The sequence below is a fragment of the Carcharhinus amblyrhynchos genome, chromosome 20 (assembly GCF_965287045.1).
Source record: "Carcharhinus amblyrhynchos chromosome 20, sCarAmb.v2.hapA, whole genome shotgun sequence".
Lineage (NCBI taxonomy): Eukaryota > Metazoa > Chordata > Chondrichthyes > Carcharhiniformes > Carcharhinidae > Carcharhinus > Carcharhinus amblyrhynchos.
This window is the reverse complement of record NC_137343.1, coordinates 1,309,058-1,370,005: the sequence shown is the minus strand read 5'-3', so window position 1 is coordinate 1,370,005 and position 60,948 is coordinate 1,309,058. Positions and strand designations below refer to the sequence as shown.

General features: G+C 44.1%; 2 protein-coding genes across 5 annotated transcripts; both read right to left on the bottom strand.

Moving 5' to 3' along the window:
• Positions 1-423: 423 nt before the first annotated feature.
• rilpl1 (Rab interacting lysosomal protein-like 1) lies at positions 424-38,767 on the bottom strand. 4 transcript variants are annotated; one of them, XM_080207931.1, is made up of 9 exons: positions 38,098-38,767; positions 24,976-25,126; positions 19,851-19,972; positions 17,505-17,726; positions 16,204-16,260; positions 11,749-11,918; positions 11,554-11,652; positions 4,933-5,020; positions 2,262-2,350 (listed from the first exon to the last, which is right to left on the bottom strand). In XM_080207931.1, exons 1-9 carry the CDS (start codon positions 38,383-38,385, stop codon positions 2,345-2,347), a joined length of 1,203 nt encoding a protein of 400 aa, XP_080064057.1. In that variant the 5' UTR covers positions 38,386-38,767; the 3' UTR covers positions 2,262-2,344. The 4 variants fall into 4 exon arrangements, with proteins under 4 accessions (XP_080064056.1, XP_080064058.1, XP_080064057.1 ...); XM_080207930.1 differs by lacking the exon at positions 4,933-5,020 and having other exon boundaries at positions 424-2,350; positions 38,098-38,764; XM_080207933.1 differs by lacking the exon at positions 16,204-16,260 and having other exon boundaries at positions 38,098-38,766.
• Positions 38,506-48,829, bottom strand: LOC145356169 (uncharacterized). Its single transcript, XM_080208779.1, has 11 exons — positions 48,808-48,829; positions 42,980-43,158; positions 42,838-42,882; positions 42,589-42,610; positions 42,318-42,358; positions 41,851-41,872; positions 41,381-41,403; positions 40,183-40,210; positions 39,799-40,149; positions 39,647-39,703; positions 38,506-38,588 (listed from the first exon to the last, which is right to left on the bottom strand). The coding sequence occupies exons 1-11, from the start codon at positions 48,827-48,829 to the stop codon at positions 38,506-38,508; spliced, it is 873 nt and encodes a 290-aa protein (XP_080064905.1).
• Between the last annotated feature and the right edge of the window lie 12,119 nt (positions 48,830-60,948).

The following is a 60,948-nucleotide window of genomic DNA, read 5'->3' as shown; positions in this document are numbered from 1 at the left end:
GTTTAGGGTCAGGTATTATTTGACAGAGAATAGTTGCAATTTAAATAAAACAACTTACTGCAGATGCTGGAATCTGAAACCAAAGAGAAAATGCTGGAAAATCTCAGCAGGGATCTAAGATTTTCCAGCATTTTCTCTCAGTTACAATTTAATCTCCATCTGAAAATTAATTATTGATATTCTTTATATTTCCACAATAAATTCCTGTGTCTACTTTTAGAATGGAAACTGCCTATGTGTCTGTGTCATGCTGTAATTACACCCTCCAGCCAGCAGTGTCACTGCAGACCCTCCATGGCCACCCTCCAGCCAGCAGTGTCACTAGAGTTCCTCTACAGCTAGGAGTGTCCAGTTACACTGAGACTAATTTTAATAAATTTCCATTCTAAATATGGACGCAAAAAATTACAATGGCAACCATAGTGAAAGGAAATGCCTGTAGATGTAATACTTTTATTATAGATAAATATACATTAGATGCCTGCCAGCTGTAAAGGTTATTTTGTACTTAATCAGTGGCCACTCCAGTTAATACTTCACAATTACTTTGGCAAAACGGAAGGTATTTGCAATTTGAGCTTCCATGATTATCTACATTATTCTAAGGAAATATTAAAGGCACAAAATTTAAAACCTACAGTTTACAAAAGTGAATCTACAGTCTATCCCATGGAAGTATACATTTCGCCCGAGCATGAATTTCATTTTCAATCTATTCTTTCAAAATATAGATGAACTCAGCAGAAACCTGTTGTGCCTCCAGATTAGGACACCGTGAAGTGATTGCACTGACCTAACTTCACCAATAGCCTGTTCTGCTCCAATTTGTGTTGTCCAGCCTGAATATCTCAGGAGTTGAGCAGGATCAAGTTGGTGGCTTCTTGTTGTCGCCACAGTAACTGTAAACAATGGCAGCTTCTGTAGGAATGGTGTCAGGATCTTGCTGAGAACCTGCTTCACTGCTCGAGATGACCTCCAAGATCGCAAGGAGCTTTTACTCGTGATGAATCATTTAGCTGTGAACCACTCAAAGAATTTGCATTGTCAGCTGTGAGCTTACAGTCCAGCGCAAATGTGACATTAAGTTAAACATCAATTAAACAAGCCCTCAACCTCTACTGATTAGACGCCTTCGGCACGCACACAGGTTACTTCATGTCATCATCCTTACTAATGGTAATTATAGGCTCAACATGCATTTTGAATGAAAATTATCCATGTAAACACGTCATGCTGTAATGACACTCACCCACCAGTGGTGCTATAGTGCCTATGTGGGCAGGAAGATGTAATTACAGCACAAAATACTGCATTGAGTTTATTCAATTGTGACTTCAGTGGAAAGAAATTTTAACTTATGATGTTTTAAATCATATGTAACATGTGGCATGGCCATGTTCAGTTTAGACTGTATCTGACAGTGATGGCCAAGGAAGTTTTCAACAACGTGTGTTGTTTTTTGCTGATGGAGGACATTTTGTTCGTTCTGTAAACACTCAAAGCATGAATCTATCGGAGCAGCTGGAACAAACTTTGGCATTTTCCATTTTGCTTTCCTCAGTCAAAAGATCTGTACAGTTTAGCAGGTGACCCACAAACTAATGATCGGTATACTGAAATGATCGGTCCTTTTTCAAAAAAAATTAAATACAATGTTAAATTATCTGTACACAGGTCACTGTACAGTGAGCAGGGTTCCTAGAAACCAAGAAAGCTTCAAATTAAAAACCTGTTCCTTTTGATCTGAAATTCAGAAACATGTTCCTCATTCTTCTTCTTCAGAGAGAAATGCTCGAATCGCCCGTTCAGTCTGAGACCATATATACCTGGGAAATAGACTGTATGATTCTTCAGTAAGTACGTGTTAGAATTGCCTTTTTTGAGACGGTTATTAGAGCACAGCAGCTGTATAATCCGCAGATAAATACCTTCAGGGTTTGGTGTATAACATTGCAGCTTCTGCATAAACAAGAAAAGCCAATACTATTACTATCCTGATACTGAGAGGTCATCACATTAATTTACCTTTTCAGGAATAAGGTTAGTGATTAGAATACAACAGTTCATCACTGCAGCCAAATCCAGTTCTAGCAGCCCTGCACTCAGACTCTCATTGTTAAATCTGAGAAAAGTCCACTTCCAATTATTCTCATTATTCAGTTGCAAAAAGCCAGCTTTTCTGTATTCCAAAACCACGGACTTGTCCAGGGGCTGCAATTATAGATGCTGCAGTGCTTCTTGGCCTTGTTCTGTGATGATCTCTTCCTGCTCTGAAATTCCCCAAACTCCACCAGATCCCGGCAATCGATGACGCATTTCTGCTCGTTTGTCCCGTGAAAATAAATTAAACCTGGGCAGGGCACAAAAATAAATGACTTTTATTATACAGCAAGGTGCATTTCAAAGTCTGCACCATTTATTATCTCATATTCCACTCAAGACAAAAATGAAGTTAAATGGAAATTGCCTGTAAAATTATTTGGTAGAAAGCAGTATGTTTGTCACCGTGGATTTATTTTTTAACAATTTACATATCCCAGAATTCTGATCAAATAAAGAAAGACTGGAAACCTCCTCAAATATCCTAAACCCCGTGAAAAAAAACCAGAGAACAGAAATACTGTTCTCCTGTATAGTGCAAGGGCTTAGATTATACAGCAGATGAGGCCAATCGGCCCACCATGGCTGTGCCAGTCCTTTGAAAGAGCTATCCAATTAGTTCCATTCCCCCCGCCCTGTAAAATCTTTTCCTTTTCAATTATAAATCCAATTCTGGAAGCAGATTCAATAAATCAATGGGAATTGGATAAATAAATGAAGAAGGAAACATTTCAGTGTTATGGGGAAAGAACATGTGGTTGAGGAAAGGTGGTGGTGGTGGTGGTGGGGGCGGTGGGGAGAGGAATGGGGAAAGAAAGAGATGTTGGACAAATTGGATAGCTGTCTTAAAAAGTCAGAACATGGGCTGAATGGGGTCCTGTGCTGTAAGATTACATTGTTCCAACCACTAGCAGATATCCCACAGAGTTGCTCAGATGTCAGTATAGTCGTGATCCTTTCTTCCTAACATGGCCTGGCCCTTTAAAGCCAAGCCTCAAGAAATCTGCATTAGAATCCAAAGAATTGCTGCCCTCTCATCACTGATCAGTAAGTTACTTGTAAATTTGAGGTCCAAGTCAACAATTTGAAGATAACAAACTGATCATCTGATGTTTTAGATGGACCAAGGATGCTAAATGTATTTGCCCAATGTGAAATTGAAACTCTGCCCCTTTGGAACCCAGAGGCCAACAGCTTTTGAGTAAACACTTGGTAATGTCAGAGTTTAATTGCTATTCAGAATACAAGTCCAAATTCTGAAGCTCATTCTATTTCTAAATAACATGGTGATTGATAAAGATCACACAGGAGGTAAGCAGGTTCTGCCTCTTGGATCAATAATATTGTTTCATTACATTTGTATATCCACAGAAATGTAAATATAATTAAAGTGTGATCATGGGCAAGAAGTGCACTGGACAGTTTCAGATCAGAAGCATCCAGGGTTTAAAAGTTCTTTTGCATCAGTTACAGACTGTGGTGAACAGAATGTGTGCAGATGAAGCATTTCGGTATTTTAAAGTCAGTATACCCTGGAATGAAATAACAGACAGAAGATGGCCATTCAGCCCATTGTGCCTGTGCCAAATCTTTAATAGAATTGTCCACTTAGCCCCGCTCTCTTCCTCTGCAATCATTCTTTGCATGTGATTGGTGGTTTGAACTGGAGTCACTCACACTAAGAAGTGACCTCCCCACTGACTGGAGAATTTAGAAAGCCTAGGTATGAGGTCAGCCATTTAGAACTGGGTCAGCCATGGAGAACTTTCTTCACTTAAAGAGTTGTGAAACTTTGAAATTCTCTACCCCAAAGGATTGTGGATGACCAGTTATTGAGTATATTGAAGACTCAGATGAATTGATTTTGTACACTTGAAGGAACTAAGGGATATGGACAAGAAAGCTGTCAACGCTGAAGATCAGCCGTGCTCTCACTGAAAGATGGAGCAGCTCAAGGTGCCAAACTGCTCAGTCCTGGTTCCTTTCTTTCCATAGAGGAAATGCAACCAAGATTCCTCAGATTGATTCCTGGGATGGCAGACTTTCAGGAGACTAAGCTGGTAGTCTCTGGACTTTAGAAAAATGTGAGATGAGCTGACTGAAGTTTACTAAATTCTTACAGGAGTTGAGAGGGTTGATGCTGCCGCTCTGGTAGCACTGAAAGTCAACACCATCTTAAACTTTGTGATTTCAAATAAACCTTTGGATTTTAACCTGGTGTTGTGAGACTTCTTACTGTGCCCACCCCAGTCCAAGGCTGGCATCTCCACATCATTAAACTGCTTTGCCAGTGCTTCCTTCCTCTGGGGACCTGTATCTCCCAGTCAGCAATACATGGGGGAGATGACAGCTGCCCTGTCCAGAAGAGCTCACCAACATGTCCAATTCTGCCTGCATCTCTAAAGCCTGGCTGCAAGAACAGTGCCTGTTGCAGCTTTCTCAATTGGCAAGTTGTCACAGAAACTACAAGCCTTAAAGCTCTGGCTTCACTTTGCACAATAATTTCATTCACATTCCAGGTTTGCTATTTCTGAATTCAAATTGATCAATTTCTTAAATCAGCTGCATTAAAAAGCAAGCAATAGAACACAGAGAAAGGCACAGGTCAAAGGTTAGCACACAGAAAGGTGCAGGTTAAAGGTCAGCACACAGAAAGCCAGGGGTCAGAGGTTAACACACTGAAGATAGTATGGTTGATTATACAAACAACGTGCATTCGGTGTTCTGATTGGCCGATTTAAAAACGCTTTGATCAGCCTATCAGAATATCAGTAGCGGTCAGTTTCATGCAGGAAGCGAAAAATGGGAAGATAATAAAATAAATGATCGTACAAGGGAAACAAGTCTTCTGATTGGCTGTAATGTGGGATCATCTGGAATCAATCCAGCTGCTACCATTGGCATTATGGCAGTAAAAATCCTGGGCAGAGAGTAACAGACACACAGAATAAACAGCAGGAAACAGGTCAAACAGATGCTCATTCCAGTACAGCACAGCAAGAGACTGTGACTCAACAATCACTCCTTTCAAAATTAGTTCCAGTACCAAGATAGAAAATCTCTCTGCACTTTCTGCGGTGGCCCCATCCCAGCTACCTACACAGCCTATATAGACTGATCACTGATCAAATCCCCAGGGAGAGCGAGGCACTGTACACAAATCCATACCATTTGGTGAAATTTTAGTAAAATGTTGTAAATTAATTTACGTAGGAGCATTAACATGATTAGATAAACATGAACATTTCAGTCGGTAGAAAAATAGAATAGGTACAACTCAAATTATCCAAACATTTTTGTACATTACATTAAAGGGAGAGAGAGAATTGTGTTGATATCCTTACACTGCAGTATTACCTGCTAATGCTGCAGGGTACCCAGTCCCACTGCAGCAAAGCTGCAACATTCAATCTCAGTCACTAAATGAGGGCGGGCTGCAAGGAATCACCTATTGTAAACAACCAGGCCAGCTGCAGTCACATCTTATCCTCAAGCACATAAACGTGGACAGAAAAGGTTTCTCTAATCTAGAAAAGGTAGCTTTCCTGAAAGTGCATTAAGACAGAAAATAGGAAGAGCAGGCCATTTGGCCCATCATGCTGCCCCACCAATCATTTTGGTCATGGCTGATCATCCAACTCAATATCCTGATCCTGCCTTCTCCCCATGTCCCTTGATCCCCAAGAGCTATATCTAATTCCTTCTTGAAAACATGCAATGTTTTGCCACAACTACTTTCTGTGGCAGTGAATTCCACAGGCTCACTGCTTTCTGCGTGAAGAAATTTCTCCTCAACTCAATCCTAAAATTTTTACCACATAGCCCTAGACTATGACACCTGGTTCTAGACACCCCTACCAAATTGAATATTCTTCCTACACATCCCCTGTCCAGTCCTTAACGTGAAGCCCACATTGAGTTCTTTGAAAATGTGACTGAACACATTGACGAAGGAAGAGCTGTGGACATGGTTTACATGGACTACAGCAAGGCGTTTGATAAGGTCCCCCATGCAAGACTTCTTGAGAAGGTGAGAGGGCTCGGGATCCAAGGGGCTTTGGCCTTGTGGATCCAGAACTGGCTTGCCTGCAGAAGGCAGAGAGTGGTTGTGGATGGGTCTTTTTCTGAATGGAGGTCAGTCACCAATGGAGTGCCCCAGGGGTCTGTTCTAGGACCCTTGCTGTTTGTCATTTTCATAAATGACCTGGATGAGGAAGTGGAGGGATGGGTCAGTAAGTTCGCCGATGACACGAAGGTCGGTGGTGTTGTGGATGGTCTGGAAGAATGTCAGAAGTTGCAGCAGGACATAAGTAGGATGCAAGACTGGGCGGAGAAGTGGCAGATAGACTTCAATGCGGATAAATGTGTAGTCGTCCATTTTGGCAGGACCAATGGGATGAACGAGTACACTATCAAGGGCAGGAGACTTAGCAGTGTTGAAGAGCAGAAGGATCTTGGGGTCTGAGTCCACAGGACTCTTAAATCAGCCTCGCAGGTGGAGGATGTGGTCAAGAAGGCGTATGGTGTACTGGCCTTCATTAATCGAGGGATTGAGTTTAGGAGTCGGGAGGTAATGCTGCAACTTTGTAAGTCCCTTGTCAGACCCCACTTGGAGTACTGTGCGCAGTTCTGGTCGCCTCACTATAGGAAGGACGTAGAAGCTATTGAAAGGGTACAGAGGAGATTTACAAGGATGTTGCCTGGATTGGGAGGCATGCCTTATGAAGATAGGTTGAGGGAGCTGGGACTCCTCTCCCTGGAGAGACGAAGGTTGAGAGGCGACCTGATAGAGGTTTATAAAATGTCGAGAGGAATAGATAGGGTGGATTCTCAGAGGCTATTTCCCCGGGTTGAAATGGTCGCTACGAGAGGACACAGATTTAAGGTGCAGGGAGGCAAGTACAGAAGTGATGTTAGGGGTAAGTTTTTCACTCAGAGGGTGGTGAGTGAATGGAATCGGCTGCCATCAGTGGTGGTGGAGGCGAACTCGCTGGGGTCTTTTAAAAGACTTCTGGATGAGTAAAGGGATTTAATGGGATTGGGGGTTATAGATAGGTCTATGGATTGGTAGGTATTGATGTGATCGGCGCAACTTGTGGGCCGAAGGGCCTGTTTGTGCTGTAGTGTTCTATGTTCTATACCATTTGCCTTTCTATTGCCTGTTGCACCTTCATGCTTACCTTCAGCAACTGGTGTAGAAGGACACCCAAGACACCACTGTAATAGGTAGGATCTTAAACAATGATGAGACGAAGTACAGGAAAGAGATAGAGTATCTGGTGAGCTGGTGCGACGACAATATGTCAACGGAACGAAGAAGATAGTCATTGACTTCTGGAAGCGTAACGAAGGACATGCCCTGTCTACATCAGTGGGGAGAGCTTCACGTTTTTAGGTGTCCAGATCACCAACACGTCCTGGTCTCTCCATGCCGACGATATAGTTAAGAAAGCCCATCAACGCTTCTATTTTCTCAGAAGACTAAGAAATTTGGCATGTCCACTACAACTCCCACCAACTTTTACAGATGCACCATAGAAAACATTCCTTCTGGTTGCATCACAGTTTGTTATGGCTCCTGCTCTGAAGACCGCAAGGAACAACATCTTCTTCCATCAGAAAAAAGATACAAAAGTCTGAGATCACATACCAACCAGCTCAAGAACAGCTTCTTCCCTGCTGCCATCAGACTTTTGAATGGACCTAAGTTATATTAAGTTGATCTTTCTCTGCACCCAAACTATGACTGTACTATATTCTGCACTCTCTCCTTTCCTTCTCTACATATCATAGAATCCCTACAGTGCAAAAAGAGGCCATTCAGCCCATCGAGTATGCACCGACAACAATCCCACCTAGGCCCTATCCCTGTGATTCCACATGTTTATCCCGCTAATCCCTTTAGCCTCCACTCCCTAGAACACTAAAGGGACAATTTAGCATGGCCAATCAACCTAACCTGCACATCTTTGGACAGTGGGAGGAAACCAGGGCACCCAGAGGAAACCCATGCTGACATGAGAAGAACATGCAAACTCCACAGTGACCCAAGGCTGGAATCAAATCCAATTCCATGGAGCTATGAAGCAGCAGTGTTATCCACTGTGCCACCGTTGTCTGTACAGCATGCAAGAAAACCATCATATACTAATACATGTGACAATAATAAATCAAATCTCACTGCATCTTCCCCTCTATTAACTTATATCCATTCAGATAATAATCTACCTTCTTGTTTTTGCTACTAAAATGGATAACCTCACATTTATCCACAATTTTTTCCATAACAACATCAGGCTGACTGGTCTATAATTCTGTTTCATCTCTTACTCTCTTTTTGAATAGCGGGCTCACATTAGCTACCTTGCAATCTGTAGGAACTGTTCCAGAGTCTATGGAATCTTGGAAGATGATCACCACTATTTCTAGGACCATTTCCTTATGTACTCTGGGATGTAGATTATCAGGCCCTGACGGTTTATCAGCCTTCAGTCCTATCAGTTTCCCCAACACCATTTCTTTACTAACATTGACCTCCTTCAGTTCTTTTCTCTCACTAAACCCAGTGTTCCCCAACATTTCTGTTTTTCTTGTAAACAGAAGAACAGAATCAGGTCAATGATTTATTTGTGAACATTACTAATAACTGAACATCACTGTACTTTAGGAAGGATGTTAGAGCAGCCGCAAAGGAAATTTACGAGAACAGTATTGGGTATGAGAGACCTCAGTTATGTACAGACTGGAGAAGCTGGGGTTATTCTGCTTAGAGAAGGTTAAGGAAGATGAAGGAATTATAAAGGAGTCTGACAGAGAGAATAATGAGAAACTGCTGCCATTGTTGTGAATGTTGGTAATCAGAGGACACAGGTTAAAAACAACTGGTAAAGGAACCAGAGAGGAAATGAGAAGTTGTTTAAAAAAACAAAGACAAGAGAGTTGTAATGATTTGGAGCCCATTGAAAGGATGGTGGAAGAAGACTCAGAAGAGAATTCGACATACACTTGAACAGTGAAATTTGCAAGGCTGTGGGAAAAAAAGAGTAAGTGGGATTAATTGGTAGCTCTTTCAAAGAGCCAGCAGGACAACAACAGTCTGAATAGTCTTTTTATTGTGCTGCAAAGTGCTAAGAAACAGATCTTGTTCCTGAGCAATGATTAAAATATCAGATGGTCAGTCGTTGCTGGATTGAGTGGGATCTGAGCTGTAGGATTGTCAGGCTGTGAAACATTGTGGGTGAAATTAGATCACTCATCCTGCATCAGCTGATGTGTCTTGCCTGGTCAGCACTAGAGAAGGTCGGTGAGATCACTCACATACAAGGTGTGCAAAGGCAGGGAAACTGAAGCACTGAGTAACACTAATTTTAACAATTATCTGGGCTAATGGTACATTAGGGATTCCTGCTTCAATCCTTGCCATGGGCAGAGTTAAAAGAATGAACTAACAAACTTGGATTTCCACAATGCATTTCACTTCCTCAGGACATCCTGAAGGACATTACAGCCAGTGCTGTAATGATATGTAGTTATCATTGTAATCTAGCGAAACCTAGCGGTGTGTGCGCACAGCAAGCTCAGAAAACAGCAATAGAAGAACCAGATTAGCTACTCTTTAGCAATGTTGATTAAGGAATAAATATTGGCCAGGGCACAGGGCAGAACCTCAGCCCGTCATTAAAACTTGATGGGCAGAGACAGCCTCAGTTTAAAGTCTGATTAAAAAGACAGCAACTGATAATGCAGGACTCTCTCAGCACTGCTTAAACCTTCTGAAAAAACACCTCCCAACCACAACAACGTGCTTTCTATGCTGATAGCGAGCACAAAGATGTGAAGATCCTTTGCTAACCAGTGAGTTAGTAAGCCACACAAAACTCAGACACCCTGCTCAGAAATGTAAAACCACAGGCATGAGATGTACAAGGTTTGTACTAATGATGTTAATCAAAGTGATTGGTCCGCTGGGTATGTGTGTGTGTGCAATCAGGAAGGAGTCACACTTTATCTTCACCTGCATTGTTACAAGGAGGAGAATTCAGAGCAGACCCAAGGTTAGCAAATTAGTATTGTTTAGTTGTTACTTATCACTGGACAGGATGAAGTACAAGCTGCTGACAGGACAGAACTCATTTGTTGATGGGACAGACCCTGTTGCTCATAAGGGACAAGAAATAAACTGCTCTCCTGCTGCTAAACACCAACCTGCAGGTTCTTAGTGGAAAATGATTCATACGTCAAAGAAAAAGAACACAGCATCACTGATGCACTCGAACGACAGGGTTCTGAGTGAACAATGAGACAAATTTTTATACTTTAAATACAAACCTGATTTTAAAAACTCAGCAATTAATAATAAAACTTATTTTCTTACTGAGTATTAAATGTAGATCAACAATTGGAGCAAGTTTTAAATGTCTCCGAGAAGAGATTATGAGAACAGTTTGTATAATTTTGGTTGTATCCCTTTGTAGTTAGCTATTGAACAGGAAGCTGATCGAGCTGTTTAAAATGGTAAAAGCAATTTGATTGGGTAGAAACAGGGAAACTACTTTCTCTGGCTGGAGAATGCAGAGCAAAAGGCACTAAATTTAGAGGCAGATGACTCAGAGTGAAATCAGGAAGCCTGTTTCCACACAAAGAACATTAGAAATGGGAGCAGAACCAGGGCCACTGTTCAAGTAGGAGAGACAATAGTGTAGTGGTGATGATGTCACTGAACCAGTAATCCAGAGGTTACTGAGTTCACAGCAGCTAATGGAGTTTAAATTCAATTAATAACATCTGGAATCGAAAACTAATCTCAGTCATGGCGGCCATCAGACTACTGACTGTCATACAAATGCACCTGGAAATCTTCCATTCTTATCTGGCCTAGTCTACACGTGACTTCAAACCAGACTGGCCCAGCTAGCCACTTGGTTCAAGGGCTGTTAGGGATGGGCAACAAATCACAGACCTTGCCAACAACACCCAGGCCACATCAGAGAGGAGGAAAAAAAACGCTCCAAAGGGTGAGGTTATTGAGGGATTAAGGTAGCTCGATGGGGTTGAAGTATTGATTACCCATGAACATACCAAATAGCAGAACAGGCTCCAAGGGCTGAATAGCTTCCTCCTGCTGCTATGTAAATTGTAAAATCATGCACTGCATTGTCAAACATTCCAGACATGAGGAGCTGTCCAACAGCACTCTCAGACTGATCAGCTAATGGGTATTTGTGATGATGCTGCTGTCCAGCTCTGTTTGAGTGAGGACCAATGAAGGGAAATGGAAACCAGTTAGAGTTATCCACAGGAGTTTACTATCACTGACAAAGTCGGTCCAGTGACCTGCGGGTCCCTGTGCTGCACAACTTCCGTTCAAGTTGGACACGTGCATCAAATGATTAACAGTCAGACAGTGAACATTTTTGGCACAATCACGAAAAGAGGCAAATTGACTTTACTTACAGTCGCCTGATGCCAGACTCTGGCTGTGTTGCTGTTTTTGGCTGCAGGTGTGGAGTAGGGGGAGGGTTTGAAGGCCCATTTTCTTCCTCTGATTCCTCGCTATGAAAACAAAGTGGACAATTAACATGAGCCACTCCTGATGGAAGTGAAGGGTGACAGTCTGAAAACATGGCCAGGGGAAACAAACCTCTCTACCTTTTGTAATAAGCCATCTCTTCCTGAAGGAGGAAAACCTTTGCTTTCAGTTCATTCCTCTCATGGAGGACATCCCTCAGCTCTTGTAATGTGAAGCGAGGCCTGTTGGGGTCATTTAAATCTGCAAGCGTCTTATCTGACTGAAGGTCTTCTTCACTCATGGGTTCTGTCTGTAAAAAAACAAAAAGAACTATTTGTCAATTGCTACCCAATGGTCAATGGTGAGAGAGAGTGTGTCACTCAGACACTTTGCCTTAACCAACATTTGGACACGAAACTCCACAACATAGGCAGTATTAGAGGCTAACATGACCCGATCATTCTGAGGTCAGGCAGTGTGGTTTTACAGCAATTTCCTCATTTTGCTCCCAGGGATCTCTGACACCAGCCTTCAGTCTCCTGGTTTGGTTTATGCACCCTCAGCTCAGCCTGCATCCTTCCTGGCAAGCTGGACAAATCCCAAACTCGCATTCCCCACATCCCATCAGTATTCCTAAGTTACCAACCCACTGGCAAAAACACACAAGGACAAGCCAGTTAAAATACTTTCGAAAGATGCTGGCCTTTGTGTCGAAGGTGGAGACAGTAAAAAACAGCATCTAATGTTGTCATAAGCAAGCATTGCTAGGAAGCCTGACAGCAAATGTCACTCGGAACTGTCACAACCCTCAGAGTAAAGGCTCTATCCTTTACAAAGGGAAAGGACCAGTTATCACAAGCAGATCAACACATCCAGAGTTATGCTACTTGTTATTTCTTCAACTACAAAAGACCATCACAAACTGAAATGAGGCACAGCAGGAGGAGAAACAAACAGCACAAAGTTAGTCACACATCAAACGCCCTGACCTTGCTCATCATAAAAACAGTGTCACCAATTTCCTCAGGAAAGGGAACCCGCCTTCCTTACCCAGTCTGGGCCTATTACCTGACTTCAGTTGCACACAATGTGAAAGATGGTTCATAGCATCTGAAATGGCAGAGTAAAGACTTCAGCTGCACAAGCACCAGATCCATGGTTAGACTGCCAATGTCTTGGGGAGACAGTCGGGTCACCTTGTCGATGTGGAAAAGGGGGAACAAAGTTGAGTCGTAATTTGCTCTGAGTTGCAGCATGTGGTCCCTCCTCCACCCAGGTGTCAGAATGCTTAAAGACAAAGATTTCATTCAGCAGTGCCACAAACACCAAAACACAAATTGCAATTGGCAGATGGGCAAGTTAGCCCAGGAGGCTGGGAGTTCAAAAGAAGATGAGGAATGGAGTTCAACACACACAAGTATTCAAGGAAGGACACAGGAGTAACACAGACAGAGAAGTGTATTAGGGTAAGAAAAAAGGATTGTTGTTAACAAAATAGTGAGATTACAAATTAGATCAACATTACGTACACGTGAATCAAGAGAGCAGCAAGTTTATTAAGTAAATGATAACGTGGGAATTATAAATAGGAGATAGTGTCCAACAGGAAATTCAGGAGAAACTTATTTACCCAGAGAATGGAGACAATGTGGAACTAGGAGGAAACTTTGAGCAGGTTGGGTCTATAGTCATTGGAATTTGGAAGAATGACGATTGATCTTATTAAAACATTTATGTTTTTGAGGGGGCTTGACAAGGTAGATGCTGAGAGGATGATTCCCCTCATGGGGGAATATAGAACTGGGGGGCGGGAGGGGACAGGGGATTTAAAAACAAGGGATCTCCTATTTAAGACAGAGATGAGCAGAAGGGTCATTAGTATTTGGAATTCTCTGCACTAGAAAGAGTGGAGGCTGGGTCACTGAATATATTCAAGGCGGAGTTAGACAGATTTTTTATTGATATGGGAGTCAAGAATTATGTGGGCAAGCAGAAAGATGGAGTTAAAGGTTACAGTCAGATCAACCACGGTTGCACTGAATGGTGAAGCAGCTCTAAAGGACCATTGATCTACTCTTACCCCTATTTCTTGTGATCTTATGAAAGGAGGGGCAGACTGATGGGTTGGGTTGAATGGCCTGTTTCTGTGCTGTACATTTTACATCAGGTTAAAACTTCCCAATTAAATGTTCATGTTACAGGTAATTTACAACTCCTGACACTGAAGTGATAATTACTAACTCTAGCTGCTTTTACTTCTATATATAATTATACTTTCCAAATTGTTGCATCAGAGCTATTGAAAGCAAGAGCAAATGCATTTTGTCTTATTTTTGGAAGTTCCTGATAGGAACTTCTGAAGGTTGAAGGCCTTGGGGAGAATTTAGACATGCAACCCCTCACATCAGGTGTAGGGTCGTATCAGCACTATCCAGCTTTGTGTCAGAATGCAAAGAAGGAAAAACACTGCAGATACTGACCAAAGGTAGCTGGAACGACAGGAATTAGTGCAGATCACTCAATCTGAGCACAGGATTAGAGCTGGCTGGGTGAATTCTGACTGCAGTGCTGCACAACACCTGCACATCAGAAAGTTTCAAACACAATCTTACTGGCCGTTCATACCACACTCCCGCTGCAATGAGTTGGAGAATTTAGCAACCAGCCAAATCTCCATCCACTGCAGTGGGATGGGAAAATTTCACTGGAGCAGACAGAGATAACATTCCAACCAATGTGACTATGCCCTCACTGTTTAAACAAAACCAATATTGATATAATGGTATTTTAAAAAGAATTTATTCTTGGATTGTGGGCATCACTGCCAAGATCTTTTAGAAGGTGGTGGTGAGCTGCCTTCTTCAACAATTACAATCCATGTGGTGTAGGTACATCTTTGTAGTTAGAAAGGCAGTTCTAGGACAATGAAGGAGTGGATTTTTGAGTCAAGGTGATGAGTGACTTGTAGGTGACAGTTTTCCCATGATGTTACTGTTTAGTGATGGAGATTGTAGGACGGGGAGATGCTGTCCAGCTTGGCTCACCAGTGCAACAGATGGAAACAGAGTGAGCTACAGAGAGGTAGGGTAAGAAGAGTGATTTATCCCCTATTCTGGAGTTTTGCAGCTCAACACCAGCATCTGAACTCCTGCATTAACTTTCATTTCTACACTCCAGCTGCAATGTGAACCTCATTGTTAAAATCTACCAATCAGGAAGCGGGCTTTCCTGCTAAGCTCAGGCAGTAAGAAGGGCTGAACGAACATCTAATGTTTTTAGACAGGGAGCTGAATACATGGAATTTTCAAAATCTTAATTTCACCCTAAAGAAACAGTTAAATACTAGGAACAGAAAAAAATACTCAACTGTTTACAATTTATATAAATGACTTGGATAAAAGGCTGGATGGGATGGTTGCCAAATCTGCTGATGACACAATGATGAATAGGAAGGTAAGCTGTGAAGAGGACATAAGGAGGCTCCAAAAAGATATAGATAGGTTAAGTGAGTAGGCAAAGATCTGCCAAACAGAGTATAATGTGGGAAATTGTCCATTATGGCAGAAAGAATAAAAGAGAAACATGTTATCTTAATGGTGAGAGATTGCAGTGCTCCGAAGTGCAGAGGCATGTGGGTGTCCTAGTGTATGAATCACAAAAGGCTAGTGTGCAGGTACAGAAAATAATTGGGAAAACTAACAGAATGTTATTGTTTATTGCAAATGGAATTTAATACAAAAGTAAGGAAGTTATACTTGAGTTGTACAGGGCATTGGTGAGACGACATCAGGAGTATTGTGTACAGTACTGGTCTCCTTATTTAAGGAAAGATATGAATGAGTTGGAAGCAGTTCAGCTAAGTTTTACCAGCACCAAAGCCTGAATTGGGTGGGCCTTTATCAGAAAAGATTGGAGAGTAGGCTTGGTATCCATTGAAGTTTAGAAGAGTGAAGGGTGACGATTGAAACACACAAGGTCCTGAGGGGTCTTTACAGGGTGGATGTGGACAGCATGCTTCCTCTTATCGGAGGATCTAGAACTAGGAGTCGCCCATTTGAGACAGAGTTGAGGAGAAATTATTTCTCAGAGGGTCACGTACCTTTGGAACTCTCCTCCTCAAAAGGCAGTGGCAGACAGAGTTAGATAGATTCCTGATAAACAAGGTGGGTGAAAGGTTATCAGGGACAGGCAGAAATGTGGGGTTGAAGTTACAATCAGATCAGCCATGATCTTATTGAATGGTAGAGCAGGCTCAAAGGGCCGAGTGGCCTCCTCCTGTTCCTTGTTTGTATGTTTCTAAATTTCCACAAGGGTTTTTTTGGTTTCACCTTGCCAAACTTTCCTCTTGCAAAAAAACAAGTTCCAAACTCCATGAATCAAATCAGACTCAGCTGATGTCAATAAAGCAACATAAAATTCTTTTACTTTCAGAGTTGCTTTCAAAAGTTTCAAACGATTAAAGTTCTAACCTTATTGGGAGTAAACATATCTCACATTCAACTGTTCAAGGTTTTTACACATTACAACCCAAAAGCATAAAGGCCACGCAGCTCAATCTTAGATGTGCACACACAGCAATACAACCACAGCATTACCATGAAATACTCCCTTTCATATTCCTCAAAGCTTGGGAAGAAGGCCAGCTGCTGTACCTGAAGGTAATGAACAGAGCGAGAACAGGTTACTCGATGAGTCAATAATCGCCAGCCAGTGAACCCCTTTCAGGGAAGAGACTAAAGCTGCGGTGGTGTGTCAGGAGATGTTGAAACATTTTGGAATCCTGAATCATGCTCAGACTCTGAAAATATACTTCTTACCATAGCCAGAGAAAGGAGCGCTATTTGTGTTTGTAATGTAATTATTTTTTCAAACTAATGCCAAGGGAACACGTTGAAGGGAAATGCCACAGGAAGAATGGAAAACAAAAGGAATCCTGCTTTCCCTTTTCTGAAATTAATCCAGAATGTAAACAGGGCAGTGCAGTCTATCTCGCACCAAGCTGATCTTTCTCTACACTCTAGCTAGGACTACAACACTACACTCTGCATTCTCTCCTTTCCTTCTCTATGAACAGTTTGCTTTGTCTGTATAGCACGCAAGAAACAATACTTTTCACTGTATAAGAACATGTGACAATAACAAATCAAAACAGACCTCAGCTTTGACTCTGAACCTGAAGCAGTATTACACCAAGTCTATATCAGAAATTGATGTAAAGAGCTATTCCCCTGTACTGTTACATGCTCTGCAAAACCATCCAGAAAAGAACAAACTTGCATTTTTATTTCAGGAGTTTCACAGCTGAAGTACTTTGACATGTAGTCACAACAGAATGATGTAATCGCAGTTTGTGGGATCTTACTGTGTGTCATTAACTGCTTCATCCTTGACATTCCAACAGTAACCACACAAGGAGCATTTCATTCACAGATTGTGAAAGGTGCTACTGCAATTTAATGCTCACAGCTGCAGACTGATCGAAAGGCTAATGTTCCAATGATAGCAGCGCATTAGGAATCTACCACTCAGAGTCAAACTTGTAAGGAGTGCATCATGGTCACCCGCAAGGGAAGGCTCTGTCTGGCATGAATGTTTTACATCTATTTAATATCTTCTCTCAATAACTCCATGTGAAAGGAGTTAATATTCCAATTCTTCCTATATGAATGCTGAGTTATTTAACTGTCGGAGCATCATATCTATCCTGACCGTGCCTTCACTTGGTAATCAGACAAATACATTTTCCAGCAGGAAGTACTTTTCTCTTTAGGATGCTGCATCCCATTTGACAGAGCAAAGATTAAAGTTCAGACCCGAATCCTTCTTGCTCATTGAATAAAACCAATGAATCATCGATAACCCAAGAGGTTCTCAGACAGACTGAAAAACAATATACCTTCAGCTGCTCATCTCCATTCTCGGTGGGTTGTCCCTGGAATTTCTCCCTCAGTTTCCCAATCTCCATCCTCATGTTTCCCATTTCTTGTTCCTTGGTCTGCAAAGTTGTTTCAAGCTCCACTTTCTGCTCAATCAGCCCTTTCCCCTGCGCGTCGATCACGGACACCTTGTGTCGCAGCTCATGGTTTATCTTCATCAGCCTGTTCTGCTGGAGCTGCAACTGGAACAAACAGAAGGACAACACTCAGTGAAAATGTCAGTGACACATTACAATCCCAACATAAAGGCACTAACATATTACGATACCACCCTAAAGACAGCTCATATATCATAATCCCATCATAAATACAGTGACATTGGGTGGCACAGAGGTCAGCACTGTTGCCTCACAGCATCAGGAACCTGGGTTTAACTCAGTGACTGTCTGTGTGGAGTTTGAACTTTTTCCCCGTGACTGCGTGGGTTTCCTCCAGGTGCTCCAATTTCCTCCAAAGATGCAAAGTTTAGATGGATTGGCCATGCTAGGTTATCCCTTACAGATAATAACTTTTTGAAGTGTAGTTGTTGTTATAATTCAGGAAAGTGATGCATCCAACCATGAACTGCAAACTCCCACAAACAGAAAAATGATAATGGCAAGAAAATTTGTTTGTGATGTTGGTTAAGGGATAAACATTGGCCCCAGGGTACCCTACATTTTTTTGAATAAGCAGTTGATTCACTTACATCCGCCTGAGAGAGTAGACAGGGTCCCAGTTTAAACCTCTTCCGAATGACACCATCTCTGACAGTGCAGCAGTCCTGTATTGCTGCTCTGGCTTTTCCAGCTTAAATTATGGACTCAAGCATCTGGACTGGGCCTTGAAACCATGACTTTGTGACCCAGAGAAAAGAGGCCTACCCACTGAGTCCAAGTTGAGAGTCACACTGGACAATGTCTTATCATCAGTGACAGGTGAGGAAGCTTCGTGCAGAATATGAAACAGTAAATGTCACCTATTTGATCAATGGGAAGCATCAAAGTTACAATGAGGTGGTTGTGATCAGGGAGGAGAGGGAACCCTGTGCAGCTTTTTCTTTGTTTTGAATGGAAACTGCAAATACTGTAAATGTTTCAGGTCGATGACCTTTTGTCACAATAAATGCGAGATCATCAACTAGGAATATTTTTCTCTCCACAGGTGCTGCCCCAGTTGCTGAGTACTTTCAGCATTTTATGATTTATTTCAGATTTCCGGCAGCCAATACACTTTGATTTTGTCTCTCCTTTTACCGAGCAAAACCTATATTCTCTGGAGTTCAGAAGGATAAGAGGCGATCTCATTGGAATGTATAAATTTCTTGGCATATTTACAGGTTAGACGCTGTTTTCCACTGGATGGAGAGTCTAAAAACAGGGTTATGAGAGGATGAGTGATTGGCCACTTAGGATTGAGATGCGAAGAATTTTCTTCTCCCAAAGGGAATGAATTTTTATAATTTTCTACCCTACAGGGTTGTAGACATTCAGTCATTGAGTATATTCAAATACTGTGAGTAGATTTTTGCTCACCAAGGGTTAAGAGATATGAGAACAATGTGGGAAAGTGGAGCTGATGTGGAAAGTCAGCCACGATCATACCGAATTGTGGAGCAGACTTGAGTGTAGCCAACTTGCGCTCTCGTTTCTGATATCCTTATGCAACCACTCTCTGTATCATGCACTATAACTGAACATGAGCAAACATGGGACTTGGTTATGGACCACTATCAGAACGCATGGAGTGTTCACATTTCAGGTCATGCAGTTACACGCCCTGAGAGGACAAACTGCCTGGGAATTTAAAATATAATCAAGCACTCCTCCCAATCACACTCCATCCAATGTTGGAAATTGTCACCACTGCTGCCTTATCACTGGGTAAAGTCCTAGAACGCAACATCTTCAGACTACTCAGATTTGAACTGCCACGGTGGGATTTGATGTTGCATTCTTTGGATTACTAATCCAGTGACATAGTCACTATCTTACTATATTCCATGAAATATGTTCTTGTATTGGACCTCACCAAAATATTCCACACCATAACAGTAATTACTTACCAAAGCCTATCACGTGAATGTTTTCAAGATATAATAATGGACTCTGTAAGTCCAAGTCTTTTTATGGCAATGGACTGTGAATTAAATAAGTAGAGCATAGCTACTTCTGGTCTTTTAATACACTTCTATCCAAAGTTTTTATCAACGTTAGTGAACTGTTGGAACAATATTCTCGGAAGCAGGAAAGAGTGGAAAGTCCAACAATACTTCAAGTCACTTGTCCTGCATCACTATTAATCACACTGAAAGGGTAAACACTCACTGCCTCAACATCCTCATTTTTCAGAGTTAACTCTCGGTCTTTAGCTCTGAGCTCGTCCCGCTGTTTATCAACCACCTCCTTTAACTTCTTCATCACTTGCCATTCTCTTTCTGACATCCCAGCTGAAAGACAAGAGAGATATTCATGAGTGACAGTAAGTGAGAGCCGGCATCAGGTTCCAGCTCTCCTGCAAAGAGTTTAAATCAATTTTCAGGGTGTGGGCATCAGGGGCATTTATTGCCCAGCCCACATTTGCAGGTTTCAAAGTTGTCTGACTGGCTAGCTGCTTTAAAGACCTTGTGACACGGGGGTGAGGAGTATTACCCATTGAGCCAAGTGGTCAGATTGAGTTATCAGATATTTCAATTAAAAAGTCTGTGTAAGAAGTAAATTGGTTGCAGAGTGCAGTGTTGTGTTTTAGGAGAATGGGAAATTGATACATAAAACATAATATACTCGAGCTAAAATGTATATGAGAGATCCTTTAAGACTACACAGGTTATCTCTATTAAACAATGACTGAGTTCACACTGTAATCATTTGTGAGGCTGCAGATATTCTTGCTCTGACCATTGAAAAACTTTTCTGAAAATATATTTTTGGATGGTTGATACAGAGGTTTGATTGTGAAATGTGAAGTATGAGACAGGAAATATATAGATGTTGTTCTAAATAATCAATTAACAGATAAGATTGCATCTAGTCATGTTACCAGCAAAGTTTTAAAACTCTGTATATTGCAGACAGATATGGTATTTTGGGGTGTACATTCCTCAACCAGCAAGGCAGCAGTTAAAACTGTGAGCTCTGACATTGTAAGCCAAAGCCCAATTTACATTGCCCAACGTTACCAGAGAGATTTCAATATCAACTCCATTCTGCAAAAAATCAGTCCGAATATTCAATACAATTCTAGGAGTAACCAGCTCGCGATTTAGGGTAAAATAAGTAAATATCTGGTAAGAACAGGGACCAGCAGAATCATTACTCTCCAGCGTCAAGATCTGGAAAGCTTTGAAATGTGCAGCTGAACCTACTCCTCAAGCACATTTCCTTTAGGACCCCTAGCGGAGGCAATTTTAACCTCCTCTGCTCTGTTAGGAAACTGATTGTAATGGTCATTTTATGCCCCTTTCGATTTTACTCTCTATTGAAGTCAGTATAATGATGAAGCAGGTGGTAAAATTAGTGTTCCTGTGGAATTCCACACACCAAACTTGGTTAAAATTTATTTCTTGGAATTAGGAAGGTGGCGATCATAAATGCCAGTCCGGGTTGGAATCCACATTAGATACCCGACACACTGCTCAAATTTATTTGCACCCCAATTATTATTACCAGACATTCTGCTACAGATCAAAATACATTTAATGTTGCTTTAAAACTGATTTGACCTTTGGTATTTTGATCTCTTTTACATATCAGAGGTCAAAAAAGGTCAAAGGTTAAATTAAATTAAATGGAATTTAATGTTGGCAAGTGTGAGGTGGTCCACTTTGGTAGGAAGAATGGTAGGAAGGACTATTACTTACGGGGCGAAAAACTGCAGCAGGCGACGGTGCAGAGGGACCTCGGGGTCCTTGTGCATGAGTCGCAAAAACCCAGCTTGCAGGTGGTCAGGAAGGCGAATGGGATGCTGGCCTTCATAGCGAAGGGGATTGAATATAAAAGTAGGGAGGTCTTGCTGCAGCTGTATAGGGCATTGGTGAGGCCGCAGCTGGAGTACTGTGTGCAGTTTTGGGTGCCGCACCTGCGCAAAGATATTTTGGCCTTGGAGGGAGTGCAGAGGAGGTTTACTAGGCTGATACCGGAGTTGAGGGGGTTGAGCTATGAGGAGAGGCTGAATAAACTGGGCTTGTACTCGTTAGAGTTTAGAAGAATGAGGGGAGATCTCATTGAGACGTATAAGATGATGAATGGGATGGATAGGATAGAGGTGGAAAGACTCTTCCCGCTCAAAAAAGACAGTAGGACTAGGGGGCACAGCCTCAAGATAAAAGGGGGGCGGTTTAGAATGGAGTTGAGGAGGAACTTCTTCACTCAAAGGGTGGTGAATCTCTGGAATTCTCTGCCCGTTGAAGTGGTGGAGGCTGCCTCGCTAAATATTTTTAAGACGCGGGTTGATGGGTTTTTGATAGGAGAGGGGATTAAGGGTTATGGGGAGAGGGCGGGAAAGTGGAACTGAGCAGCGACAGATCAGCCATGATCTTATTGAATGGCGGGGCAGGCTCGAAGGGCTGGATGGCCTACTCCTGCTCCTATTTCTTATGTTCTTATGTTCAGCATTAAGATGTATACTTCACACTTCAGGTATCATACTGTCAGATTTACATGACTTCTGGTGACCAAGGGCTGATCCACCCGTAGGTGTGCTTTTTATTAATTCATGGGATGTGGGCGTTGCTGGCTAGGCCAGCATTTATTGTCCTCGAGCAGATGGTGGAGAGCTGCCTCCTTGAACCGCTGCAGTTCAGGTACACTCACAGTGCTGTCAGGATCTAACTCCTGCTAATCTATTCAGGAAAGGGTGCCAAAGAAGGCCACAAGATTCAGTCTCAGCTTAAATCACCCAGGAAACAAAAATAACTTGATAATTTAATGTCAGAGGTCTTTCAGATATTTTGATGACAGCTTTGAATCCTGTTTCTATTTTAGTTTTCACATCACATCCCAGAATACTAAAAATACCGCCTGCAGCTGTAATACACTTCAAAATCCCACTCCTTGTTTAAGGAATTTTAGGATAAAGCACCTAATGTAAGTGGGGGCATTATTAGAAGACTCTAAACTTTATATTCATATTCCGCAGTCTCTGCCTCGTGTGCATTAGAAGGGTGTGAAAAGACACATCAAATCCACAATCCTACTGGAAACCACTTGACTTCGAAACCTTCACTGGACCTCAGGTTGCTGCAAAGTGCTTCACAGCCACTGGAGTTCCTCTGAAGCAGGGACATTATTACAATGTAGGGAACACGGCAGTACATTTTCACACATCAAGCTCCCACAAACAATAGAAAAACATAGGAAACAGCAGCCTGATGAAACCACCCAGCCCCTCCAGCCTGCTCTGCCATTCAAGAAGATTGTAGCCAATCTGTGACTTTAACTCCACTTTCCTGCCTGCCCCCCACCCGCCCGATAACTCCATTCTTTCACCAAGATCAAAAACCTGTCCTGAATATATTCAGTGAAGAATTTCTTCGAGGAAATTCCAAAGATTAATCACCCTAAGAAAGAAATTTCTCCTCATCTCTATCTGAAATGGGAGACTCCTATTTCTAGACCCTCCTATAAGGGGAAACATCCTATCAGCATCTACCAATTCAAACCCCCTCAGAATCTTATGTTTCAGTAAGATCACTCCATTCTTCTAAACTCCTATCAGTATAACTGCTCAACCTTTCCTCATAACCCCTTTGTTCCAGGGATTAACACAATGAACCTTCCCTGAACTGCTTTCAAAGTAAGTACATCCTTTCTTAAGAGACCGAAACTGCATGCAGCTTGCTAAATGCTGTCTCACTGATGCCTTGTACAATTGTGATAAGATTTCTTTACTTTACAGTCCATCCCCTTTGCAATACATAGTCCATTTGTCTGTTTAATTACTTTCAGTATCTGCATACCAACTTTTAGTGATTTGTGTATAAGGACACCCAGATGCCCCTTCAGCACAGCATTCTGCAGTCTCTCTTTATTTAAAGTGTGCAGTGAAATCTTTAATACGCGGCAGGGAATGGGTGGTGCAAGTTAATCAAAAATGTCAGTTAATGAGTGTACCATTCATCAATAGAATACAGTACAAAATTTGTAGAATGAACTAATATGCAAGTATTCAAGAATTTCTAATTTCCAACAGTATATTAAAATAAATTAAAATATCCGGATAACTTTGGTTGGTAAAGTGATAACTTGTATTTGGGGAACGTCAGAAATTCTAGTTATTAAATAATTCTGGTTGTTGAGTGCTGGATAATGTAAAGTTTACTGTACTGCTTTCCTAGATATGTGTGGGGACATTAATGTTTTCACTGTATGCTTTAAATGGAGAGAGACTGCAGAATGCTGTGCTGCAGGGGGATCTGGGTGTTCTTATTTCCAAAGATGTGCGGGCTAGGTTGCCTGACCATTCTAAATTGCCCCTTAGAGTCCTGGGATGCATAGGTTAGAGGGATTAGTGGGTAAATATGTAGGGATATGGAGATAGGGCCTGGGTGGGATTGTGGTTGCTGCAGACCCGATGGACCGAATGGTCTCTTTCTGCACTGTAGGATTCTATGACTTCTATGATATCTTTGTATTATCAGCAAATCTGGCTATAATACTCAGTCCTTTCATCAAGTCATTAAGATAAACTGTAAATAGTGGAGACCACAGCACTGATCCCTGTCACTCCACTCCAGTTTGCCAACCTGAAAACAATCCATTTATCCCACCACACTGTTTTCTGATAGTCAGCCAATCCCCAATCAATGCTAGTATGTTACCCCATTCCATGAGCTTTTGTCTTTGTAGAAAATTTTATGTAGCATCTTATCAAATGCTTTCTGGAATCCCAAATACACTACATCAACTAGTTTCCTTGTATCCACCCTGTGGTTACATCCTGCAAGCATGATTTCTCTTTCATAAAAAGATGTTAAGTCTGCTCGGTAACATCATGATATAGCTACTAATTCCTCAATAAAAAGAATTCCAACATTTTCCCCAATGACAGATGTTAAATTATGAAATTATGATGAGATAATGATCAGTTAATTGGTTTTTGTGCTTGTTGATTGAGGGGTAAGTACTGCCCAGCACACTGGGGCAAACTCTCCTACTAAACTGTGATTTATTATATCCACTTGGGAGGGCAGATAAGGGTCTCCGTCAGTACTACAAGGAGAGGGTCAGTCTGGACCCGGCTTGTCCAAGGCCCAGCCCAGGGGCTGCATGTGGCCTGTGAAGTATTTTAAATGGCTGCCTTGTCCTTCTAGTGAATGAAATGGTTCAACTTCAAAATTTCCTGGAAAGAACGTCAAAAAAATGCTGAGAGTCTGCTAGGTTAATCACAGGCTGATTTCTCCACACGCTGGTTGCTGACAGTGAATGGTAAATTCTGGAGTCTTCTAGTTTTTACCTTCCTGTTTCAGGATTTCTTCCTCAGTCAGGTTTACATCCTTGTGGGAAAGGTTCATCGCCAGCTGTTTGTTTTCCTCCTGAAGTTTAGCAATCTGAGTGAGTAAATCCTGAGCCTCCCCTCGCCACACATCCTCGACCAACACCAGCTCCTGATCAAAGACAGCAGTGTTAGAAAGTTCATCAGACCCCACTCCCATCAACCTAACCCCCACCCCACTTGCCTCCTGCACACTTGCTATCATAACAGGTTGGACTGTTGCTCCATAACATTTCAGAGAACATCAACAATGCAGAATGAAGATGAGTGATACAGAGAATTTGCATTGTGGAGAAAGAGAAGGGAAAGCTTTGTACTGGGTCAATTTTATCAACACAGGACACTCCTTCATTAACTAAGTAAGGAATTGAATTATCGGCAGATCTCCTGGCAGTGTGATCAGGATCCCGAGCCCAGCTCTCAGTGTAATTACATAGAAAATACAGCTCAGAAACAAGGCCATTCATTCAACTCTCTAATCCTCCACAAACCTCCTTTCTTCATCTCACCCACTGTCTTTCTAAATTTTACTGACAGTGATGAAGTTTCAGGGCTTTTTTTTAATTCATTTGTGGGACATGGGCATCGCTGACTGGCCAGTATTTATTGCCCATCCCTAATTGTCCTTGGAGGGCAGTTGAGGAAAAACATCCTTCCTGGATTTAGTCTGTCCAGCTGTGTTAGAATTTTGCATTTTTCAATCCATTCTCCCCTCATCCTTCTACATTCGAGGAAGCTGACCACCAATGAAAACAATATTTCCAGGGCCACTTCTTTTAATATTCTGCAATGTAAATTATTAAGCCCTAATGATTTATCAGTCTTTAACCCTATTAATTTCCTGAGCACATTTTCTTACTAACGCTAATTATCTTCAATTCTCTTCCTCTCATTGGGCCTTGGTTCCCTAACATTGCTAGAAAGTTATTTGTGCTCTCTTTTATGAGGATAGAACCAAAGAATATATTCAGTGCTTCTGTCATTTCTTTATACCCCATTTTAATCCCCTCAGCTTCTGACTATAAGGGACCTGGATTTGTCTTTACCAATCTATTTTGTTTCACGTATTCATAGAAGTTTTTGCAGTCAGTTTCTATGTTCCTGCAATTTTACTCTCATACTCTATTCTCCTCCATTTGATCAATTTTTTAATCCTCTTTTGCTGAATTCTAAAATGCTCCCAATCCTCAGTCTTGCTGCTTTTTCCAGCAATTATTTACATCTCCTCTTTGGATTTAATATCATCCCTCATCTCTTTTGTAAGCCATGGCTGAATCACCCACATTTCCCCTTTTTATTTTTGCACCAGACAGGAATGAATAATTGTTGCAATTCATGCATACATTTTTTAAATATGAACCACTGCCAATCCATCATCAACCCTTTAACTTTTAATAAGGTTTCCCAACTTACCCTTGCTAATTCACACATTATACTTTCATAGTGCCCTTTACTAAGATATAAAACCCGAGGTTCAGATTCGATTACTTCACTGTCCATTTTCAGATCTGTGCTGGGTCTCCTGCTGTTTGCAGTGTCCATTAATGATCCAGATATGAAGCAGTGGCTTTGATAAGTAAGTTTGCAGATGACAAAAAAATTAGTGGTGTGGTAAATAGTGAGGAGGAAAGCCTTAGATGACAGAACGATACAGGTGGGCTGGTCAGAACAGTGGCAAATATAATTTGAGTGGACTAACAAGGCAAGGGAATACACAACAAATGGTAGAAACGGAAGTACAGAGGTACAGAGCAACCAAAGATCCCTGAAGGCAGCAGGACAGGTAGATAAGGTGGTTAAGAAAGCATATGGGATATTTGCCTTCTGAGGCACAGAATATAAGAGCAGGAAGGTTACAATGGAAATGTATAAAATACCCATTAGGCCACAGCTACAGTACTCCCTCCCGGCTATATATTGTCAGGGATGGTGATGTCTGGGGCATTGTAAGATTCTGTCAATTTTGGCAAAAGACCCCAGATGTTAGTAAGGAGGATTTTGCAGAGCTGACAGGGTTCGGTTTACTATTGACATTGTTCAATGCTGGGTGTTTTGTTCTGGTTTCATTTCTTCCTGTGTAGTTTGTAATGGATTTTAGAACATAGAACTCTACAGCACAAACAGGCCCTTCGGCCCACAAGTTGTGCCAATCATATCCATACCTACCAGACCTATCTATAACTCTCAGTTTTGATACAACTGAGTGGCAAACTAGTCTATTTCAAAGGTAATTCAAGAGTCTCATTGCTGTGGGTCTAGAGTCACATGTAAGCCAGCAGATTCCCTTGCCTAGAAAGAAAATGAGTGAACCAGATGGTGTTTTTTAACGACAATTGACAATGGTTTCATGGTCATTATTGCCAACTCCAGCTGTGAATTCCACATTTATTAACTGTCACCATCTGCCTGGGGCTCTGGATTACTAGTCTGGTGACATTACACGTACTTCACCTCCTCCCCCATAAAGAGGGCAAACTAGAGATGATTTGATATTCTGTGCTATAGAACATAAAACACTACAGCGCAGAACAGGCCCTTCGGCCCACGATGTTGTGCCGACCAGTTAAAAAACAATGACCCTCTAACCTAAACCAAACCCTTTCCATCCATAAACCTATCCACGGATCTCTTAAACGCCCCCAAACTAGGCGCATCCACAACTGCAGCAGGCAGGGCATTCCAATCCCTCACCACCCTCTGGGTAAAGAACCTACCCCTGACATCCGTCCTATAACTACCACCCCTTAATTTAAAGCTACGCCCCCTCGTGCTAGCTTTCTCCATCCGAGGAAAAAGGCTATCACTGTCCACCCTATCCAAACCTCTGATCATCTTATATGTTTCAATAAGGTCCCCTCGCAGCCACCTTCTTTCTAATGAAAACAACCTCAAATCCCTCAGTCTCTCCTCATAGGACCTCCCCTCCATACCAGGCAACATCCTGGTAAACCTCCTCTGCACCCTCTCCAAAGCCTCCACATCCTTCCTATAATGTGGGGACCAGAACTGCACACAATACTCCAAGTGCGGACGCACCAGAGTTTTGTACAGTTGCAACATGACGCTGCGGCTCTTAAATTCAATCCCCCTACCAATAAACGCCAAGACACCGCCGTATGCCTTCCTAACAACCTTATCTACTTGATTCTCAACTTTCAGGGATCTATGTACACATACACCTAGATCCCTCTGTTCATCCACACTATTCAGAGTCCTACTGTTAGCCCTATACTCTACACATCCATTATTCCTGCCAAAGTGAATTACCTCACACTTTTCCGCATTAAACTCCATCCTCCGCCTCTCGGCCCAGCTCTGCAACTTGACCAAGTCTCCCTGTAGACTAAGACACCCTTCCTCACTATCTACCACACCTCCGACTTTGGTGTCATCAGCAAATTTACTAATCCACCCAGCTATACCCTCATCCAGATCATTTATAAAAATTACAAACAGCAGTGGCCCCAAAACAGATCCCTGAGGCACACCACTCGTAACCGAACTCCATGTCGAATACTTACCATCAACCACTACCCTCTGTCTCCTATCCGCCGGCCAATTCCTAATCCAATTTCCTAAATCACCCTCAATCCCATACATCTGCAATTTCTGCAGAAGGCTTCCATGGTGAACCTTATCAAACGCCTTACTAAAGTCCAAATACACCACATCAACTGCCTTACCCCTATCCACCTCTTTGGTGACTATCTCAAAAGACTCAATAAGGTTAGTAAGGTACGACCTACCCTCCACAAAACCATGCTGACTATCTCTAATCATTTCATTACTCTCCAAATAACTATAAATCCTATCCCTAATAATTTTTTCTAAAACCTTACCCACAACAGAAGTAAGACTCACCGGTCTATAATTCCCAGGGAAGTCTCTGTTCCCCTTCTTAAACAATGGGACAACATTCGCTAACCTCCAATCTTCTGGCACTATACCAGTGACCAACGACGACCTGAAGATCAGAGCCAGAGGCTCTGCAATCTCCTCCCTTGCCTCCCAGAGAATCCTAGGGTAAATCCCGTCTGGCCCAGGGGACTTATCTATTTTCAAACCCTCAAGAATAACTAGCACATCCTCCTTGTCAACTGCAATACTGTCCAGTTTACAACCCTGTAACCCAGTGTTCTCCACAGCTACATTTATGTCCCCCTGCGTGAACACCGAAGAGAAATATTGGTTCAATGCCTCTCCAATCTCTTCCGGTTCCACACATAAATTCCCACTGCTGTCTCTAACTGGCCCTAATCTTGCCCTAACCAACCTTTTGTTCTTAACATATCTATAGAACGCCTTAGGATTCTCCTTAATCCTATCAGCCAAAGTCTTCTCATGTCCTCTTTTAGCCCTTCTTAACTCTCTCTTTAACTCCCTCCTAGCCAATCTAAAGCTCTCTAGTGCACTATCTGAGCCCTCAAGTCTTATCCGGACATAAGCCTCCTTTTTCTTTTTAACCAGCGAATCAACTTTCCTAGTGCACCACGGTTCCCTAGCTCGACCAATACCTCCTTGCCCGACAGGGACATACATGGTGATGGATTGGCAATAATTGACTCTTCCACCCTGTGAAGCTTTTTCCCAGGGTGGAAGAGTTAATTACTAGGCTGCATGGGTTTAAGGTGCAAGGGGTAAGGTTTAAAGGAGATGTACATGGCAGATTTTTTACACAGAGAGTAGAGTGTGCCTGGAACTCATTGCCAGCGGAGGTAGTGGAAGCGGATACGGTAGTGCCTTTTAAACAGCAGCCTGACAACTACATGAATAGGATGGCAGTAGAGGGGTATGTCCCCGGAAGGGTGGGGGAAGGGTTTTAGTTAAGTCGAGCAGCATGGTCGATGTAGGCTTGGAGGGCTGAAGGGCCTGTTCCTGTGCTGTAATTTTCTTTGTTTTTAATCAAAAAGCACTTGCCAACTAATTGAATCGTGGTAGAGATTGGAGTTTCACAATATATCTGATTGTCCCTATGGATCGGGCAAAGAGGAATCAGCCAGCATTCCAAGTCTGATCACTGTCCTGAGACCCATGTTTGACACTGCATGGAAAGATGCTGGTGAAATAGAACATAGAAGAACTACAGCACAAAGAGGCCCTTTGGCCCACAAGTTGCACCGATCATATCCCTGTATCCCAAATGTAATCAGTCTCAGGACCACAGTCAAGGCTGATTTGCTGAACTCCTTTCAAGAGCTGGAGTTATTTCTGGCTGGGCAAAGATTACCTTGTACAAAAGTGTACGTACAGTAGGAATTATCCTGGACTAGTTTCAATCACCTAAAGGGATTGGGGAGGAACATCCAGATTTTATTTCCTTCAGGTTGGCTCAGGTTAAAGTTTTTTTAAAAGAGTTTATTTATTAGTGTCACAAGTAGGCTTACATTAACATTGCAATGAAGTTACTGTGAAAATCCCCAAGTTACGAAACTCCGGTGCCTGTTTGGATACACGGAAGGAGAATTTAGCACAGCCAGTGCACCCTGACCAGCACATCTTTTGGATTGTGGGAGGAAACCAGAGCACCCAGAGGAAACTCACGCAGACTCTGTACAGACAGTGACCCAAGGCTGGAACTGAACCCGTGTCCCTGGCACTGAGAGGCAGCACTGCTAACCACTGTGCCACCCATATTGTTATTAATCAGTTATCCAATTACATTCTTCAGGAAATTTCTCTGTCAAAAAAGGTTAGTTGCATACAGATAAGGTCTTCTATGTTTAGATTACTCCACTAGTGTCAAAATGTAGGCGTTTCCAACTCAGATGTGTTATAAAAAAAAAGTGCCTGTGATACAAGCAGCTGAATGTATTTGTATGTTTACTTGGTTACCTATCAGTGCCCTGTCAAGTGTTTTCCTCACAGCCAGTTTATTTTGGGAGTTGGCACGATGCAGGAATTGCTGCCAGTTATTTCGATGCATAAGTCGTCCCATAATAATGGCTCAAGACTAAACATGCAATCATGCTAAAACGGGTCTATGACTGGCATTCTGCTAAAATTACATCAGAAACTCCAGCCTTTCAAATGAACTTGGTCTCCTTTTTATTCTATCTTTCCAAAAGTTAAACTGTTCTCTCATCAGATAACTTTCTTTGTAAGATGGGTTTTGTGCCACTTATAACTCAGCATGTAGCATTCTTGCCTCTGAGTCAGAAATTGTCGATTCAAGCCCCACTTTACAGAGAATTCAACATAAAATCTAGGTCAGCCCTCCCAGTGCAGTAGCGGAGGGCTGCCCCGTCAGTCGGGGGCAGTAGCGGAGGGCTGCTGCACCATCAGAGGAGCAATACAGAGAGAGAATATGCATGGCCTGAAGATGTGCTGAGGGACCGTTGCACTGTTGGAGGTGCAGTCTTTGGGAAAACCCATTTCTACATCATACAGCATCATGACGTAAAAGCATATTGCAAATGCTGGAAATCATTTCCAGCATTTCCAAAGCAGTCACAGTGGACCTGAAATGTTAACCTTACAATAAAGGACTACTTGCATGCAAGCAGCATGCAATGGATAGGGCTAAGCAATCCAACAACCAACAGGTCAGATCCAAGGTCTGTAGACCTGCCACATCCAGCCATGAATGGCAGGTGGACAATTAAACAACTTCCTGGAGGAGCAAGCTCCTCAAACATCTCTATTCACAATGATGGGAGAGCCCAACTCATCTGGTTAAAAAAAATAAGGCATCTGCAACAATCTTCAGCCAGAAGTGTCAAGTGAATGATCCATCTTGGCCTCTCCAGTGGTCGCCAGCATCACAGATTCAGTCCTCAGCCAATCTGATTCTCTCCACGTGATATCAAGAAATAGTTGAACGCTCTGGATATTGCAAAGGCTACGGGCTTTGACAATATACTAGGTTTTGAAGACCTGAGCTCTAGAACTTGTTGCACCCTGAGCCAAGCTAAATACCGCTAAATCGCCAGCACCGTACTAGCAATGTGGAAAATTGTTCAGATATGCCTTGTACACAAAAGCGTACACAGGGTAGGCAGTTTAGGACAAAGATGAGGAGAAATTTCCTCAGACTGCCTACCCTAATCCAACACCGGTATCTCCACATCAGGAAATTTCTTCACCTAGACAGTGGTCAGCCTATGGAATTTGCTACTACAGAAAGTAGTAGAGGCCAAAACATTGAATGTTTTCAAGAGGCTGTTAGATTTAGCACTCGAAGTGAAGGAAATCAAAGGATATGGGGTTGGGGGGAGCGGGGGGTGGAATCAGGATACTGAGTTGGATTGTAAATTATGATCATAATGAATGGCAAAGTAGATTCAAAGGGCCAAATGGCCTCCTGTTGCTCCTATTTTCTATATTTCTATGTGCTGTATTCCTTCCACACATACTGGTTACCTATAGAAAAAAGCAGAACTTCAAAAAATTCTTCTGAAATATAAAAAAAAATGCACAATATACACACACATCATTTGCACGCTTTCATCACAACACTACAACCAAGAAATTGTCCTCCAAGCTACTCAACATCTTGACTTAGGAATATATTGCTGATCTTTCACTATCACTGGATGAAAATCCTGGAACTCCCTCCCCCACAGATGTACCTACACCACATGGACTGCAGTAGCTCACCATCACCTTCTCATGAGGCAATGAGGGATGGGCAATAAATGCTGGTCTAGCCCAAATCCCATGAATGAGTAAAGAAAAACTCTGCCTCTCTTTCCACAGATGCTGCCAGACCTGCTGAGTTCTTACAGCATTGTGTCACTCTGAAAACTGCCTTCATAATAATCACGGCAGCTCAAAGCAATTCACTGAGTCACTTAGAGATGTTTCTGAGGGTGCGATAATGCTCGAAATAACTTATGTTCTTTCTCAAGATGCTAATTACATGTGTAATAGTTTAGGTGCTGACTGACCCAAATTTCATTACAGCCTCAATCTCTCTCCCTCGGAAGAGGATTCTGTGAACAATTCTCTTCTTCGCTCTCCTGATATCAATATCAAGTTTAAGTCAAGAGGGGTAACATTGTGAAGCTCAAACATGTGCAGCAAATAGCACTGATATATTTTAGGGGGAGCATCAATACATTTTAGGGGGAACTAGGTAAGTACATGAGATGAAGCAAAATAGACGTGCATAATATAAACACCAGCAGAGACCAGTTGGGCGAATGAGCCACTTCCATCCTGCAACTTCTACTGAATTTTGAGCTCCTTGGCCCAGTAACTCAGTTGGTGAAAGCCATCTAGCCCAGAATACTCTCAGACCTCCAGCTCATCTCCATTCAGTGTCAGCACTGCCAATGCTCTGCAGGTGCTCCTGGGCTAGGGATAGGAACATCAGCCAAATCTCTCACTCCTGATCACTATTTAGGGAGCCTTGCTTGAGAGTGGGAGTGTTTGACTCAGCTGCTATTTATCTGCAGTGCTGAGCAGCTACCTTGTCTGCAGTGATTGCCTGGAACCGTAAAAGGTATCTGGTCACATTGATGAGGTGTTTGATACCTTACAGAACTGGTTCAAACTGGAGCCAACATGAGAGAAGAACACTGGAAACGAGACAAGATTGGCCCCAAAATACTGTTGTATTTGACACCTTAAAATTAACTTTGGAACATATGCTATTGTGTTAAATTATATTAAATAAGAGACAGCGAGGTTAAAGATGCATATTTTCATGGGGGTTTAGATAAGTGGTCAGCCAAGGATTTGTTCCAGAGCCTCAACTTTTTACTGTGTTTGTTAATGATGTGAACGAGGGAACAGGAACTTGTTTATCTAATTCTGTTGAAGACACCAAGTTAGGTGGCACATTAGGAAGATTGAAGGCAATCTGATCAAGGTGTTTAAAATGAGCTCTACCCTATTTCTTCTTTTGCAAAAAACCAGAAAAGGGATTAGAACTTTAAAATTAGCACCAGGCCATTGGTGTGGTGATGACAAGAAGTACTTCTTCACACAAAGAGTAGAAAATATCCAGAATTTTCAAATCTACAAGGCTGTTGAGGTTGGGAGTCAACCACAGCTTTCAACACAAGAAACAGAAGTAGACCATACAGTCCATTCAGCCTGCCCCACCATTCAATACAATCCTGTTGGGCTTCAACTCAACTTTCCTGCCTGCTCCCCATATCCGTTGATTCTCCAAGAGGTAAAAACAACTGTCTATCTCAGCCTTAAATCTGTTTAAGAATGGAGCGTGCATCAACTCTCTGGGGTAGAAAATTCCAAAGATTCAAAATTTTTGGAGTGTAGTCATTTCTCCTCATCTCAATCCTCTTCTCGTTCCTGCTTTTTTGACCATGATTCCCTCAGCAATCGTCCATCTGTAAGGCTAGCCCCTGCTGTTCAGTGAACACTTTCAGATTATTTTGCATTTGTCCTGGATTAATTTCCACAAAGCCCCAGTTGAACAGATTTTAAGAGCACATTCCCACTCATCTTCAACTTTAACTCAGTTTCCTAGATAAGTATAATGACAGACACATTAAATGGTCTTTAAAAAAAGACACAATGGGTCACTTACTTTCCACAGAAAACTTGCATGGAAAACCAGAATTATCACCTCTTTCATGTGGCATCTTCGAACTAATATACTGTAGAAATTATTAGTGAAGATGATTTAATGCTTCACTGAACATCAGTCTGCTTCTTGTGTGGTGCAATCATCCATCAGGTAAAATTTTTCCCAGTGATACTAAGTGACTAGCATTAGAACACAAATTTACAGCTTCATCTGGACAAGTTCAAAAGGACAAAATCTGTGTCAGCAAAACTTTGCTACTGGATGCTTTCATAATCCAGTATACACATCACAATCAATGGAATTAGCTACCAACATTTACAGTTATCCTCCCATTAATGCTGCAAAACTATTGTTCCCGGAAATACCAACTACAACGGAAGAATTTTGTTTTCACCATGACTGACCTTGAGGATTTTGTTTTGCACAAAAATATTTCAATTGAACAACTGAATTTCAAACATAAGCAATGGTTACTAAATCCTTTTTTCCAGAGGACACAGCTATTCCAATCCACCATTGGCTCATCTCCCACATTCTACTCTTGTAAATTTGAGGTAATCCAAAACTCTCTGCTGCCCACATCTTAACTTGCACCAAGTTCCATTCACTGTCACTGTGCTCACTAAGCTGCACTGGTTCCAGATCAAGCAATATCTTCATTTTAGAATTCTCATCCTTCAAATCTCTCCTTAGTCTCATTCCTCCCCACCTCGCTAATCTCTTCCAGCCCCCACTTGCCGAGATTTCCGCACTCCTCTAACTCTGGTCTGTTACAGCATTCTAGATTTTTATTGTTATGCTGTTTGTGGCTGCACGTTCAGTTTGTAAGGCCCTAAGCTCTGGAATTCTCTCCCTACACCTCTCTGGGTCTCTACCTTGATTTCCTCCCATAAGACACTTAACAACGATTCATTGAGCAAGCTTTTGGCAATCTGACCTCATATCTTTCTATATGCTTCAGTACTATATTTCCTTTTATGTTGCTCCTGTGAATTAGATGGTGGAATAGTGGTAATATTATTGATTTAGTTCTCCAGAATCTCAGGACATCGCACTGGGGGCACGCGATCAAATACTCACAGTAACTAGTGGAATTTAAATTCAATTAATAAAATCTGGAATTTGAAAGCTAGTCTCAATAAGGGTGACCATGAAACTATCATTGATTGTGGTAAAAACCCATCTCGTTCACTCATGTCCTTTAGAGAAGGGAAAGAAATCTGCTATCTTTACCTAGTCAGGCTCCAGATCAACAGTAATCTGATTGCCCTCTGAAATGCCTGAGCAAGCCACTCAGATCAAGTGCAAAAGGTATGGGTAATAAATGCTGACATTGCCACCTATGCCCACATCCCAAGAAAGAATATATTTTTTAAAACCCATCACATTTATACATTAAGAGTGCGATGTAAATAGAAGTTATCTTTGTAATTGTTACTGTTGAATACCACCTACCCTATCTCCAACATAAATATCAACAAACTCCCTGGGACCCCAGCACAGATGCATGTAAGTGATCACATTAAGTGAGGGGAGAATTAGACTCCACTGTAATGCACCCATGACTGAATAGCTCACTGTCAAATCCCACAAATAATGAAGTCACTTAGGCAATGGAGAGACATCAAACTGAAGCAGTTAACCTCTTCAGGAAAGGAAATTAAAACCAAAAAAATGCTGGAGATACTCAGCAGCTCAGTTAGCATCTGTGGAGAGGGGGAATAAGTTAACGTTTCAGATTGATGAACTTTCATGAGAAAGTTCACTACTTCTGACAAAGGGTAATTAACCTGAAACTTTCTTGTCCTTACACTGCCTGACCTGATAAATATGTCCAGCATTTTCAGTTTTTATTTCAGATTTCCAACATCCACAGTATTTTGCTTTTCCTTCTGGAAAGGTGATAACTTGTGCAGGAAAAAATCCAAATGCTCATTGTGCAATTGATTAAAAATGCTGAAAATAATAGATACATTGACCAATAGAATATCCAAGAGGGACACACTGCACTAATCTGACAGATGCAACAGACATTACTTACAGCTGCTCCGGCAGGCAGGACCCAGCTCGTTCTCTCTCTCTGGGTCCCATGAGCCCAGATATAAAGTTTAAATCAACGATCCTATTAATTTGCAGCTATTTGGAGTTACTGAAAAAACAGATCAGTATTCTAATTATTCACCAATGAGCTATGTAACAGCGTTAAACCCCTCTTCCAAATCTTCAGGCCTGCAAGATTCTGCCAGGACAAAGAAGGTGCTGAGTTTGCAAGCCCTCAGGATCCAGTGATCAAAATGTGAACATTGTAGTTTTCTGATTATTCATTGTGCAATATTTATTCCTTTTTAAGATGCTCATTTGGTCACAGTTGACACCTTGTAAATTACTTTAGTGACTAATGAACATATAGTATTAGGGAGGAAGTTCAAGAAAACATTCTTCACGTTGAAGGTGGATAGAATGTAGAAATCTCAGCCACAAACTGTGGTCAAAGTAGAATCCATACATTCTTTTACAGGGTAGTTACCTGAAGAAATGAAATATTAAAGACTATTGGGGGGGGGTGTGTGTGAACAGGAGGCTGGGATTAGACTGGGTGGGAGATTAAAGGGTCTGGGGAATGGGATTAGACTGGGTGGGGGGTTAAAGGGTCTGGGGAATGGGATTAGACTGGGTGGGGGGTTAAAGGGTCTGGGGAATGGGATTAGACTGGGTGGGATAGTAAAGGGTCTGGGGAATGGGATTAGACTGGGTGGGATAGTAAAGGGTCTGGGGAATGGGATTAGACTAGGTGGGGGGTTAAAGGGTCTGGGGAATGGGATAGTAAAGGGTCTGGGGAATGGGATTAGACTGGGTGGGATAGTAAAGGGTCTGGGGAATGGGATTAGACTGGGTGGGGGGTTAAAGGGTCTGGGGAATGGGATTAGACTGGGTGGGGGGTTAAAGGGTCTGGGGAATGGGATTAGACTGGGTGGGATAGTAAAGGGTCTGGGGAATGGGATTAGACTGGGTGGAATAGTAAAGGGTCTGGGGAATGGGATTAGACTGGGTGGGATAGTAAAGGGTCTGGGGAATGGGATTAGACTGGGTGGGATAGTAAAGGGTCTGGGGAATGGGATTAGACTGGGTGGGATAGTAAAGGGTCTGGGGAATGGGATTAGACTAGGTGGGGGGTTAAAGGGTCTGGGGAATGGGATAGTAAAGGGTCTGGGGAATGGGATTAGACTGGGTGGGATAGTAAAGGGTCTGGGGAATGGGATTAGACTGGGTGGGATAGTAAAGGGTCTGGGAAATGGGATTAGACTAGGTGGGGGATTAAAGGGTCTGGGGAATGGGATTAGACTGGGCAGAATATTGAAGTGTCTGAGGCATTGGTTGGATGAGATATTGAAGAGTCTGGGGAGTGGGGTTAAACTGGGTGGGATATTAAAGGGTGCAGGGAGTGATTGCAGTGGGTGGCATTGACTAAGTGGTCAGAGTTCCTGTTATTGTTTTAATTTAGACAGCAATGTTTTGGATGATCGTTACCAGCAGTCCTCTGAGTTGGAGCTAAGCTGTCCTGGGACTGCCTCCTCTCTGCCACTGACCTGCTGGTGCTTCCTCTCCTTCTCGATGCGGTCCATCCTCTCCAGCCGCAGCCGGTCCAACTCCAGCCGGAGCTCCTCAATCTCCGGGTTCATCTGGTTGCGGCTCACCAACACCTCCAGCATCTCCAGAACCCGCACCACTTTGGGCATCAGCTTGGCGATGGCGTCGCAGCCGAAAACATCGATGATGCGCTCGAATTCCTGGCCCACCACCGCCGCGATATCATAGACATCCATCACGGACAGCTCTGTGGCCGTCTTGTCCAGAGCCGAGCCGGCAGCCTCCATCCCCCCCTCCCGCTTTGTCTAAAAACCTCCTCCCGCTTCACAACCTTCCCGCATTGGAACTTTTCCCAACAAATCTCCCTCTCCGCTTCTCTTCCCCCCGGACTCCCTCTCCTTCCTGATTTACTTTCTCTTCTTCAAACTCTTCTCTCCATTCGCCAGCGCTCGCCCGCAAACATCCCGCTGGAAATTCCCATAAACTGCAGCTAAAGCCGACATTGCAAAGCTAAATCAGTGCGGGGAGCTGGCAGGCACTGCGCATGAGCCTGCCCCCGGAGACGGGAGGGGCTGCATATTTTCCCAAAGCTTCGAGCAGCAAAAAAAACACAGCACACTGCCAGAGAGAGAGACTGCACACTGCCCAGAGAGAGGGAGAGAGACAGCGCACTGCCAGAGAGAGGGAGAGAGAGACTGCACACTGCCAGAGAGAGGGAGAGAGAGACTGCACACTGCCCAGAGAGAGGGAGAGAGACTGCACACTGCCCAGAGAGAGGGAGAGAGACTGCACACTGCCCAGAGAGAGGGAGAGAGACTGCACACTGCCCAGAGAGAGGGAGAGAGACTGCACACTGCCCAGAGAGAGGGAGAGACTGCACACTGCCAGAGAGAGGGAGAGACTGCACACTGCCAGAGAGAGGGAGAGACTGCACACTGCCAGAGAGAGGGAGACTGCACACTGCCAGAGAGAGGGAGAGAGACTGCGCACTGCCAGAGAGAGGGAGAGAGACTCCACTCTGCCAGAGAGAGGGAGAGAGAGACTGCACACTGCCAGAGAGAGGGAGAGAGACGGCACACTGCCAGAGAGAGGGAGAGAGAGACTGCACACTGCCAGAGAGAGGGAGAGAGAGACTGCACACTGCCCAGAGAGAGGGAGAGAGAGACTGCACACTGCCAGAGAGAGGGAGAGAGAGACTGCACACTGCCAGAGAGAGGGAGAGAGAGACTGCACACTGCCCAGAGAGAGGGAGAGAGTGACCGCACACTGCCAGAGAGAGGGAGAGAGAGACTGCACACTGCCAGAGAGATGGAGAGAGAGACTGCACACTGCCCAGAGAGAGGGAGAGAGAGACTGCACACTGCCCAGAGAGAGGGAGAGAGAGACTGCACACTGCCCAGAGAGAGGGAGAGAGAGACTGCACACTGCCAGAGAGAGGGAGAGAGAGACTGCACACTGCCAGAGAGAGGGAGAGAGAGACTGCACACTGCCCAGAGAAAGGGAGAGAGAGACTGCACACTGCCAGAGAGAGGGAGAGAGAGACTGCACACTGCCCAGAGAGAGGGAGAGAGAGACTGCACACTGCCAGAGAGAGGGAGAGAGAGACTGCACACTGCCAGAGAGAGGGAGAGAGAGACTGCACACTGCCCAGAGAAAGGGAGAGAGAGACTGCACACTGCCAGAGAGAGGGAGAGAGAGACTGCACACTGCCAGAGAGAGGGAGAGAGAGACTGCACACTGCCCAGAGAAAGGGAGAGAGAGACTGCACACTGCCAGAGAGAGGGAGAGAGACTGCACACTGCCCAGAGAGAGGGAGAGAGTGACCGCACACTGCCAGAGAGAGGGAGAGAGAGACTGCACACTGCCAGAGAGAGGGAGAGAGAGACTGCACACTGCCCAGAGAGAGGGAGAGAGAGACTGCACACTGTCCAGAGAGAGGGAGAGAGAGACTGCACACTGCCCAGAGAGAGGGAGAGAGAGACTGCACACTGCCAGAGAGAGGGAGAGAGGGAGAGAGAGACTGCACACTGCCAGAGAGAGGGAGAGAGAGACTGCACACTGCCCAGAGAAAGGGAGAGAGAGACTGCACACTGCCAGAGAGAGGGAGAGAGAGACTGCACACTGCCCAGAGAGAGGGAGAGAGAGACTGCACACTGCCAGAGAGAGGGAGAGAGGGAGAGAGAGACTGCACACTGCCAGAGAGAGGGAGAGAGAGATTGCACACTGCCCAGAGAGAGGGAGAGAGAGACTGCACACTGCCAGAGAGAGAGACTGCACACTGCCAGAGAGAGGGAGAGAGAGACTGCACACTGCCAGAGAGAGGGAGAGAGAGACCGCACACTGCCAGAGAGAGGGAGAGAGAGATTGCATACTGCCAGAGAGTGGGAGAGAGAGAGAGACTGCACACTGCCAGAGAGAGAGAGACTGCACACTGCCAGAGAGAGGGAGAGAGAGACTGCACACTGCCCAGAGAGAGGGAGAGAGAGACTGCACACTGCCAGAGAGAGGGAGAGAGACTGCATACTGCCCAGAGAGGGAGAGAGAGATTGCACACTGCCAGAGAGAGGGAGAGAGAGACTGCACACTGCCAGAGAGAGGGAGAGAGAGATTGCACACTGCCAGAGAGAGGGAGAGAGAGACTGCACACTGCCAGAGAGAGGGAGAGAGAGACTGCACACTGCCAGAGAGAGGGAGAGAGAGATTGCACACTGCCAGAGAGAGGGAGAGAGACAGCACACTGCACACAGAGAGGGAGAGACTGCGCACTGCCAGAAAGAGGGAAAGAGACAGCACACTGCCCAGAGAGAAGGAGAGAGACTGCACACTGCCAGAGAGAGGGAGAGAGAGACTGCACACTGCCAGAGAGAGGGAGAGAGAGATTGCACACTGCCAGAGAGAGGGAGAGAGACAGCACACTGCCCAGAGAGAGGGAGAGAGACCGCACACTGCCCAGAGAGAGGGAGAGAGACCGCACACTGCCCAGAGAGAGGGAGAGAGAGATTGCACACTGCCAGAGAGAGGCAGAGAGAGATTGCACACTGCCAGAGAGAGGGAGAGAGACAGCACACTGCCCAGAGAGAGGGAGGGAGGCTGCACACTGCCCAGAGAGAGGGAGAGAGACTGCACACTGCCCAGAGAGAGGGAGAGAGAGACCGCACACTGCCAGAGAGAGGGAGAGAGAGACTGCACACTGCCAGAGAGAGGGAGAGAGAGATTGCATACTGCCAGAGAGTGGGAGAGAGAGAGAGACTGCACACTGCCAGAGAGAGAGAGACTGCACACTGCCAGAGAGAGGGAGAGAGAGACTGCACACTGCCCAGAGAGAGGGAGAGAGAGACTGCACACTGCCAGAGAGAGGGAGAGAGACTGCATACTGCCCAGAGAGGGAGAGAGAGATTGCACACTGCCAGAGAGAGGGAGAGAGAGACTGCACACTGCCAGAGAGAGGGAGAGAGAGATTGCACACTGCCAGAGAGAGGGAGAGAGACAGCACACTGCCCACAGAGAGGGAGAGACTGCGCACTGCCAGAGAGAGGGAAAGAGACAGCACACTGCCCAGAGAGAAGGAGAGAGACATCACACTGCCAGAGAGAGGGAGAGAGAGACTGCACACTGCCAGAGAGAGGGAGAGAGAGATTGCACACTGCCAGAGAGAGGGAGAGAGACAGCACACTGCCCAGAGAGAGGGAGGGAGGCTGCACACTGCCCAGAGAGAGGGAGAGAGACTGCACACTGCCCAGAGAGAGGGAGACTGCACACTGCCAGACAGAGGGAGAGAGACTGCACACTGCCCAGAGAGAGGGAGAGAGAGACTGCACACTGCCAGAGAGAGGGAGAGAGCGACTGCACACTGCCAGAGAGAGGGAGAGAGAGACTGCACACTGCCAGAGAGAGGGAGAGAGAGACAGCACACTGCCCAGAGAGAGGGAGAGAGACTGCACACTGCCCAGAGAGAGGGAGAGAGACCGCACACTGCCCAGAGAGAGGGAGAGAGAGATTGTACACTGCCAGAGAGAGGGAGAGAGAGATTGCACACTGCCAGAGAGAGGGAGAGAGACAGCACACTGCCCAGAGAGAGGGAGGGAGGCTGCACATTGCCCAGAGAGAGGGAGAGAGACTGCACACTGCCCAGAGAGAGCGAGACTGCACACTGCCAGAGAGAGGGAGAGAGACTGCACACTGCCAGAGAGAGGGAGAGACTGCACCCTGCCCAGAGAGAGGGAGAGAGACAGCACACTGCCAGAGAGAGGGAGAGAGAGACTGCACACTGTCCAGAGAGAGGGAGAGAGAGACTGCACACTGCCCAGAGAGAGGGAGAGAGAGACTGCACACTGTCAGAGAGAGGGAGAGAGACTGCACACTGCCCAGAGAGAGGGAGAGAGACTGCACACTGCCAGAGAGAGGGAGAGACTGCACACTGCCCAGAGAGAGAGAGAGTCTGCACACTGCCAGAGAGAGGGAGACTGCACACTGCCCAGAGAGAGAGAGACTGCACACTGCCAGAGAGAGGGAGAGAGACTGCACACTGCCAGAGAGAGGGAGACTGCACACTGCCCAGAGAGAGGGAGAGAGACTCCACTCTGCCAGAGAGAGGGAGAGAGAGACTGCACACTGCCAGAGAGAGGGAGGGAGACAGCGCACTGCCAGAGAGAGGGAGAGAGACAGCGCACTGCCAGAGAGAGGGTGAGAGACAGCGCACTGCCAGAGAGAGGGAGAGAGAGATTGCACACTGCCAGAGAGAGGGAGAGAGAGATTGCACACTGCCAGAGAGAGGGAGAGAGAGACTGCACACTGCCAGAGAGAGGGAGAGAGAGATTGCACACTGCCAGAGAGAGGGAGAGAGACAGCACACTGCCCAGAGAGAGGGAGACTGTACACTGCCAGAGAGAGGGAGAGACTGCGCACTGCCAGAGAGAGGGAGAGAGACAGCACACTGCCCAGAGAGAGGGAGAGAGAGACTGCACACTGCCCAGAGAGAGGGAGAGAGAGACTGCACACTGCCAGAGAGAGGGAGAGAGAGACTGCACACTGCCCAGAGAGAGGGAGAGAGAGACTGCACACTGCCAGAGAGAGGGAGAGAGAGACTGCACACTGCCAGAGAGAGGGAGAGACTCCACACTGCCAGAGAGAGGGAGAGAGAGACTGCACACTGCCAGAGAGAGGGAGAGAGACGGCACACTGCCAGAGAGAGGGAGAGAGACAGCGCACTGCCAGAGAGAGGGAGAGAGACAGCGCACTGCCAGAGAGAGGGAGAGAGACAGCGCACTGCCAGAGAGAGGGAGAGAGACAGCACACTGCCAAGAGAGAGGGAGAGAGACAGCACACTGCCAGAGAGAGGGACAGTGCACACTGCCAGAGAGAGGATGACTGCACAGTGCAAGAGAGAGGAGCACGACTGCCAGGCAGTCACGATGTCAGAGAGACAGGGAACAGCACACTGCCAGAGGGAAACTGCATACTGCCAGAGAGAGTGTCATGGTGCAGAGAAAGGGGACACAGTGCTAGAGGAAGACTGCACCAGAGAGAGGGACAGAGCACCAGAAAAAGGGACACACTGTCAGAGCAAGAGGGACACAGCACACTGTCAGAGCGAAAGGGCTACAGTTCCAGAGAGAGGGACACAACACACAGTCTGAGATAGAACACTGTCAGAGTGAGGGGCACATGGCCAGAGAGAGGGACATTCTGTGTACCTTCCTAGCTCAGCTTGCTCCTATCACCATTCCCAACTCCCCAGGAACTACAGATTAAACTCCTGGACACTGCTGCAGGGAAAAATAAAGACTTTAAAATTTTTTGTGAACACCTTCCTCCATTACTTACAACATGGAAAGTAAGAACTGGCATTCTCAGAGCATCTCAAAATATTTTACAGTTAATAAAATCCTTTTACAGTGTAGTTATTGATGAATTGTGGTGACGTGGAATGCACTGCCTGGGAAGGTAGTGGAGGCTGGAAACCTTACAACCTTTAAAAAATATTTGGACAAGCTCTTTAATATCGTAACATTCAACGTTCTTGGGCAAGTGCAGGAAAATGGGATTAATGCACCTTTTGCGGTAGTTACTGTCAGTGCAGACTCAATGGGCTGAAGGGCCTTTTCTGTGCTGTATCACTCTGATTCTATGATAGGCTGGCAACCAAATTACTAAAGACAAATTCCTAACAAAGCTCTGAAATAATAATTCCATATTCTGCTTTTAATGTTTGGCTAAGGAATAAATATTTGCTAGGATAACAGCACAACATGTGTACCTCGCTTTGAAATATTGCCACGTGATCTTTTACATCCACCTCAGATGTAAAAGAGTCCTTGATTTACCTCTCTTCCAACTCTGCAGCACTCCTTCAGTATTGCACTAGAAGTGTCAGCTGGATTTTGCAAAAATATGTTCAATTCATAAAATATCTGAAAGAACAATTCAAATATTTCAAAAAGCCATCACAGAAGACCATAAGATATTGGAGGGGAATTAGGCCACTTGGCCCATCGAGTCTGCTCTGCCATTCAATCATGGCTGATATGATTCTCATCCCCATTGTCCTGCTTTCTCCCCACAGCCCTTGATCTCCTTATTGATCAAGAACCTATCTATCTCTGTCTAAAAGACACTGAGTTATCTGGCTCCACAGCCTTCTGTGGCAATGAGTTCCACAGATTCACTGCTCATCTGGCTGAAGAAATTCCTCATCTCAGTTGTAAAGGGGCATTCCCTCACTCTGAGATTGTGCCCTTGAGTTCTAGTCTCCCCCACGAGTGTAAACATCCTCTATCCAGGTCTCTCAGTATTCTGTAAGTTTCAATTAGATCCTCCCCTCATCCTTCTCCTATCGAGTAAGTGTCCAGTGGGGCAATTTTTTCACGCAGGGAGTGGTGAGTGTCTGGAACAAGCTGCCAGAGGTAGTAGTAGAGGTGGGTACAATTTTGTCTTTTAAAAAGCAGTTAGACAATTACATGGGTAAGATGGGTATAGAGGGATATGGGCCAAATGCAGACAATTGGGATTAGCTTAGGGGTTTAAAATAAGGGCGGCATGGACAAGTTGAGCCAAAGGGCCTGTTTCTATGCTGTAGACCTCTATGGCTCTATGAGTATAGACCCAGACTCCTCAAGCGTTCCTCAATCCCTTCATTCCTGGGATCTTTCTTGTAAGCCTCCACTGGATCCCCTCAAAGGCCAGTACATCCTTCCTTAGGTATGGGGCCCAAAACTGAAAATACAGTAAAACTGAAAGAAAGTGCAATAATACTCAGGTTTTCTTCACAGATTACGTTGCACTTTGAGGTGCTTCAATACAATCAAAAAAACATGACTGACATCTCAAGATGGTCATTACAATCACAGAATCCCTACAGTGGGGACAGCTTCACATTTCTAGGTGTCCAGATCACCAACAACCTGTCCTGCTCCCTCCACGCCGGTGCTATAGTTAAGGAAGTCCACTAATACCTATACTTTCTCAGGAAGCTTAAGGAAATTTGGCATGTCTGCTACAACTCTCACCAATTTTAACTGATGCACCATGGAAAGCATTCTTTCTGGTTGTATCACAGCTTGGTATGGCTAATGCTCTGTTTAAAATTGCAAGAATCTACAAAGAGTTGTGAATGTAGCCCAGTCCATCATGCAAACCAGCCTCCCATCCATTGACTCTGTCTACACTTCCTGCTGCCTCAGAGAAGCAGTCAGCATAATCAAGGACTCCTCGCACCCCAGATATACTCTTTCCCACCTTCTTCCATCGGGAAAAAGAAACAAAGGTTTGAGATTAGGTACCAACTGACTCAAAAACAACTTCTTCCCTGCTGCCATCAGACTTTTAAATGGATCTACCTCATATTAAGTTGATCTTTCTCTGTATCCTAACAATGACTGTAACATGATATTCTGAACGCTCCCCTATTCTTCTGTATGATGTGGAGATGCTGGCGTTGGACTGAGGTGGGCATAGTAAGAAATCTCACAACACCAGGTTAAAATCCAACAGGTTTATTTGGTAGCGTGAGCTTTCAGAGCACGGCTCCTTCATCAGGTGAGTGGCGAGTTGGGTTCACAAACAGGGCATTTGTCTGTGTCTATATATGCCCTGTTTGTGAACCCAACTCACCATTCACCTGATGAAGGAGCCGCTCCAAAAGCTGGTGATGCCAAATAAACCTGTTGGGCTTTAACCTGCTGTTGTGAGACTTCTTACTGTTTCCTTCTCTATGTATGTTGTGCTTTGTTTCATAGCGAGGGGGATTGAATATAAAAGTAGGGAGATCTTGCTGCAGCTGTATAGGGCATTGGTGAGGCCGCAGCTGGAGTACTGTGTGCAGTTTTGGTCGCCGCACTTATGCAAGGATATTTTGGCCTTGGAGGGAGTGCAGAGGAGGTTTACTAGGCTGATACCGGAGTTGAGGGGGTTGAGCTATGAGGAGAGGCTGAATAAACTAGGCTTGTACTCGTTAGAGTTTAGAAGAATGAGGGGAGATCTCATTGAGAAATATAAGATGATGAATGGGATGGATAGGATAGAGGTGGAGAGACTCTTCCTGCTCAGAAAGGACAGTAGGACTAGGGGGCATAGCCTCAAGATAAAGGGGGGGCAGTTTAGAACAGAGTTGAGGAGGAACTTCTTCACTCAAAGGGTGGTGAATCTCTGGAATTCTCTGCCCGTTGAAGTGGTGGAGGCTGCCTCGCTAAATATTTTTAAGACGCGGGTTGGTGGGTTTTTGATAAGCGAGGGGATTAAGGGTTATGGGGAGAGGGCGGGAATGTGGAACTGAGCCACGACGGATCAGCCATGATCTCATTGAATGGCAGGGCAGGCTCGAAGGGCTAGATGGCCTACTCCTGCTCCTATTTCTTATGTTCTTATGTTGGTCTGTATAGCGTGCAAGAAACAATGCTTTTCAAAGAACAATACAGCACAGGAACAGGCCCTTCGGCCCTCCAAGCTTGCACTGCTCATGAGCCCAACTAGACCATACATTTGCATCCCTCTATTCCCTACTATCCCCTACCATCCCCTACTATTCCCTTTTTCACTGTACACTAATACATGTGACAATAATAAATCAAGTAAAATCAAATCAAATCAACTCAAAAAACATATTCAGAGTCCCAGTTATACACAGATGAAGGGATTTTGTGAATGCTTGTTTATGTACATTAATGTCTTTACAAGTGTGAACATGTTTGCATGAAGGAAAGGCTCGCACCTATACAGAACCTTCCCAACACTTCAGAAAGATCCAAAATCATTTTGCACACAATTGAAACAACTCTTTGAAGTTGTTTTACTTGTCTTATAGGAAACTGTGGGAGTAAAATCCAGCAAATTTGAAGTTGAATATTTTGTTTTTCAGTTCAAAGAAGAATGCTTAATTAGAGCTTCCTGCCTTCAAACAGTACTAAGAAATTGTTCACACTCATCTGAACCACAGGCAGTTGGACATTTTGGCTCCAAATTATGTCACGTCCTTAATCGGAAAGTGGATAAGAAACAGATGAGAGAAGTTGATTTTGACATCAAGACACCATTCAAGTGTGGCACCAAGAAGCCCCACAAATTAAGGTCAAACAAAGTTAGTTGGGGAGTTCTCCAGTGGCTTTATCTATTATTAAGGTTATTACAGGGCACATAGAAAATCTTGAAACATGGTTTTGTGAAAAGGAAATCATGTTTCATTAATTTATTAGTGTTATTTGAAGAACAAGCAACTTGGATAAAGGGGCATCGGTGGAGGTAGTGTATTTAAATTTCCAGAAGGCATTTTTGACAAGGTGCCATATCATTGACTGGTGTGCAAAGACACCAAGATTCCTTGTAAATCCACACTTCCCATATATCGCTATTTAAATAATACTCTTTCTTTCTGTTTTTCACACCAAAGAGCATAACTTCACATTTAGCCATGTTGTACTCCATCTGCCATGTGTTTGCCCATTCACTAGTCCAAATCACCTTGAAGTCTCCCTTATGTTTGCCTCACAACTCACAATTTGGCCATTGCTCTTGTCAGCAAATATGGAAATGTTACATTTGGTTTCCTCATTCAAGTCATTTATATGTACCATGAATAGCTGAGGCCCAAGCACTGATCACTGTGGTACCTCACTAATCACTGTCTATCACTCAGATCCATTTATTCCCTCTCTCTGTTTTCTGTCTGTCAACCAATTCTCAATCCATGCCAATATATTACCCCCAATCCCATGTGCTTTAATTTTGCCCACTAACCTCTTACGAGAGATCTTATCAAAAGCCTTATGAACATCCAAATAAACCACGTCCACTGGTTCTCCCTTATCTATTCTACAAGTTATAACCTCAAAATATTCCAGTAGGTTTGTTAAGCATGAGTTACTTTTCATAAACCCATACTGGCTTTCCAAATGTTTTGTTATCATGTATTTTACAATAAGACTCTAGCATCTTCTCCATTACTGCTGTTGGGCTAACTGGTCTGTAATTCTCCCTTTTTTCTCTCCTTCTTCTTTTAAACAGTGGGGTTACATTTGCCATCCTCCAATCTGTAGGAACTGCTGTAGAGTCTATGAAGTTTTGGAAGATGACCACCAATATTTCCAGGGTCACTTCTTTTAATACACTAGGATGTAAATTATCGGGTTCTGGTGATTTGTCGGCCTTTAACTCCATTAATTTCCTCAGCACCATTTTCCTACTGATATTGATTTTTTTCTTCAATTCCACCCTCTTACTGGACCCTTGGTTCCCCAACATTTCTGGGAGGTTATTTGAGCTATCTTTTGTGAAGACAGAGCCAAAGTTTGTGTTCAACTCTTCTGCCTTTTCTTTGTTCTCTGTTACAATTTCCCCGGCTTCTGACTGTAAGCAGCCTACATTTGTCTTTACTAATCTTTTTCATTCATATATTCATAGAAGTTTAAGAACATAAGAAATAGGAGCAGGAGTAGGCCATCTAGCCCTTCGAGCCTGCCCCGCTATTCAATAAGATCATGGCTGATCTGTCGTGGCTCAGTTCCACTTTCCCACCTTCTCCCCATAACCCTTAATCCCCTTGCCTACCAAAAACCGATCTAACCGCGTCTTAAATATATTTAGCAAGGCAGCCTCCACCACTTCAATGGGCAATTTCCATTTTCCCTGTAATTTTACTCTCATACTCTATTTTCCCCCTCATGATCAATTTTTTTATCCTCCTGTTGAATTCTAAAATTCTCCCAATCCTCAGTCTTGCTGCTTTTTCTGCCAATTATATACATCTCCTCTTTGGATTTAATATGATCTCTCAATTATTTTGTAAGCCACAGTTGAGCCACCTTTCCTCTTTTATTTTTACACCAGACAGGAATGAATAATTGTTGTAATCCAGATACATGTTCTTTAAATATGAATCATTGTCTATCAACCATCAATCACTTTAGCAAAATTCCCCAATCTATTTTTGAACAATTTGCACCTCATATTTATTAAGATTCAGAATCTAATTTCGGATTCGACAACTTCACTCTCCATCTTAATAAAGAGTTCTGTCATATTATGGTTGTTCTTCCCCAAGAGAATCCACACAACAAGATTATTAATTAATCAATTTTCATTGCACAGTACCTAATCTTGAATAACCTGTTCTCCAGTTGGTTCCGAAGTATAAAAAAACCCATCATGTATAAACTCCAGGAACTCCTCCTCCACTATGCAATTGCTAGTTGGTTTGTCCAATCTATGTGTAAATTAAGTCACCCACAATCACAGTTGTACAGTGTTAGGATCCTGAATCAGAGCCTCAAGTTATATTGTGAAGCCAGACTGGACCTCAACAATTTTTTCTATTTTGGCATCAATGTGAGGATAGGATGTTTCATTCCAGGACTAATTTCACTGACAGATAAGAGATCTTTTATAGTAAAACACACTTTATTTAATTACACAGTTTAAATATAAATGGCTTGAGGGGCCAGATAGCCTACTCTTGCTCCTAGTTCTTATGCAATAGGTGAACAATATTTAAAAATGAAAGGAGCAACTTTACTTTCCAGCTTATCACTGTTCCAATTCCAACTAAGCCACATTGATGCATAAATCATATCCACTTTTAAATAAATAGTTAGCAAACCCAGACATGTTTGCTTTAACATTTGTTAACAGTCTTGGAGCTTGCAGAGAGAGATAGAGTTCCAGAAGCCTGCAAAATCCTTTGAACTTCAACCAGACTTCAGCTGCAAACTAAACTGCTTTCTTCAAAAGACTTTTCTCTCTGCTGCAAACCCAGGACTGCAATAAACGTAGAAACAGACACATCGAAATAAAGAAACTAGAAGCAGGAGTAGGCCATTCATTTTGATCACGGCTGGTCATTGAATTCAATATCCTGACCTCACCCTTCTTCCCATATCCCTTGGTCCTTTTAGCCGCAAGAACTGTATCTAATTTCTTCATGAAATCAGATGACATTTTTGGAGCAGTGAATTTTCCAGTCTCTGGGTGAAGAAATTTCTCCTCACCTCAGTTCTAAAAGGTTTACCCCTTATCCTCAAACTATGACCCTAGTTCTGGATGCCCCCACCATTGGGAATATTCTTTCTGAATCTAAACTATGTCAAAACATGACCCTGTCAATCACCCTAATCAGAAATCCCAGGGGAACTTAAGTAAACAAAAGTCCGTTAACTCTAAGAACATAAGAACATAAGAAATAGGAGCAGGAGTAGGCCATCTAGCCCTTCGAGCCAGCCCCGCCATTCAATAAGATCATGGCTGATCTGTCATGGCTCAGTTCCACTTTCCCGCCCTCTCCCCATAACCCTTAATCCCCTTGCCTATCAAAAACCTATCAACCCGCGTCTTAAATATATTTAGCGAGGCAGCCTCCACCACTTCAACGGGCAGAGAATTCCAGAGATTCACCACCCTTTGAGTGAAGAAGTTCCTCCTCAACTCCATTCTAAACCGCCCCCCCTTTATCTTGAGGCTGTGCCCTCTAGTCCTACTGTCCTTTCTGAGCGAGAAGAGCCTCTCCACCTCTATCCTATCCATCTCATTCATCATCTTATATGTCTCATTGAGATCTCCCCTCATTCTTCTAAACTCTAACGAGTACAAGCCTAGTTTATTCAGCCTCTCCTCATAGTTCAACCCCCTCAACTCCGGAATCAGCCTAGTAAACATAAATGTAGCTGTGGAGAACACTGGGTTACAGGGTTGTAAACTGGACAGTATTGCAGTTGACAAGGAGGATGTGCTAGTTATTCTTGAGGGTTTGAAAATAGATAAGTCCCCTGGGCCGGACGGGATTTACCCTAGGATTCTCTGGGACGCAAGGGAGGAGATTGCAGAGCCTCTGGCTCTGATCTTCAGGTCGTCGTTGGTCACCGGTATAGTGCCAGAAGATTGGAGGTTAGCGAATGTTGTCCCATTGTTTAAGAAGGGGAACAGAGACTTCCCCGGGAATTATAGACCGGTGAGTCTTACTTCTGTTGTGGGTAAGGTTTTAGAAAAAATTATTAGGGATAGGATTTATAGTTATTTGGAGAGTAATGAAATGATTAGAGATAGCCAGCATGGTTTTGTGGAGGGTAGGTCGTGCCTTACTAACCTTATTGAGTTTTTTGAGAAAGTGACCAAAGAGGTGGATAGGGGTAAGGCAGTTGACGTGGTGTATTTGGACTTTAGTAAGGCGTTTGATAAGGTTCACCATGGAAGCCTTCTGCAGAAATTGCAGATGTATGGGATTGAGGGTGATTTAGGAAATTGGATTAGGAATTGGCCGGCGGATAGGAGACAGAGGGTGGTGGTTGATGGTACGTATTCGACATGGAGTTCAGTTACGAGTGGTGTGCCTCAGGGATCTGTTTTGGGGCCACTGCTGTTTGTAATTTTTATAAATGATCTGGATGAGGGTATAGTTGGGTGGATTAGTAAATTTGCTGATGACACCAAAGTCGGAGGTGTGGTAGATAGTGAGGAAGGGTGTCTTAGTCTACAGGGAGACTTGGTCAAGTTGCAGAGCTGGGCCGAGAGGTGGAGGATGGAGTTTAATGCAGAAAAGTGTGAGGTAATTCACTTTGCCAGGAATAATGGATGTGTAGAGTATAGGGCTAACAGTAGGACTCTGAATAGTGTGGATGAACAGAGGGATCTAGGTGTATGTGTACATAGATCCCTGAAAGTTGAGAATCAAGTAGATAAGGTTGTTAGGAAGGCATACGGCGGTGTCTTGGCGTTTATTGGTAGGGGGATTGAATTTAAGAGCCGCAGCGTCATGTTGCAACTGTACAAAACTCTGTGCAGTTCTGGTCCCCACATTATAGGAAAGATGTGGAGGCTTTGGAGAGGGTGCAGAGGAGGTTTACCAGGATGTTGCCTGGTATGGAGGGGAGGTCCTATGAGGAGAGACTGAGGGATTTGAGGTTGTTTTCATTAGAAAGAAGGCGGCTGCGAGGGTACCTTATTGAAACATATAAGATGATCAGAGATTTGGAAAGGGTGGACAGTGATAGCCATTTTCCTCGGATGGAGAAAGCTAGCACGAGGGGGCATAGCTTTAAATTAAGGGGTGGTAGTTATAGGACGGATGTCAGGGGTAGGTTCTTTACCCAGAGGGTGGTGAGGGATTGGAATACCCTGCCTGCTGCAGTTGTGGATGCGCCTAGTTTGGGGGCGTTTAAGAGATCCGTGGATAGGTTTATGGATGGAAAGGGTTTGGTTTAGGTTAGAGGGTCATTGTTTTTTAACTGGTCGGCGCAACATCGTGGGCCGAAGGGCCTGTTCTGCGCTGTAGTGTTCTATGTTCTATGTTCTAAACCTCCTCTGCACTCCCTCCAAGGCCAAAATATCCTTGCGTAAGTGCGGCGACCAAAACTGCACACAGTACTCCAGCTGCGGCCTCACCAGTGCCCTATACAGCTGCAGCAAGACCTCCCTACTTTTATATTCAATCCCCCTCGCTATGAAGGCCAGCATCCCATTCGCCTTCCTGACCACCTGCTGCACCTGCAGGCTGGGTTTTTGCGACTCATGCACAAGGACCCCGAGGTCCCTCTGCACCGTCGCATGCTGCAGTTTTTTGCCACGTAAGTAATAGTCCTTCCTACCATTATTCCTACCAAAGTGGACAACCTCACATTTGCCAAATTAAATTCCATTTGCCAGTTCCTGGCCCATTCGCCCAGCCTATCTAGATCCTTCTGCAGACTTTCCACACCCTCCGCACAATTTGCTGTTCCACCAATCTTGGTGTCATCAGCAAATTTCGACACCATACACTCGGTTCCCTCCTCCAGATCATCTATATAAATGGTAAATAGCTGAGGCCCCAGCACCGACCCCTGGGGCACTCCATCAGTCACCATCCGCCAATCCGAATAGCACCCATTGATCCCCACTCTCTGCCTCCTATTTGACAGCCAATCCTCTATCCGCGCTAACACCCTACCCCCAACTCCATGCCCCCTGACCTTCTGTAATAACCTTCCCCAGCAGTACCCCTCCCCACCCTCCCATTCCCTCGAGGCCATTGGCCCAGGTCCTGGCCAAAGGAAAGTCGTCCTGCTTGTATTGGTCCCACCTTCCCCAGAATGGGTCCCAATGTCCGAGGAATCTGAATCCCTTCCTCCTACACCATTGCTCCAGCCACATATTCATATGGTATATCCCGTTATTTTTTACTCTCACCAGCATGAGGTTCTACTTTATAAGTACTATGAGATCCTATTTCATATTTCACAGTCCAAAAATGTGCGGGTTAGGTTGATTGGCCATGCTAAATTGCCCCTTAGTGTCCAGAGGTGTATAGATTAGAGGGATTAGTGGGTAAATGTGTAGAGATATTTGGGTAGGGCCTGGGTGGGATTGTGATCAGTGCAGATTCAATGGGCCAGATAGCCTCTTTATGCACTGTCGGGTTTCTATGATTCTATGATAAGTTATGTCCTAACTCTCTGTACTCTGCTTGTAGGATCTCATTCCTTTTTTTACCTTTGGTACCGCTGGCTGTTTACTCTTCCCCTTCGTAATTCTCTAAAGCTGCTCTGAGACATCCTAATATAGGGGGTAACGTATTAGCAAGAATAGAAGATTGATTAGCTAACAGCAATCAGAGAGGCATAAATTATAAGTTGGCACAAGCTGTAATGCGTGCAATATCACAGGGAGCAATGTTAGGCCCTCAACTATTTTCATATGACTGCCTTGGGTGATAGGACTGAATGAATGGTAGCTAAATTTACTTATAAGACAGATAGGCGGGAAAGTAATTTGTCTTAGAGGCAGTAAATCTACAAGCGAATTTAGACAGGTTACGCAAGTGGGCAAAAAATTGGCAGGTGGAGTATAATGTAGGAAAATGTGAAGTTGTTCACTTTGGCAGGAAGAAATGAAAAGCACAATATGATTGAAATGGTGATATTGCAGTGCTTTGAGGTACACAGAAATCTGAGTAGCCTGGTACATGAATCACAAAAAGTCAGTATGCAAGTACAGAAAGTGATGATGAAGACACATGAAATGTTGTCATTTATTACAAAGGGAATGGAATATAAAAGTAGGGTTGTTTTGCTACATGGCGTTGATGAAACCACATCTAAAGTACTGTGTACAGTTCCTTCTCCTCACATAAGGAAGAAAACAATTGCTATCGAAAAGGTTCACAGAAGGTTCACTCCTTTGATTCCTGGGATAAAGGTGTTATCTTATGAGGAAAGACTGGACACGTTGGAGATGATCTTCTTGAAACATAAAGATCCTGAGGCGACTTGACAGGGTGGATGCTGAAAGAATGCTTCCCTTCAAGGGAAGAGACTAGAAATATGGGTAAAGTTTAAAAATAAAGGGGCTCCCATTTCGGACAGAGATGAGGAGAAATTTCTTCTGTGAATCTGTGGAACTCTCTTCCCCAAACAGCAGTGGAAGCAGGATTACTGAATATTTTTAAGACTGAGTTAGATTCTTTATTGACAAGGAGCATAGCGGGTACGAAGGAAAGTGGAGTTGAGGCCACAATCAGATCAGTCATGATCATGTTGAATGGCAGAGCATGGTTGGGGGGCCAAATAGTCTACACCTGCTGCTAATTCATATGGCTTCAATTCGCTCTGACATGGTAGTGTTGCTTGTTGAAGGTCAGTCCTGGCAATTCCAAGACATCACTGCAGGAATTCCTTAGGATAGTCTCCAAGGCCCAGTCATCTTCAGTTGCTTCATTCAAAGAATAGACTTTCCTCCACCACAAAATCAGATGATGACTATTGCCTGATTAATTCACATGTTCAGATCCAACACCTATGATAATAAACATCTTGTGCCAGCCTTCAGTGTAACCTGGATAAAATTCAGACTTGGGCTGATAAGCAGCAGGTAACATTCACACAGGAAATAATCATATTGAATAGGAGAAACCCCTGCCATCTGCCATGATCTTCAACAGCATTGCCCTCACCAACCTTCTCACATAAACAACTTTAGGGTTATCACTGAGCATGAGTTTAAGTGAACTGTTAAATACAGTACAGTCTTGAGTAGTTTGTGACTAGCATACCTCCTGACCCTTCAAAAATGTCTCCACCATCTACAAAAGACCTGGAGTGTGATACATCTACCTCCCAGGATGGTTGCAGCCCCAAAAACACCTGGATAGTTAAAAACCTTGACATGATTTAAGGCAAAGAAGTCCATTTGATTGTCCTCACTGACACTAAAATTGATACCACAGCTTCTATCACCTGCACACGTTCATTGTACTGTGTACGAGTGACGCTTGCCAATTTGTTTTGGTCCATGCTGCGTGGCACGAAATAATTGTTGCAATTTAACAAGATTTGAAAATCAGAAAGAAAAATGTAAATGTTGGAGAGGAATGTTGAGGAATGTTCAGCTGCGATCTTATTGAATGGTAGAACAGATTCAAAGACCTGCAAAGCTTATTTCTGCTCTGATTTCTTATCATTTTACGAAATACACAAGTGACCTGGAAAGAGACTAGGGCAGCATGGCAAGACCATTTTGTGTGCGGGAACATTATATTGTGATATATGGGAAAAAAATGGTACTTTTATGGCAGATAGATACATTCTCTTGATGTCCTAGAGGAGTATAGGAAGCGCAGGGGTACTTAAAAAACAAATTAGGAGAGTGAAAAGGAGGCATGAAAAAACACTGGAAGACAAAATAAAGGAAAACCCCAAGGTGTTTTATAAGACTATTAAGAGCAAGAGGATAGCCAGGGAAAGAGTAGGGTCCATCAGGCACCAAAGTGGCAACCTGTGTGAGGAGTTGCAAGGCATAGGTGGTGTATTAAATGAATATTTCACATGTTCACAATGGAGAAGGGCGATGCTGGTAAAGAAATCAGGAAGAGGGCTATGATATAATTGAACAGATTTGCAAGAGAGGATTCATAAGTGGTTTCAGTGGATTTAAAATTAGATAACTCCCCAGGCCCAGATGAGATGTATCCTTGGAAGCAAAGGAGAAGATTGCAGGGGCTCTGACGCTAATTTTCAAATCCTCTCTGGCCGCAGGGGAGCTGCCAGAGGACTGGAGAGTAGTTAATGTGGTATCATCATTTAAGAGGGAAAGTCAGGGAAAAAATAGTAATGACAGGCCAGTAAGTCTAACATCAGTGATATAAAAACGTTTGGAAAAAATTCTGAGGGGCAGAATGAATCTCCACCTGGAGAGGCAAGGATTAATCAAGCTTACTTATTAGTGTCATAAGTAGGCTTACATTAACACTGCAATGAAGTTACTGTGAAAGTCGCCACACTTCAGTGCTGTTCAGGTGCAGTGAGGGAGAATTTAGCATGACCAATGCACCTAACCAGCATGTCTTTCGGACTATGGGAGGAAACCGGAGCACCCAGAGGAAACCCACGCAGACACAGGGAGAATGTACAAACTCCATACAGTGACCCAAGCTGGAAATCAACTTGGGTCCCTGACACTGTGAGGCAGCAATGCTAACCACTGTGCCATCCTTAGGCTAGTCAGCATGGCTTTGTCAGGGACATATGTCTAACAAATTTGATTGAATCTTTTGAGGAGATGATTAAGTGTGTAGATGAAGGCAGTGCAGCTTATGTAGTCTATATGGACTCAGTAAGACTTTTGAAAGGACCCAAATGGGACACTAATCAAGAAGGTAAGAGCCCATGAGGTCCAGTGCAATTGGATCCAAAATTGGCTTAGTGGCAGGAGGCAGAGGCTGATGGTCGAAGGTTGTTTTTATGACTGGAAGCCTGTGTCCGGTAACGTACTGTTGGGATCAGTGCTAGGTCCTTTGCTGTTTGTAGTGAACGCATGCCCAAGGATCCCTGACGGCAGCAGGACAGGTGGATAAGGAGCTGTATAAAATGCTCATTAAGCCATAGCTAGAGTACTATGTGTAGTTCATGTTACCACATTATAAATTCTTCATTACTCACCCTCTAACAGTGCAGCATTCCCTCAGTACTGGCAGATACAGATGCATTTTCTTGATGCCCTAGAGCAGTGTAGAAAATGCAGGGGTACTTAAAAACAAATTAGAGAGTGAAAAGGAGGCATGAAAAAACACTGGTAGGCAAAATATAGGAAAACCACAAGGTGTTTTATAAGAATATTAAGAGCAAGAGGATAGCCAGGGAAAGAGTTGGGTCCATTAGGCACCAAAGTGGCAACCTGTGTGTGGAGTTGCAAGGTGCAGGTGATGTATGAAATGAATATTTTACATGTTCACAATGGAGAAGGGCGATGTAGGTGAAGAAATTAGGAAGAGGTCACTCCCTCAGTACTGACCCTCTGACAGTGCAGCACTCCCTCAGTACTGACCCTCTGGCAGTGCAGCACTCTCTCAGCACTGACCCTCTGATAGTGCAGCAATCTGTCAGTACTGACCCTCTGACAGTGCAGCACTCCCTCAGGACTGACTCTCTGGCAACAACAGCACTCCTTTCACCTGTACCTCCTATAATTTTAGATCATAGAATCCCTACAGTGCAGAAAGACACCATTCAGCCCGTCAAGCCTGAACCGACAATAATCCCACCCAGACCCCTTCCTAGCAACTCCATACATTTACCCCACTAAACCTCCGAAACTAAATGGCAATTTATCATAGCCAATCAACCAGGGAGGAAACCAGAGCACTCAGAGGACACCCATGCAGACAAGGGGAGAACCAAGAAGGTGGATGAGGGCAGTGCAGTTGTTTTTGTCGACATGGACTTTAGCAAAGCCTTTGACAAGGGACCACATGGTAGGTTGTTGATAAGGTTAAATCTCACAGGACCCAGGGTGAGGTATCTAAATGGATACAAAATTGGCTTCTTGACAGGAGCCAGAGGGTGGTTGTAGAGAGTTGTTTTTCAAACTGGAGGCCTGTGACCTGCAGTGTGCCTCAGGGATCAGTGTTGGGCCCACTGTTATTTGTCATTTATATTAATGATTTGGATGAGAATATAGGAGGCATTGTTAGTAAGTTTGCAAATGACACCAAGATTGGTGACATGGTGGACAGTGAGAAAGGTTATCTCCAATTTTGATCAATTGGGCCAATGGGCTGATGAATGGTATATGGAGTTTAATTTAGACAAATGTGAGGTAATGCATTTTGGTAGGCTGAACCAGGGCAGGACTTACTCAGTTAATGGTAAGGCGCTGGGGAGAGTTACAGAACAAAGAGATCTACGGGTACATGTTCATAGCTCCTTGAAAGTGGAGTCACAGGTGGACAGAGTGGTGAAGAAGGCATTCGACATGCTTGGTTTCATCAATCAGAACACTGAATACAGGAGTTAGAATGTCTTGTTGAAGTTGTACAAGACATTTGTAAGGCCATACTTGGAACATTGTGTGCGCAATTCTGGTCACACTATTGTAGAAAGGATATTATTAAACTAAAAAGAGTGCAGAAAAGATTTACTAGAATGCTATTGGGACTTGGTAGATTGAGTTATAAGGAGAAGCTGAATAGACTGGGATTTTTTTCTCTGGAGCGTAGGAGGCTGAGGGGTGACCTGAGAGGTCTATAAAATAATGAGGGCAGAGACACGTCAACATCTTTTCCCAAAGGTAGGGGAGTCTAAAACTAGAGGGCATAGGTTTAAGTTGAGGGTGGAGAGATATAAAAGTGTCCAGAGGGACAATTTTTTTACACAGAGGGTGGTGAGTGTCTGGAACAAACTGCCAGAGGTAGGAGTAGAGGCAGGTACAATTTTATCTCTTAAAAAGCATTTAGATAGTTACATGGGTATGATGCATATAGAAGGATATGGGCCAAGTGTGGGCAACTGGGATTAGTTTAGGGGTTTTAAAAAAAGTGGCATGGACAAGTTGGGCCGAAGGGCCTGTTTCCATGCTGTAAAACTTTATGACTCTATGACATGCCAACTCCACACAGCCAGCACTGAGGCCGAAATTGAACCCAGGTACCTGGCATTGTGAGGCAGCAGTGCTAACAATATGCCACCAATTTACATTCCCTTTGTCAATTACAACACCCTCCCAACCTTCATAGTATGAATCTTGTCCTATTTTCCTTGTCTTTAGCTCTGACGAAGGATCAGTACTGACTCAAAATGTTGGCTCTATTCTCTCTCCAAGGATCATAGAATCATACAATGCAAAAGAGATCTTTTAGCTTGTCGAGTCTACACCAACAAGCAAGAAACACCTGAACTCCCACCTAATCCCATCAACCAGCACTTGGCCCATAGCCTTGAATGTAATGATATGCCAAGTGTTCATCCAGGTACTTTTTAAAAGATATGAAGCAACCCAGCTCTTCCACCCTCTCAGGTAGTGCAGATGCTGTCAGACTTGCTGGGTTTATCTATCATTTTCTGTCTTTGTTTAAGCACTCCCTCAGTACTGACCCTCTGACAGTGCAGCACTCCCTCAGTACTGACCCTCTGACAGTGCGACACTCCCTCAGCACTGACCCTCTGACAGTGCGGCACTCCCTCAGCACCGACCCTCTGACAGTGCGGCACTCCCTCAGCACCGACCCTCTGACAGTGTGGCACTCCCTCAGCACTGACCCTCTGACAGTGCGGCACTCCCTCAGCACCGACCCTCTGACAGTGCGGCACTCCCTCAGCACTGACCCTCTGACAGTGCGGCACTCTCTCAGTACTGACTCTCTGACAGTGCGGCGCTCCCTCAGCACTGACCCTCTGACAGTGCAACACTCCCTCAGTACTGACCCTCTGACAGTGTGGCACTCCCTCAGCACTGACCCTCTGACAGTGCGGCACTCCCTCAGCACTGACCCTCTGACATTGCAACACTCCCTCAGTACTGACCCTCTGACAGTGTGGCACTCCCTCAGTACTGACCCTCTGACAGTGCGGTGCTCCCTCAGTACTGACCCTCTGACAGTGTGGCACTCCCTCAGCACTGACCCTCTGACAGTGCAGCACTCCCTCAGTACTGACCCTCTGACAGTGTGGCACTCCCTCAGTACTGACCCTCTGACAGTGCGGTGCTCCCTCAGTACTGACCCTCTGACAGTGCGGCACTCCCCCCAGCACTGACCCTCTGACAGTGCGACGCTCCCTCAGTACTGACCCTCTGACAGTGCGGCACTCCCTCAGTACTGACCCTCTGACAGTGCAGCACTCCCTCAGCACTGACCCTCTGACAGTGCGGCACTCCCTCGGCACTGACCCTCTGACAGTGCGGCACTCCCTCAGCACTGACCCTCTGACAGTGCGGCACTCCCTCAGCACTGACCCTCTGACAGTGCGGCACTCCCCCCAGCACTGACCCTCTGACAGTGCGGCACTCCCTCAGCACTGACCCTCTGACAGTGCAACACTCCCTCAGTACTGACCCTCTGACAGTGCGGCGCTCCCTCAGTACTGACCCTCTGACAGTGTAGTGTTCCCTTATGACTGATCATCTGA

Coding starts and splice junctions, on each gene's coding strand:
- rilpl1 (XM_080207930.1), bottom strand. CDS start 38,385: ATGGAGGCTGCCGGCTCGGCTCTGGACAAGACGGCCACAGAGCTGTCC. Junction 19,973..24,975: donor AGAAATCCTGAAACAGGAAG/GTAAAAACTAGA, acceptor CTTGTCTTTCAG/CTGGGATGTCAGAAAGAGAA. Junction 11,653..11,748: donor GAGATGGCTTATTACAAAAG/GTAGAGAGGTTT, acceptor TTGTTTTCATAG/CGAGGAATCAGAGGAAGAAA.
- LOC145356169 (XM_080208779.1), bottom strand. CDS start 48,829: ATGTTGGGGAACCAAGGGTCCA. Junction 43,159..48,807: donor GTTGGGGAACCAAGGGTCCA/GTAAGAGGGTGG, acceptor TCTCTCTGGCAG/TGTGCAGTCTCTCTCTCCCT. Junction 42,359..42,588: donor CCTCTCTCTGGCAGTGTGCA/GTCTCTCTCTCT, acceptor GACAGTGTGCAG/TCTCTCTCTCCCTCTCTCTG.